The sequence below is a fragment of the Nicotiana sylvestris genome, chromosome 10, assembly GCF_000393655.2.
Source record: "Nicotiana sylvestris chromosome 10, ASM39365v2, whole genome shotgun sequence".
NCBI classification, from domain to species: Eukaryota; Viridiplantae; Streptophyta; class Magnoliopsida; order Solanales; family Solanaceae; genus Nicotiana; species Nicotiana sylvestris.
In genome coordinates, this window is record NC_091066.1 from 50107001 (window position 1) to 50179089 (window position 72089).

Consider the following 72089-nt stretch of genomic DNA (forward strand, 5'->3'; position numbering starts at 1 on the left):
CAGAGTGTGCATCATGAGGTGCAAGTAAAGGATTCTGGGTGTCATTGTCCGGCTTACCACAAGCCAACTACCTTAACTTTATTTGCGAAACAAACAGGTTAGAATGGACTCAGTCGGTCCTTATTATTGACAACATCTTTTTTCTTTTCTCTTTTTCGATTTTTTCATTTTTCCTTTTTTTTTTTGATTTTTCCATTTTCTTTTTGTTGTGGTCGAATCTTATGGAGATTGCCTACGTATCATGACCCCGCATGAATCAGACCTTGCGTAGTTCGGACCAATAAAAGATAAACAATACTAAACACACATTTATTTTTAAAATTTAAAACAAACTGGGTTTCAAGGATTTAAAGATTACCCACCAGCTTGAAAATTAAACAACCCGCATGTTCTAATCAAAAGATTGGTAGACTTAAAAACAAAATTCCAGCTCCCTTTCTCTGTTCGACAAATGCAACCAAATGGTTATTTTTTGCAAATGTGGCCCCTTCCAATTTTCACATGAATTTTGAGGCCGGGGAGGATTATTTTGACACTTTAAAACTTGTCCATTCTTTTACGAAAATAACCTTTCGACAACTGAAAGATACTCTAAGGCTATTTCGGCAAGAACGGTTTAAGACGCGGCCGAAGCTGGCTCGGCTTATTATGACAAAAGATGGTATTCACATGACCGCTGACTCTTTGATTTTTTTTTCTTTTCAAATTACAATAAAAGACTTGGCGTTGTAAACACGGCCTTCAGCGCCTCGGGGACGAAGATTTATAAGGCTGTGTGGGTCGACTAGACCAAAAATCCTAAACTTGACCCAAAGGTGGCTATTTATGCAAAGTCAGCCTTCCGGCGTCCCTTTCGGGAACATTCGGCTATTTATGACAAAACAACATCACCTGACTTATTTATGACTCTTTTTATCATTTTTTCAAATTAGAAAACTCAATATTGCAAGCACGGCCTTTCAACATCTCGGGGACGAAGATTTTTAAGGCTGTGTGGGTCAACTGGACCAAATCTTAAAAAATGACCCGAAGGTGGCTGTTTACGCAAAGTCAGCCTTCCGGCGTCCCTTTCGGGAACATTCGGCTATTTATGGCAAAACAACATCACCTGACTTATTTACGACTCTTTTTAAATTCGACATGTTTTTCATTATTTGTTTGTTTTTGGCTTTTTTAGCAAAATGGGGGTTGGACCCAATGAGGGTTGCCTACGTATCTCACATCCGGTGAGAATCAAACCCGCGTAGTTCGGTCGAATGAGAATAAGTAGGCAAATAAGAATAAGTAGATGAATTAACTTTTTTTGAATTTGCGAAAGATCGACTTTAAAAGAAACAAGTATTTTTTTTTTTTTTTAAAGAAGAAGAAAATATTTTTCGGAATTTTGCTTTTAATAAAAGGAATTCTTCTCAAAAATGTTTTTTTTTTGGATTTTGAAATTTCTTTTCAATTTTGAAAAAGAATCAAAATATTTTCGGATTTTTTTTTTAATTATATATACATGTTTTTTTTTTTTTTTAAAAAACAATTAGAAAGAATTTCTAAAGAAATCAATAATGGAAAGTATTTTTGGATTATTGTAATTTCAGCATTTTCATAAACAAGTAAATAAACATATTTATTTTAAAAAAAACAAGACCCTTTTTTTTTTTTACTTTTTTTTATGGCAAGACAAACTATTTTTTTTGAAAAACAAAACCAAACAATGATGATTTTTTCTACTTTTCCTTTGTTGTTAATAAAACTAACTAATAAGACATATATTTTCCTTATTTTCTCAAAAACTCGGCAGAGTTCCGACACTACTTGGACATTTATTTTTTTCCACATTTATAAACTGTTATTTTTTCCTCTTTTCCACTATTTCTAACTTGTGGATGATGATGAAAACACACACAATCTTTTTTTTTTTTTTTGAATTTTCAATGTTTTTATTTTATTTTATATATATACATATATATTTTATTTTTTATATTTATTATATTTTCAAAATGTGGCATGGGGGACATAGGGCATTCCAAGACATCTTGGATTTCACAAATGTTCCCCATTTGCTCTTCCCAAAATATGAAGCGTGGGGGACATAGGGAATTCCAAGACTTCTTGGATTCCACAAATGTTCCCCATGTGCTTTTCCCCGTAATGAAGCATGGGGGACATGTGGAATAACAAGGCTTCTTGAATTCCACAATGCTCCCCATGTGCTTATTTAACATGCTTATCAAAAATAGTGCAACTTTCTTATTTAAAGTGCTCAGCATGATAAGGAGTGTCATTTGTCCGCAACTATTATTGGTCCGCCAAACGACCCATTCACCCTTGAATAAATACAACATGTAGCACTTAGGATGCCAAAAGATGGTCTATTATTTTCAGGTTGCTTGTCCTAGACGGACCCAACCCCTGTGTTGAGTCCCCTAAGTCAAATGCACATGATGCAAATAAACGTTCCTACTAGGGATCCGGCATGAAGCTGAGTTATTCTAAGTTGATAACCTGGGTATTTGTTCTAGACCTGGCTTACCCGAGCGGACAACTCGAGCCAAGGATGGGAGCTGTGTACCGGTAACCAAAAGGCCATCCGATTTTGCAACTCCACCGAATCCTCGTTCTATTTTGGTATATGACACTAACAGAAAGAAGCCACGACCAGCGTGCACTCCTCAAGAGAGAGAAGAGAGGGGTTTCGGCACAGTTTATATATACAGTCCAAATAATATCAAAGCAGTAAAAGCAGCATTTAGCACATTAGGCTCAAACACGTAAAAACCAGATAATAAATAAAGCCAAATAATAACAATTATTTCAAGCTCGAATTCTTAACCCTGAACCAGTGGTTCTGGGTACATCCCCAGCAGAGTCGCCAGAGCTGTCACACCTCCTTTTTCCGCGCCACAGGGGGCGCAGGGGAGTTTTTCCAATTAAAGGACAATCGAAACGGGATTGGTTTAATTATTTCAGAGTCGCCACTTGGGAGATTTAGGGTGTCCCAAGTCACCAATTTTAATCCCGAATCGAGGAAAAGAATGACTCTATATTATGGTCTGCGTACCAAAAATCCGGATAAGGAATTCTGTTAACCCGGGAGAAGGTGTTAGGCATTCCCGAGTTCCGTGGTTCTAGCACGGTCGCTCAACTGTTATATTTGGCTTGATTATCTGATTTTATACATGTTAAACCTATGTGCAAGTTTTAAACTCTTGACCGCTATTATTATTATTATTTTTTACAAGAATGTGAACATCGCTTAAAACGCGTCTTTGGACTGCGTCACATGAAATGCACCCACAATCCGGAACGCATTTTATTTGATGTTTTGAGATTTGGATTTGGGTCACATGAAATGCACACCCAAGTTTAAGAAAGTAAATTATTAAACACGCGCCTAAAGAGACTATCGCGTTATTATTTTTGCGGAGGCCGTAAAATTTGCTAAACGACCCTCCTGAATTCTAAGTAATTTTAAACAAGTATTTACTGAGGGCCCCGCAATTTGTGTTTTTTATTCGGCGAGGCTCATCTCGTTCTTATTTTTTAAAAGGAATTTGCAACGTCATGGAAATGCATCTCATACCACGTCACAGTCAATGTACCCGTGATTAAAGACACATTTCGATTTCGTTGAGATTTAGATTTGGGTCACATAAATGTGCACCCGAATTTAGGAAAATTAAATTATTAAAGGCGCGCCTAGAGCAACTAGCGCATTATTATTTTGGGTAGGGCCGTGAAATTTGCTAACGGCCCGTCCCGGAATCTAAGTATTTAATATATACACTTAGAGGGCCCCGCAATTTGTCCCTTTTATTTGGCGAGGCTCGTCTCATTTTACTTATTATTTTTTTTATTATTTATTATTTATTTTTTATATATTTTTTTTATTTTTATTTTTATATTTTTTTTAAAAAAAAAGACAAGGCTAAAATGACTACATTTCTTTGCTATTTCGCGAGGTCATGGATCGTAGATTAAACTTATTTGATGAAACGAGTATTTTTCCGCGGGATTAAATTACTACTATGATTTTAACACTGCTACTACATGTTCAAACAACTATTAAGACAAACATTGAGATAACAACAATCTGAGCGTGAAGAAACAAAATGCCGAATAACTACTTAACATGACGGAACAAAAGAAATACATTCCCGAACAAATTTCAATATCATACGGAGTTAATTAACAAGGAATAGCAACTTACAAACATCATGTGAATATGTCTCGCTCATTTGCATACTATTCGCATGAACTAGGATTGTATTTCAACAAACACATATATATATTACTAACATAAAACATGAAGGACACGGGCAGGGATACCTACTTGCGATCGACGTCCGGTGCGTTGGACCTGCGACGAAACCTCGGACAACAACCTCGACGTACCGAACCTCGACGGAAAACAGAAAACTCGGCACGGCGGGATCGCAGCGACCCACAACTGCTCGTGAAACGCAGTTACGACTGCTTGGAGGTTGATGACCTTGGACTGAAAATGGAGGACTTGACGACGGGGGGAAACTGTTGGTCGTGGTGTTGGGTTGTGGTGAGGAGCTGGTGGGTTCGGACGTGTGGGCGTAGGGTTTTTGTTCTACTTTCTTCAGGAAGAAGAAGCAGCTATGGAGGAGTGGTCATGGTCGACGGAGGGAAGGTGACAAAGCAGCAGCAGCAGCAACAGCTGCTGCTCGACGGGGCCGGTGGTTCGCACGTCGGGGGAAGCTGGTTCGGGTGGTTTTGACGATGGTTTTAGGGTGTAGGACTGGTTGGCTTGGACAGTGAGGGTTTGGGGCAGTAACGACGGAGATGAGTTGGTGGGTCTTTCGCGTGGTTTGTTGACGATGGCGGAGGAGGGGGTTCGACGATGGAGGTGGTTGTTTCGTCGTTGGTTGGAACTGGTTGGTTTTATGGAGGTGGACAGTGGAGGTGTGTCGGTGGGGTAGCTGTTTGGACAGGAGGAAGATGGTCCGTTGATGGAGTTTTTGCTTCTGCTTCTTCTTCTTGTTTAAGAAGAAGACGATGAACAGTAGTCCCGTAGGTTTTTTTTTTTTTTTTTTGCTTTCTTCTTTTTAAGAAGAAAGAGCTACAGTGATCTCTTCTTCAAAATTCTCCAAAAGTCCCCTCCCCCGTTTTTCTTCTGTTCCTCCTTTTAAAAGAGAAAGAAACCCATGCACAGTGGTCCCTCTCCAATTTTTAAAAAAGTTTGTTTGTTGGTCCCCCCTTTCTTTTTGTTTGTCCGTGTTTCAATGCCCATAAAAATGAGCCCCACGCGTGGTGGGGTTCGAGGCATATGTCCCCCACGCGTGGTGGGGTTCCCCACGTGTCCTGGACACGGTTTATTATGGGCTAGGTCCGAAAATTAGGCCTAAAACCGGGTAGTTTAAACCCGAATATTATTCTTTTGCCCGGACCCGAGAAATAGGAACACGTTGCTTAACTAGTCCTATGTAAGCAAAATAACTACCAAAAATAAGACTAGTATTTAAACAAAACTATATCTTTTTAAATATTTTTCAAGGTTTAAAATAGCTACAAAATATTAATAAAACTATTTTTTTGTAATTTTCGTTTTTAAATATTAAGATAAAATATGAGGTAATATTTTTGTATTTTTCAAAGTTAAAAATGACTATAAAACCTTAATAGAACTATATTTTTTGTAATTTTCGAAATTATATAAAGTACAAAAATAAAGTGCAATTTTTGTATTTTTCAAGTTTATGAGAAATACATAAACTAAAATTTATATATATATTTTTTGAAATTTTCTTTTTGCAATGAAATAAAGTAAAATAGTTAAAATAGCTATACTAGACCCAATTTCACATATTCACGCTAAAAATGTGAAAATTCTCGGGGAGGGTCAAAAATCACGTGCTTACAGCTGCCCCTCTTTGACTGGAAACATCCGGCCTTGTCGCTTTCCCAACCTCGTTCTATTTGGTAAAATTTTTACAGAAAAAGCGGGCCACGCGAACGTGTGCACCATATTCAGAAGACTTAGAGAGGTGGCGTAATAAAATATTTATATACAATTCAAACAATAATAAAGCAGTAAACAAATAGCATTTAGCACAAAAGATTCATAGCAGAGTTGCCAAAGCTTCTGGGTTCGGTCCCCAACAGAGTCGCCAGAGCTGTCACACCTCCTTTTTACCTACACTCCTGGAAGGGTATAAATATAAGGGAGTTTTTCCAATTAAAGGACAATAGAAATGAGATTTTTTTAAAGATTCAGAGTCGCCACTTGGGATAATTTATGGTGTCCCAAAGCACCGGTTTAAAATCTCGAATCGAGAAAGTTGACTCTATTATCGGTCTGCGAACACAGAAATCCGGGTAAGGAATTCTGTTAACCCGGGAGAAGGTGTTAGGCATTCCCGGGTTCCGTGGTTCTAGCACGGTCACTTTGATCATACTTGGCTTAATCAAATTGTTTAATTACTCAATTTTAGATCCTACGTGCATTAGCCGCTTTTAATTAGGAAGTTATCTTGAAACAGGTCACGCGTATGTGTACCTATTTGTTTGGCGTGTCCAAAATCCTGTCACGCGAACGTGTCCACAATTAATAATGCTTTGTTATTAGTAAGAAAGTTTGGCCGAAGTTGCACGAACGCATACCTCAATTTATTTTGGGCATCTAAATCTAGGTGTAGCAAATCAAATCGAATTAACAAATAATGACACTAGAAATCTTATAGGCTATAACAAATAGTAAATTCACATAGCGTTAAGTACACTAAAACTATCCAAATTAGTAGAACAGTTGAAATCTAATATACAAAAAAACGAAAAAAAAACAAAGAAAAGACAATACCACATAGACGGGATTATAAAAAGGAAGAAAATGTTATGATATCAATTAGTTAGTAAATAAAACGCACAAACCTTTCCAGGGAATCAAATTGGTTTAATTTGAAATTTGCAATAGCTTCTTTCGCAAGGTGCACTACACGAACGGAGATTAGCTTTTTTACTCACTAACAGCTTGTAATTCAACAACTATCACGAGAAAACTGTGTGTGTAAGTGTTTTATGTATGTGCACAGGCGGAAGGAGAAAAGAAGGGATTTTTCGAAGAAGAGAAGAAGCCACGACTGCTGATCTTTTTTTAGTCTCCTCTAGGTCTACTCATTGAATTTTTTTTTTACACAAAATGGTCTTGCATTTGCATCAAGTAAAATTTCAACAAAATTTCAGCAATAACATATTTGCATTCATCAGTATAGAACACAAATGTGAAGGATATGGACCTCAAAGTGGATCTCCAACAGAAATGGAACGAGCCGTTGATGACCAAAACAGTGGTCAGAAGCCTCGACGGAACTACGACCTATATCCTGAAGCTAGCCGGGAACATGACCACATTCAAAGACGGACCTTACATCGGCAACCAAAATCAGCAGACTTCCGGACCTCAAACAAACACCATGATTTTTAATCCAAAACCGAAATCGCATATATTTTTCAGTTTCTTTTGCGCTTTTTTTGGTTTCATTATTCTTTATCCCCTGTATTTATGTATGTGTGTGCGTTGCTGAGCAGTGACAGTCCAAGAAGAAGAAGCAGTAATGAGTGGTCGAGGCTCTGGTTTGATTTCCGGATTGGTGAGGGTCGTTTGCTTGGTGAGGCAGTGACGTTGGGGTGGAGCTTCTTTCATGGTTGTTGCGGCTGAAACTCCATTAGAGCTCTATGTTATTATTTCATTCCTTATTTTGTTTGTCAAGTGAAAAGGAACTCACACACACAAGATTGAACTCGAAAGAAGATGAGGATGACAGGGAAGGGTCTGTTCGTTTTGGTCTTGAGAACGAGGAAGAAACCCGGCGTCGATGGGGAAGGTCGTTTGGTTCCCGGAGAAACAGAATGGTGGGGAGGGATCTGTTGATATTTGTGGTTGGTTATTTGAGAGGATGGGGTGTGTGGAAGAGATGGAAAGCCAGGGGTGGGGGTGCTTGAAGAATATGATGAAGGGGGGGGGAGGGGGGGTCATTTTTGTCTGCGCAGCCCTGCGTATTTTCTCCTCAGCCTTCTTCATTCTTATTCTTTATATATAGTTTAGGTTTTTTTTTGTAGGGTTTTTATGTTAAGGGGTATGGGCCTAGGAATTGTGGGCTTGGAAATTGTGGGCTAGGTCCAAAATTCGGCCTAAAAGCGGGTTGCTCGAGCCCAAGTTCTATCCTTTCCCCGCAAACAGGACTGAAAATACGATCTCAATTATTAATCAGTCCTATTGTTCAAATAATTATTAAAATAAAACTAATCATTAAAACAAATCTATTCTTTGTATTTTCAAATATCATATTAAAATAAAAATACGATACCTTTTTTTTGTATATTTTTTGGATTAAAAATGACTACAAAATCTTAATGAACCTATTTTTGTAAATTTTGTTTTCTTGTAATAAAATAGAGTAAAAGAGTCAAAATTACTTAAAATATCTATATTATGCCTAAATTAAATATTTTACGCTAATATATAAAAAATCTTGGGGAGGGTCAAAAATCACATGTCTACACTAGGCATGCCACTAGATCGTGATATCGATTTCAGTATTGATTTGGCGCCAGGTACCCAACCTATTTTTATTCCACTGTACCACATGGATCTGAAAGAGTTGAAAGAGTTGAAGGAACATCATGAGTAGTTGCTAGAGAATGTGTCACCTAGGGGTGCATTGGTATTATTTGTGAAAAAAGAAGTATGGGAGTATGCGGATGTGCATTTATTACCGCCATTGAATAAAGTTACTATTAAAAATAAGTATTCGTTGCCGCATATTGATGATTTGTTTTACTAGTTGCAGGGTGCCCGGGTATTCTCTAAGATCGACTTGAGATCTGAGTATCATCAACTGAAGATTCATGCTTTGGATTCTTCGAAAACGGCGTTTCGGACTAGATATGGCCACTATGAGTTATTAGTGATGTCTCCGAGTTCTGGTTAGATTCTATGGCATTCGTGGAATATGTTGTATCAGGTGAGGGTATTAATGTGGATCCCAGGAATCTCCGAGTTCTTGTGAGATTCTGTGGCATTCATGGAGTATGTTGTATCAGGTGAGGGTATTAAGGTGGATCCAAGGAAGATCGTGGCTTCCAGAGTTGGCCTCGTCCTACCATAGCGACCGAGATCAGAAGTTTCTTGGGGTTAGCTATTTATTATCGTCGATTCGGGGAAGGTTTCTCATCCATTGCAACACCTCTAACTGGATTGACCCAGAAGGGCGCTCCATTCCGATGATTGCAAGGTGAGCTTTCAGAAGCTCCAAACAACATTAAGCACATCATCGGTGTTAGTGTTGCCTTCTAGTTCAAGGATGTACTGGGTATTACACTCTTTCCAATCTTAGTAGAAGCTTTAGCCGATGAGGAGAGCTTAGTGGGAGCTAGAGCACCACTCTCAGCTTCTGTCTGATCGAAATCATCGTAAAGCCAGAAGTCGGAGTGCGCGTACTAAGACAATGCTTTATGCATTGGCCTAGGTTGTGTATTGATGCAGGATGGGCGAGTTATTGTATATGTTTCACGTCAGCTAAAGCCCACAATAATAATTACCACGTACATGATTTGGAGTTGGCCGCGATAGTTCATGCTCTAAAGATCTGGAGGCATTATCTTTATGGGATGTCTTGTGAGGTTTACACCGATCATCGTAGCTTGCAATATTTGTTTAAGTATAGGGATATTAATTTCAGGCAGTGCATGTGGCTTGAGTTACTGAAGGACTATGATATAGGCATCCTTTACCATCCGATCAAGGAGAATGTGGTTGCGGATGCCTTGAGTTGAAAGGCTGAGAGTATGGGTAGTTTGGTATTTATTTCAGCAGAGTAAAGGCTATTGGCTTTCGACATTCAATCCTTAGCTAACAAACTTGTGTGGTTGGATATTTCAGAGCCCAGTCGAGTTCTTGCATGTGTTGTGGCTCAATCTTCATTATTTGAGCAGATCAAGGCTAGTTAGTACGATGATTCGCATTTCCTGGTTCTTAGAGAGACGATACTACGGGATGGTTCCAAGAAGGTTACTATCGGCGAGGATAGTGTTCTACGAGTCCAGGGTCGCCTATATGTTCCTAATGTTAATGGCTTGAGAGAGAAGATTCTAGAGGAGGCGCATAATTCACAATATTCTATTCATACAGGTGCTACAAAGATGTATCGCGATCTGAGGCAGCACTATTGGTGGCGGCAGATGAAGAAGGATATAGTTGAGTATGTAGCGAGGTGCCTAAATTGCCAGCAGGTTAAGTATGAGCACCAGAGACCAGGTGGTCTACTCCAGCAAATGGTTATACCAGAGTGAAAATGGGAGTGGATCACTATGGACTTTGTAGTTGGGTTGTCGCAGACGTTGAGGAAGTTTGATACCGTTTGGGTCATTGTCAACATGCTGACCAATTCAACACAGTTTATTCCGGTTGTGACTACGTACACTTCAGAGAGATTGGCCCACATTTACATTCAGGATATTGTCCAGTTGCATGGTGTGCATCTTTCTATTATTTCCAATAGAGGCCCCTTCAGTTCAAATTGCATTTCTGGAGAGCAGTACAAAGTGAGTTGGGCACCCGGGTAGAGCTTAGCACAACCTTTCATCCACAGACCGATGGGAAGTCAAAATGGATATTTCATATTCTGGAGGATATGCTCATAGCATGTGTGATTGACTTCGGAGGGCAGTGGAATCGATTCTTTCTTTTGGCCGAGTTTGCTTATAACAATAGTTAGCAGTACAACATCGAGATGGCTCCATTTGAGTCTTTATATGGTCAACAATGTCGTTCACCCATCGGATGGTTTGATCCAGGCAAGGCTAGGTTATATGGCACTAAATTAGTGAAGGATGCCTAAGAGAAGGTAAAGTTGATTGAGGAGCGGCTTCACACAGCACAGTCCAAACAAAAGAGTTATGCAGATTAGAAGGTGAGTGATTTATCATTTATGGTGGGCGAGAAGATTCTCTTGAAAGTCTTACTGATGAATGGTTTCATGAGGCTCGGGAAGAAGGGTAAGCTGAACCCAAGGTTTATTGGCGAATTGGAGGTATTGAGACGAGTTGGGGAGGTTGCTTATGAGCTTGCTTTACCTCCCAGTCTATCGGGAGTTCATCTGGTCTTCCATATGTCTATGCTCCGAAAGTACCATGCCGACAGGTCGCATATGTTAGAATAGCACGGTTCATCTAGATGAGATCTTGGGTTATGAGGAGGAGCCAATTGCTATTGTTGACATGCAGGTTTGCCAGTTGAGGTCTAAGAATATTTCTGCGGTAAAGGTCCAGTGGCGGGGTCAACTATTCGAGGAGGCGAGTTGGGAGGCTGAGGAGGACATGAGGAGCAGATATCCATACTTATTCATCACTCCAGGTATAGTTCTAGACCCATTCGAGGATGAACGTCTATTTAAGAGGTGGAGAATATAACAACCCGACCAATCATTTTGCTTTCTAGGTCTCTATTCTCCTAATTAAGACTCCCCGTATGTGCTTTTACTATTTTATATCTTGCAAGGATGGTTGGTTTAGGTTTGGAAGGGTTCGAGTTGAAATCGGAACACTTAGTTCCTTAATAGTGGCCTAAGATGGCCAAATTTGTCTTGAGTCAAAATTTTGAGTAAACGACTTCGGAACTGGGATTTGATGGTTCCAATAGGTTTGTATGATGATTTGGGACTTGGGCGTGTGTTCGGATTGGGTTTCGGGTGATCCAGGAGCATTTCATCTATTAATGTTGAAAGCTAGTTCATAGAAGGTTTTCTAGTTCTTCAAATTTGGTTTGGAGTAGACTTTGGTGTTATTGAGGTCTATTTGGGATTCTAAGCCTAGTAATAGTTTCTTATGGTGATTTATGAGTTGTACACAAATTTTAGGGTGATTTCGAGTAGTCTAAGTATGATTCGGCACGTTCGGAGCTAGTTGAGAAGTTTGAAGTTCATAAGTTGATTCAAGTTGGGTTTGGGTGCGACTTTTAGTTTCGATGTTGTTTTATGTGTTCTGAGGGTTCGAGAAGGTCCATATTATAATTATGTAATTGTTGGTGCATTTGGACGGGGTCCCAGGGGGCTCGGGTGCATTTCGGATTGTCTAGAGCTAAGTCCAAAATTGCTGGTGTGCTGGTTCTGGTTTCGTTCTTCGCGAATGCGGAAGGGCCATCGCGTTCGCGATGAAGGATTTGGGGACTTGGTGCATTTTATCTTTTCTTTCGCGAATAAGAGGCTGGGTTTGTGAAACTTCAGAACCCGTGGCCTTCGCGTTCGCGATATCCTGGTCGCGTTCGCGTAGAAGGGTTATGGGGCCAGGGTCTGTGGTTCATTGCTCTTCGCATTCGCGAAGGGCTAGCCGCATTCGCGATTCTTGGGCTGGTCTAGCCTTCGCGATCGCGAGGACCCTATCACCTTCGCGGAGAAGAGTTTTATGGCCTAGTTAGGCTTTGCCTTCGCGATCGCGAGGCCCTTCATTGCGATCGCGAAAAAGGGGCAGTTGGGCAGTGACTTTAATAAAAAGTAGGTAATTTGGCCATTTTATTCATTTCTCTCATTTGTTGGATGAGTTTAGAGCTTCTTGAGAGGGGTTTTCACCTAGATACTTAAGGTAAGTGATTTCTATTCAATGTAAGTTTAATACATAGATATGGGTAGAATTTAACATGAAAACTGTGAAAATTTTAAAAGTTTGTTGAAAAAAACATAAATTTTGATAAAAACGAGATTAGACGACGAAAATGATTATGGAATTAGGTAAATACATAATCCGTAATTAGAAGAGTTTCCCTATTCCTGTGGATCAGGCCGAACGCCTCAGCAATATTTATATATAATAAAGGATGCATCCATCAATCGGGTCGTACAACCTCGGTAGTGTATGTATACGATTATTATGGATCAGGTCGTACTACCTCGGCATAACTCGTGCGTATTGTCACTCGGAGTCCGATTATACTTGATATATCTCCCATGACTTGAGAATTTATAAGTACATGTTGGCCCTTACTTGTTGAGATTATTATGTGATATTTGGGGACTTCTAATTGTTATTTTATTAAATGATTTAATTATTGCCTTTTCTTCCATTATTGATATTGTATTTCATGCCTATTTAATATTCTTGTACATTATGTGTACAACCCACTTGTAAGTGTCGATGTAAACCCCTCATCACTACTTCTTCGAGGTTAGACTAGATACTTATTGGGTACAAATTGTTTACGTACTCATGCTACACTTCTGCACATATTGTGCAGGTTCTGAGGTAGGTGCATCTGGAGTTCGTCCAGGCGCGCATCCGCATTACCTGAAGGCCTAGTGGTGAGCTACTTCTCATGCTCTGTTCTGCAGCACCCCTCTTAAATGACAATAATAGGGTCCATTGATGACCATATAACGGCAAGCTACGAATGCCAAAATTCTTTGTAATAGATTGTGTATTTAATACTAAGGAATATTCTTCATTGTATGTCAACTAGTGGCAAATATTCGTTTTTCTTCGTTAACAAGGTTCCTTTTGGGGTCTGCCTGGTGCCAACCGAAGTTTTTGTCCTCGGTCTTAGTTTTCACTTGTTTTATGTTTCGTTTGTCCCCAGTTCCACGTGTCATTCTATCATTTGAGTATTTAATGTGAAACAATTTTACCCTATACATATAGTCCCCCTACTTTCCGGTGGCACATCTTTGTGTCATCGGGAAGTTGGTGAAGATTCCTTTCTTGGCAGAGTTTTTTTTAAGCCATTCTGAAATGATTCTGACGCTTGAGTAGATGCACGTCTCTCGGTATTTAATGCCCCGAACACGTGTTACTCCACGATTTAGCAATATTTTCTCCGGTTCTCGAGGTACTAATAGCCACGATTTTAGCCGCCTATTCTTTTACTTATATGCCTCATTCTTCTTCTCTTACACTTCATATTTCTACAAACCCTCTCAACTTCTTTGCATTCAACTCTTTCTTGCTTTTAATCTTCTTTTTCAAAGAACAGTAATCACCTTCCTCTGATCATGGTTTCTTTTTCTAAGAACTCAAGTTTTTTCTTCGGTAGGGGTCCGAAGGAGAACAAAGACAAAGAAATCACTGTTGATGCTGACCCCCCTATGGTGAGCACCATCATTCCAAAAAGACTTAACACAGCCAAAGACTTCGAAGAAAAATTTCCTTCTTCAAGTTCTCATATTTGGGTTGTTGGCATATACCCTTTGGCAACCCTCCCTTTCCAGAATTCCTGTTGTGAAGGAAGATTGTAATTGCCACGATCTAAATATCGTTACTCCCGAACTAGTGGAGTGAGTAATCTTCTCTAAGAAGGGCTTCATGTATGTTTATACATACCCATTTACTTTGGATGCGTTTTCTTTGAGTGGGGGAATTGACCCCGTGATTTTGGAGCTATGCCATAAATATCAGGTTTGATTGGCACAAATGAGCCCTTCTATATGGCAAATAGTGGCCTATCTACGTCGGCTGCGCCAAGAGACGAAGGAGAACCTCACCTTGGCTCGCATGATGAATCTTTATTCCCCCCATGATTTTCCATGGGGGAGTAATAAATTTTAGCAAATGTGGACACCATACTTTGCTCACCAGCATGGACAATGACAACGATCGTGGAAGGATGGAGCGGTTGTCGTTGTTTCCACAAAGGATATCATCCCAGCCACAACTCCACATTTTCGTAAGTTCTGGACTCGTACACGTAAGTTCAAAGTATGTCTTTTTTTTCATGAAAAAATGTTGTTTCATGTTGTTGTTGATCCTTATCTTTTTATTATCTCATCCACTCGGTGGACACCACCAAGGGTTGAAGGCTTGGACCAGTGGGTTCAGAAGATTCTTGACACTACCATGCTTGAGACCCACCGGTGAAAAAAATTGGCCCCCAAATATAGGTGGAAGGCGAAAAATCATGATGAGTTAGTTTGTGAAATTAATTCTGTCATCATCTCATTTTTGTGCATAAGAAAATTGGTTAACCCATTTTTTCTTTTGTTGAATTTAGGTCTTCCGCAGGGCTCTGCTACTATTCATGAGGGGGATGTTTTGGCTGATCCCGCTGAGGCTGTGAGGTTGTTGAAGGAGGCTATTACCCGAACTGGTTCCTGTGCTTCTGGGCTTGCTCTCGATGCAGGTGCTTCCTCTCTGATTCTCCGGTTGGAGATCACGTAACCAAAAAGACGGCGCTCTTCTTCAGCCAAAGGCAAGAATAAAAGGGTAAAGAAAGCCATGCTTGAGCCAACCATAGTCACTGTGGTGATTGACGTTGATAGGGAATCCAGTGATGAAGGAGCTTCCCTATAAAGGAGACAACGACCTTCAGCAGCTCAGCAGAATGCTGAATCAGAAGAGATTATAACCCCAACCGGAGACAATGCCCAAGCACTTTGGGAAGAGTTTGACCTGGTGGAGAATGTCAATTCTCCCTTTCTAGTCCCAATTGCTGCTCCCGGTACTATGAGGCTGAGTACCGGTCCCGTCTTTTGTTGGTGAGCAACTAACAACCAACACTGCCTTTGCCGCAACTGCTTCTCAACCCATTATACCATCATCTTCATCTCCTTCTACACCTATTATACCTTCGTCATTAGCAAATGCTATATCACCCCCACCATTTGCAGACACTCGAGAGGACGACATCCCTCCTTCCCAGTCCCCAGACCATGGGAATTTGGGTAACAATTATTCTCCCCCTTCTGAAAACCCCCAAAGTAGGAGGAGTGTCTCTCTCTCAGTATCTACTGAGTGCCATCTGTTGTCCCGACTGTTGGAACTCGCCAATTAACTGAAGCTACTAGCTTTAGAGAAAGATAAGAAGAAAATACACTCTCCTTCGAGGGAGTGTATGCTAAATAATACCCCGCATAACGCAGCAGTGGTATTGTACTTGTTCCTTTTACTGTATGTTTCCTGTTGACTAGTTATGACAAAGTTCCTAACTTGGGCTTTGTTTCACAGGCCAACTTCTTTGCTTCCGAGGGCCTTTATAAGTTGATCATCGATAAGGAAAAGCTTAAGTCCGAGTAAGACAAATTATTGTCCGAGAGGGACCAAGTTGTTGCTCGCCTCCCGGTGCTGGAAGAACAAGTTGCTATAGCCGGTGAGTTGGAGGTTCAGTTGCATCAGTGTGAGCAGGAAGTGATGGCCCTCAGTCAAGAAGCCTCTCTATTAAATGTACAATTTCAAGAAGCCAAAGCTAAATAGTCTAAGGACCAAAGTGATGTGCTTGCTGCTACCTTGGACGGTGGCATGTCTGTGGTGGTTGTGCCAGGAGACGAAGGAGGAGCTCACCTTGGCTCGCATGATTAATCTCTATTCATGCAAGATTTTTCGTGGGGAAGTAATAAATTTTAGGAAATGTGGCCACCATGATTTGCTCACCTACATGGATGATGACAACAGTCGTGGATGAATGGAGTGGTTTATCATTGTTTCCACCAAGGATATCATCCCGGCCACAACTCCACCTTTCCCCAAGTCCTGGACTCGTACACGTAAGTTCAAAGTATGTCTTTTTTTCCTGAAAAAAAGTTGTTTCATGTTGTTGATGATCCTTCTATTTTCATTATCTCACCAACCCGGTGGACACCACCAAGGGTTGAAGGCTTGGACCAGTGGGTTCAGAAGATTCTGGATATTACCATGCCTAAGACCAATTGTGGAAAAGACTGGCCCCAAAATATGGGTGGAAGACCAAAAATCATGGTGAGTTGATTCTGTCCTCGTCTCATTTTTGTGTATAAGAAAATTGGTTAACATTTGTTTTTCTTTTTTGGAATTCAAGTCTCCCGCAAGGCTCTATTACCATCCTAAGGGGGATATTTTGGCTTATCTCGTCGAGGTTGCGAGGTTGTTCAATGAGGCTCTTACCCGAACTGGTGCCTCTAGGCCTGCTCTTGATGCAGGTGCTTCTTCTTGAAGTCCCCGACCGGAGATCATGCAGCCAAAAAAACGGCGCTCTTCCTCGGTCGAGGGCGAGAATAAAATGGTGAAGAAAGCCGCGCTTGAGCTAGCCACAATCACTGTGGTGATTGATGATGATAGGGAAGTCAGTGATGAAGGGGCTTCCCTATAAAGGAGACAACGACCTTCATTAGTTCAACACATTGATCAATCTGAAGAGCTTATAACCCAAATAGGGGACGATGTGCAAGCGCTCTATGGAGAGTTTGACTTGGTTGAGAGTGCCAATTCTCCTGTTCCAGTCCTAGTTGCTGCTCCCAGTACTATGAGGCTAAGTACAGAGCCTTTTCCGTCTTTTATTGGTAAGCAACCAACAACCAGTACTGCCTTTTCCGTAACTGCTTCTCAACCTACAACACCATCATCTTCATCTCCTTCTACACCTTCTATACCTTCGTCACCGGCAATTGCTACATCACCCCCACCCACTGCAGACACCTGAGAGGAGGACATCCCTCATCCCTAGTCCCCAGACCATGGGAATTGGGGCACAACTATTTGCCCCCTTTTGTAGACCCCCAAAGGAGGAAGAGTGTCTCCCTCTCAGTATCTACCGAGTACCATCTGCAGTCTCGGCCGGTGGAACTCACCAATTAGCTAAAGCTGTTGGCTTCAGAGAAAAATAAGAATAAAATACACTTTCTTTCGGGGGAGTGTATGATAAATAATGTGATGCATAACGCAACAATGGTATTGTTCTTGTTCCTTTTACTGTTTGTTTCCTTTTGACTTGCTATGACAAAGTTCCTAACTTGGGATTTGTTTTGCAGGCCAACTTCCTTGCTTCTGATGGCCTTTAGAAGTTGATCCTCGATAAGGAAAACTTAAGTCTGAGCAGGACCAACTGTTGGTCGAGATGGACCAAGTTGTCCCGGTGGTGAAAGCACAAGATGCTGAAGCCGGTGAGTTGGGGGCTCAGTTGCAGCAGAGCGAGCAGGAAGTGATGGCCCTCAGCCAAGAAGCCTCTATGTTAAATTTACAGCTTTAAGAAGCCAAGGCTAAATGGTCTGAGGTCCAAAATGATGTGCTTGCTGCTACGGAGCACGAGGCTGCCTCTACTGAGAGATTGAATAACTTGGAGGCGGCTTTGTTAAATGTTGCTTGCTGCTATAGAACACAATAATGTTCATATAGCCATTGTCCATGATCTCTATCATAGTCTTAGCACCACTAGATCCGAGCAGGACGACCTTTCGAGGGAGGTTAATCACCTTAAATCAGAACTCCGACACCGAGAGGATTCCCTCATTATTAAAAATACATATTCTATGTATAGTACGAGGATAAAAACCTTGGAAGAGGCCAAATCAGGAATCATTAATATTGATGCCAAAATCGCCAAGGCCCGAGAGCTGAAGTCAACCACTCGAAAGTGCCTCCCGGCTCAGCCCGATGGAACTGACTCTTCTAGTTCCAGTTTTGAGGTCTCGAGAACCGAGAAGGAACTTGAGGAGCATGATGATGAAGGCCAAGATCCTAAGCTGACGACGGATCCACCTACTTCTCCTAGGGGCGCAAATGTTCCTCTTCCCCCGAGTTCTGGGGGCGATGTAGCTTAGTTTTTTTCTTTCTTTTCCTTTGTTATCTGCTTTTTGTATTTTTATACTTGTGTTGCTTGGCACGTTTGATTAATAAAGTGCTTTTTGTTTATGCATTTCATAAAGTTTACTTTTTTACATTAAATTATGCAGGGCTTCGGGTGCATTTTACTCGGCAACATTTGGGTTTCGGGCATAAACGTTTTCAGAACCAACCCTTTATTGTGAGAGTTTTATAAGATAGGAACCTCTTATATATACAGTGCTCTTTAGGAGGACGTCTCCCGTTCATTCCAGCACTAGCATTTGAAGTACTTGACTAACGTTCAAATGATAAAAAAAATTATTTATATAATAAGCCAATCACCCAGTATTTCACCTCCTGTGGTGTTGGGGGGTTTGGCTAGACCTCTACCTTGTCTATTATATAAACAAAAAGTACAACCGAAGAGGATATAAAACCTTACCTCTTGGATGTCTTTACTACTGTAAAAGAGGAAGAGTCTATGGGTAAAAATACAGTTGTTAGACCTCTTCCTCTCAATATACACAAATTTAACTTACAAAAAAATTGATTTTTCATATCTAATTTTAAATACTGGAACTTGCCACATATCCATGAAGAATGGACCCTTTGACAGTTCTTGGAACTTACTGGAAATCAGTGTAAATGATGCCTTCAGTGGATGTAATGGCCTCTTTGGCTAATCAATCTGCTACCTGATTTGCTTCACAAAAGAAATGGTTGAAAGATGCATTAGCCTCTTCTAACATGTCAATGAGGTATTCAATCTCCTTTCTTAGAATGTCGTTCAATTTTTTGTTTCGCAACATGTCATGAATCACCATAGAGTTGATTTCAACTATGAAGTTGATGATTCTTTTGTTTATGCACCATACACATCCAAATTTAATGGAATTCAGTTCTGCCCTATTGTTGTTACTGCAATCAATAGGTATTGAGAAGGCCATGACAAAACCTCTTCCTCATTTCCTAGAATTCCTCCAATCCCTGCTTTCCCATTCTATCTGTTAAAGCTCCCATCGGTGTTCAATTTTAAGTTTCCTTGATAAGACATATCTCATAACACACTTCTCTATCTTGGTATAATCTTCAGTCGCTCAATCATCTCACAACTTTTATACCAAAGACTTTGAGTAATAAGAGAGGGATATTTCCTATTAATCACAACGTTGGTGTTCCAGATAATCTGCGACTTCATCTTGTATTGGATAAATTTCTTTCCATCCCCAAATTTGCAACAAGTATAACTTCTCCAATATTCCCAACAGATTGCAATTGGTATAATGTGTAAGGTCATCTTATGGACAATATTTTTTGGTTTTCTCTAATGCAATTGAGCTAGAACACTACTAATGGAACCAATACTATGCTGGATTCCTAGAGGATTTGCAAAAAATCTCCCTAACTTACTAGTTGCCTCACTATCAATGAAAACATGATGCATGCGCTTAAATTGAGATGTATTGCAGCATTTGCATTTTGAAACTTGTTGCCTACCAAACTTCCCAATGATATCATCAAAAGGGGGTTTCTCTCGAATAATTCTCAAAACAAGGAAAGACATTTTAAAAAGAATACAATCATGCAAACCTTGCCACCCAAAGGATTTTTCTGTTTTGTAGTTCTAATCATCTTCCATGTAGAAGAATTAGAGTAGTGCATGTTCTCCGTTAGTCTACAAATTGCAAGGTCATTTTGATTCTGTCTTCCTCTTGGAATGCTTATGATATGTTGAACAATTTGATTGGGTAGAAATTATTCCAATTTGTCAACATTCCACCTGTCGTTTCTGAAAAAACTTGAGACTTGCACTTTACTAGAGGTGTTATGATTAACCACCTTAGCTAATGGTCCTTTACTTATCCAATCATCCCACCAAAAACTATAATTTTCTATATTAATCTTCCAAAGAATATTTTATTTTCTACTTTGTCTGTCATATGAAGAAGACCTTTTCGGGAATGAGAATTACCAGGGGTTATTGCTTTAGTAACTGGGTGTACTCTAATATAATATTTTGCTCTAAGAAATTCAGCCCATAAGGATGAACGTGTTATGAACCTCCACCGCCTTTTAATGGCACATACGTCATTTATGTCCTCCATTATCCTAATTTCAATTCCCCTTTCTTCTTTTGGGAAACATAGATTTTTTTATGAACTCCAATAAAATTTATTTTTGTCACCAATTGAGCCCCAAAGGAATCCAGCAAAGTGCTTTTCAATGAGTTTAAGAGTAGCTTTTGGAGGGGTCATGGCAGAGAGGGTGTACAATGTAAGAGATTGTAATACGTTTTTAATAATGACCACTTTATCTCCATAGGATAAAAATCTTCCTTGACAACTATTGATCCTCTTTACTATCTTTGCAACCATCTCCTCAAAGTATCATATCTTCTTCCTTCCCATGTAGATAGGACACCCCAAATAATTAAAAGAAAATTGTTTGTCCATGAATCTGGTGGCATTTCTGATTCTATTGATTCTCCCGGCTTTAGTATTAGTAGTAGTGATGAAGAAGCTATTGTTAGCATTGAGTTTCTGGCCAGATTCCTTTTCATATTTATGAATCTTCATGATCAGCCTAATTGACTTCTTGTTGCCAGCTGAGAAAATAATTATATCATCCGCATATGCAAGGTGATTAATTTGAGGTCCTATGGCTGGCATGGTGAATGGTGTAAAATTATCATCTTTGTGAAACTTGTTGAGAAGTCTTGTGAGAACTTCTGATTCTAGTATGAACAATGATGGAGACAGTGGATCATCCTACTTCAACCCTTGGGATGAAGAAAATAATTTATTTCTTGTGCCATTAATAGTAATGGAATACCAAACATTGGATAATAGGTTCCCAGTCATGTGGATCCATTTCTCGAAGAATACAAATTTTCTCATCACAACATCAATGAAGTCTCGCGATATCCTATCATAAGCTTTTTTTCATGTCTAGTTTAATAACAATATTTCCACCCTTGTTGTAGCCGTTGATTCCCTGAATAATTTTCTAAGTAAGGAGGACATTTTCTGTGATCAATCTATCTTTAACAACACCACTTTGATTATTGGATATCAATTTTTCTAGGAGTGGGTTCAATGTTCTGGACATGATTTTGGAGATAATTTTATTAGAGACGTTGCTAAGACTAATTGGCCTTAGATCAGAAAATGTCACTGGAGCTTCTACTTTTGGGATCAACACAAGATATGTATAAGAATAATATTTAGTGAGCCAATTTTCATTGAACAAGGCCTGAACAAATTGAATAATATCATATTCAATAATATCCCAACAGCTATAATAGAAAGCCATGTTGTATCCATCCGGGCCAGCAGCACTATCACTACATATATTGAAGATTTCCTCTATTATTTCATCCTCCATAGGTATTGAGGTCAAATTATCATTCTCCTCTTCAATTATATAGTTTGGTATGCGGTCAATGATATCCATCTTGAACTCCTTTCCAGGGAGATTAAAGAGTTTCTCATAATGCTTGATTGTAGCTTTTGTAATCTTCTCCTTACTTCTGGTCCAATTTCCTATGTGATTTTTGATTCTATGAATTTGAATCTTCATTCTCCTTTCCCATATAACACTATGAAAGTACTTTTTATTATAAACACCTTCCTTAAACCATCGAATTTGTGATTTTTGCTTCAAAAGAGACTCTTGCATCATTAGGCACTTAATGTACTCTGCCTGATTGTTGAGGTTCTCCCTGCTACGTTCTGTATTAAGCACCTGGTCTAATTCTTCTAGTAGTTCAACTTCTACCTACCACTTGGCCATTTGGTCATAAACATTACCAATGTTTTCTCTGGACCATTGAGAACATTGTTTACTCAGCATTTTCAGCTTTTGTTGTAGCCTCCACATGGGATTGACCTGTACAAGAGTGTCCCATGCTTCTTTAACCAGTTCATAAAAACTTGGTTGATTAGTCCAGAAATTTAGAAATCTAAAATAACTGATCTTATAGACTGGTTATCCTCACACTTGAACAATAGAATCTATGATTAGAACAAGTTCTGATGAGATGTTTTACAATGTAGTTTTGAAATAGCTGAGACCATAGGTCGTTAACGAAAATTTTATCAAGTCTCTTCCAAATTTAGGACCAATAAATCCAGGGTCTGGCACCTCACAATTGTCCATACAAATGGAGAAGTCAAAACTCCTGGACATTCTATGAGGATTACCTCCCAACGTTTCATCAGGATCCATGATAATGTTGAAGTCACCACCAATACACCAAGGTCCGTTGATGATTGAATGCACATCTTCTAGGCTACTCCATAATTCTTTCCTCTCCCCTACTGTACATTTAGCATATGCAACTGTTATGTTGAGCTCCATATCCAGTAAAACATGATTGAGTTTAATCGTAATTTATTATTCCTCGTTGGCATGGATATCAACTTTACAATTCTGCTTCCAGACACACCAAATCTGCCCGTTAGTGTTAGCCTGACAGTGTTGAAAGCCATGTATCCCTTGTATCCTTTAATCTTAATTTTGTTGATAAATGGCTCCATGATGGTTGCAAAGACTGTGTTGTTGATATGACAAAGATTCTTCAGTCTAGGTGAGGCCTTTTAGACCTCACTCCCCTTATATTCTATATGAGTGTACTAATCATAGAATATATAAGGGAAAATTAACTGACTCCTTCCCCTCGAGGAAGGATGCATTTTGTCTTTGGTTTTTCTACTTTTCCTATTTCTGCTTTTGTCTCTTTTAATAGGTGAGATTCCCTGTTTGTTGGATATCTCCTTTAAGTGATATTCAACAGGGTCTTCAGGTTATTTGTCAAAAGGTTCTACACTGTTAAGTGAAAGAGAATCACTAACATTCTCCCTTCCTTGACAGTCTTGATATTGCCTTGTATTCTCTTCTCATTAAGGTTATAGCCACTGAGATCCACCACCACTTGAATTCTAGGATAATTTTTAACATCTGATAGTAAGGACTCTGATCATGTTTTAGAAACATCTTGATAGGCGTTCTTCTTTTGATTTCTCATGTTGACACTCATTGAGTCTTGATTAGAAACCATAATGTTGGTTCCCACCTTCTCTTCCTCAAGTTGTTTGTTTCCCTCTTTTTTGTTGTAATTACTATCCCCTACTTCTTTAGGATTATTTTCATCAACCTTCTCTATAGTATCAGAATTATCCTTAGAAGTTGTCTTCTGAAGGTTCTCAGTATCCTCCTTTTTGTTGTTCTCAATAGCCTTAACTCTTTAAGACTATCTTCAATTACAATCTCTAGAGCTTTTGGTTTGTTTCTTCTTACTGGCTTGGACATGTTCTTCTTGCTCTTTTTCAATGAGAGCTTGAACATCATAAAACTTTTCTTTTTGGCATCATTTTCTTTTTTTTTTCATTCTGCTTTCTTTCTTAGCATTGTCAAAGACTAGGTCCTCTTTTTACTCCCAATCATTAGTGTTTCATGTTATCATATGCACCATCTTTCCTCACCTCATCATTTTGTTCATTACCTTCTATATTCATAATTTGCTTTTTCTCTCTGGTTTTGTCCTGTTTCTTTCCATGTTTGGAACTTGCCATCTTTCCTTTTCATTGATTCCATCTCTTTTTGCTTCCACCTTGTTGCTAATCTCCTCATTTTGTTTCCCTCTACTTGATCCCATGTTTCATTTTTTTTTCCTGATCTCCTCTTGTTTTATTGTTTCTACCACCAAGTAATTAATAATAAAATACCCTAATTTTTTGCAGGGTTTACAGTATTTAGGGACATTTTCCCATTTAATCTTTTGAACATATCCATTTAGTGGGATGCTTTCATCTTCAGCTCCAACATAGACAGATGTATGCAATGGTTTAAGTAAATCAATTTCTACTCGAACATTGGCCATACTTGGTCTAGTTTTGGTTTTTGTAGCAATATCAAGTTCCAATAGTGTTCCTGATGGTCCAATGACTTGTTTAGCATAGTGCCAAATGTGCATGTGGATTGAAAGTTCAGGCAGCAATGCCAAACTGCTACAATCAGTAAATCTTCAAATGGTTTAAAATTCGGAGTCCATTTTTGTATTCCCATTTTAGAACCTTCGATTTCCACTACTCTCTTGAAACTTATCAATTCAAAGTCTTCATCATTGGTAAAATCCAAGAATACATCGAAGTTATCATAAACCCCTATCTTGATTCTTCCTTTAAGAGCAATTTTCTCTAAACATTATGCCATAATATATCAATTTGGGGCCGGATTTTTAGAAATCTTCCAAACAAATTTCATTTGCACTCTTTTGCAATCACATCATAGTAATCATTTGCTTTGAAAATTACAGCCGACATCCCATTGTAAGTGGTTTGTCTTGCAATTAAAGTTTTTTTTCTTTCTGAATTTGGGTCGGAGCTTAGTTTTGTATAGTAGCCACAGTAGCAGCATATAGCTTTTTTGCTTATACAACTCCTGGTGTGTTTTTTTGCTGCATAAGAAGGATCGTGTTGATGGACCAAATACACCAGATAGACACTATCATGCCCCAAACTCTGGGAGCACGACCGGCACTCAATTGAGTGTACCCGATCGAGCAAGCATGTTAGACACTTTCTACCCGACTCGCTTACGATGAAGAAAAGACATAATTTTATCAATTAGATAATAGGATATCATAAAAGTACATCACTAAGCCAGTTCATTAGGTACATCATTGTTGAGTTTTAAAGTACATACATCTTACGATTTAGTGGAACAGGAATCCAAAGCATAATATAATTCATTGACCTTTCCAACACCCATATACAACCCACATAAATGTCTATGGATCCTTTAAGTAGATACAAAAGAAAATGCTACAAAAGTGCCGGAAACAAGGCCCCGACTATACCTCAAAATATGATAAGAAGGTGAATATAAGATACAAAAGATATAGGACCCCGAAATAATGTGGGGCTCACCAAGTCAGCTAGAAAGATAACGCTCCACTAGCTGTAATCAACACTATCTACCATGGAACCACCTACATCTATTTAAAGATGTTGCGCCCCCAGCAAAAGGGACATTAGTACTGTCGAATAGTACTAGTATGTAGAGCTAAACATCAATCTTAATAGAATGAACAATGAAACAAGGAGAGAGCAGTCATGATGTACAATAAAAGCTTCAAACAAATACGAAAAACATCAAGTAAGGATCACATAGTTTCCGATTAAATTTCCATCTTATTAGGTTGATAATCTCAATGCCATGTGCCACAATCCACAATACCACCTTGTTCTTACATGGTGGTCGATCTCGACCCGATCGGCTAGGTCATCTCATTTGAGACATCAACCATATCCACAATTTCAATCAATCAATCCAGCACAATTACCACCACGTGTGCGGCATGGTGTCCGATCACGGCCCGATCGGCTAGGCCATCTCACTTGAAACATTGATCGGTTCCAAACCTACACTACTATAGAGTAGCAAGGATGGACGATGCAGGTTTACCCAACAAAGGTCGAGATTGAATCCACAGGGAGTTAATGAGTTTGTAGATAGGTTTATATTCGAGTAGAGATGCGAGTTTTGCTCTTAATTGTACTTCCACAAATGATTGATTTTGTTTTCTATGTCTACTTCTATTCTATAACATGCAATAGTTAAAACCAAGTACAATATTTTTGTTGGCTGTTTTCAAAGATTTAAAGGGACTTGGGTAGTCAGTTCCCCCTAGGTGGATATCTAACGGGTATCGAGAATTCAGGGCAAGCTTGTTATGATTGGGGTCGCAATATAACCATCACACATAAGTGCTCACTCTATACCTCTCAGTAGTTTGAGAGACTATTCCCAATTTGGCTTTCTCAAGTCCAAATGGTTGTTCATGCACAACAAATGATATTGGCTCAAGTCGGGTATTACTATCTCTAGGTTTAACCCTTCAATTGGGGCTATCAATCTCTTGAATTCACCTCAATTCCTTGTTAGCCTAATTTTCCAAGACTTAGTCCCTATTTCTCAAGAAGAGTCTAAGTCATAAAGGCACGAATTAGTGTTTGCAACCACTAATTCTACAATTAAAGCATGAATTAGGCTAAATATGACTAACCCACAAACAATTACGCCGTAAAATTCAAGACCTATTAAATATCCACACTCGGGTTGGTTCACAACACTAGATATGGGTTTACCTACTCCTGAAAATAGCAGAAATCAAACATAAAGAGAAGATAAAATCCATAATGTTATATTAGAAGATGAAAATCTAAAGTTATAAGGTAAATCGTGTATAAAATTGACCAAATAGGTAAAACTAGCCATCTCACATGTTCAACAAAAAATAATATAACCTAAAAATGTGAAAATGATCTATTTATACTACGCTGAAATTCCCCAACAAAAATGCCCCTGCAGAGGTTTCGCGGACGCGTAATTCTGACCGCGTCCGTGCTTGAGCTATCGCGGTTGCGTAATAATGAGCGCAGTCATGGGGCCTCCCCTCCTCTTCCAAGCTGGACAAGTGGTCCACCACTTGATTTTCACACCCTTTTCGATTAATAATTTTAAGGTCAAATTCTTGAAGCAAAAGAACCCATCTCATAAACCTAGCCATAAAGTCCTTCTTTGTCAACAAGTAACAGAGTGCCAGGTGATCGGTGTGGACAATCACTTTAGTACCCATGAGATATGGCCTGAACTTTTCCATGGCAAAGATAATGGCTAGTAACTTTTTCTCGGTCACCATATCATTGACTTGGGCATCATTCATCGTTTTGCTTGCATAATAGACCGGATGAAATATCTTACTGGTCCTTTGCCCCAAAACTGCTCCTACTGAAACGTCACTAGCATCGCATATGAGCCCAAATGTTAAGCTTCAATTGGGTGTGGAGATGATGGGAGTGGTAATCAATTTATATTTGAGAAGCTCAAAAGCTTTCATGCAATCATCATTGAACACAAACTTTGCATCTTTTTCCAACAACTTGCACAAGGATTCACCACCTTTGAGAAATCCTTGATGAACCGATGGTAGAACCCCGCATGCCCTAGAAAGCTCCTAACTCCCTTGACGGAAGTAGGAGGCCGCGTAATTTGGACGCGGACCGCATTCTTCACTTAAGCTAAAAATGTAGAGTCTTTGAACCTTGATATAAGCTCTCAGCAAAAATCCATCAGCGGATGTGCCGTGGATTTCGTGGGTACGCTTTTCCATCATGGACAGCGTTGGTTCTTGAGCTCAAAAATAGCCTTTCTGAATCTCACTTTCACGGACCACATAATAGTTGTCACCTCAATGGTAGTCCTTACGTAGCCGCTCTTTTTTGCCGCTATCAGTGCTCTAGTCCCAACCTTGGATTTGTGCAAGTTTGACTCCTTCATGAGTTGATTATGTCTTCTTTGCCCCATTTTGACCAAACCCTGCAAGCAAGCACATTAAGTCAGTTTTTTGGAATACCTTTACGCATTTTCGAACCAAAACCTAAGCAAAAGAGAGCAAATAATCGGCTAAAATCTCTAGTTATCAACTCCCCAAACTTAAGCTTTTGCTTGTCCTCAAGCAAACAAAGTAATTCCCACCTCCACAAGAAAAATAAAGGAAAATTTTAGTTGTCCTAAGATGACTTCATCAAGCATCAATTGGGACTAACAATTACCCTCAACACAAATGCATTATCAACAACACACAACCTTTTGAGTATCATAGTTCTAGTGCGACACAAGAGCATCAAGAATTGACTTAGCTCACTAAGGAAGCTCGCTCTACTACGTAGGCCATTGTGGAACCCAAACTCTTCCTCCTCTACTCTTCATAATCAAATCTCACTTTAGATTAAAGCACTCAAAACAAGTATTGTGGAGAAGTATGCTCATCTCTCTCAAGGGAAAGTCACAAGTCCGACTCTAAGTACCATAAGCTTTCCCCTTATATAAATCACCACTAATGTAAGCTCACTCAACTCGAAACCAAATAGGGCTTTTGCGGAAATGTAATGAAGGCTTTTGGTTCAAGGTATGACTTATTGGCATGTGATGGTTTCATCTTTCCTTAAGCACTCCATTTTCTCATTTCGGCTCACATTTTCTTGACTCTTTGAGTCATTTTTTCTTCCTTGAGGGAACTAGAGAGACATACCGCCACTCTTTCTTGCTCATGATGATCATTTTTCTCCTTTACTAATCTTTCCATGCCTTTCATCATTACTTTCTTTGAATCCCTTCACTTTTTCGATCTTATTCACTTTCTTTTTGACATACTTCTTTTTGGCTTTTCTTCTTTTCTTTTTGGCTTTTCTTCATTTTGTACCTTTTATTACATTCTCATTCCTCATCTCTCCCCCAAACTTATGCTTTTGCTAATTGTGAATGCTAAGGAAAGATCGGGTGCCAAGAGAGGGTCATTATAGAATGGATAAAAGCTTGTATCATGGTTATTAAAAGAAAAATGGCTTCGGCTCAATGGGGTTGACTAGGAATATCATATTTGGTAAGCTATGGATGCTTTTAAGTTTAAAATTGTATCAAAGAGAGCCTATAATCATTTCTCAAGTACACCACCCTTTTGTAGACAAATGTACACCACCCTTTTGCTTCAAAGCTCAGAGTGTTTCTAGCAATTTGGACCCCAGGTGTAAGCAAAGCCAGTGTTGTCCCGGGGATGGCTATCACCTCCGCAAGCCATGGACGGGGTGCCTCATCTAAATCCACCTTCTCCATGTATAGGGATTCCTCCACATCATCGAACCCGACATATGTGTTTAGTGTTTTGCTATCAAATCTGATCTTCTGGTTCCGTACCTTGGTCACATAGGTGCCCTTTTTGATATGGGCAACATTGACGTAGAATTCTTTGACTAAGTACTCATTGGCCTCTGGCAGCTTACTAGTGAAGAATTTCTACCCCACTTTTTCATCAAATTGCTTCTTCACATTGGGATTGTGGGGTAGAAGATCTCTTTCTATAAATTGCCTCTCGAGGGTGAGTGACCTTTGTGGCCACCATTCCTAGAATTTGTGGTAGGTTTTTTCACTGGCAAATCTATCTTCCTAAACTATGGGCTTTCTTGATCTCATCAAACCTCCCACCTAGGTATCACCTTTCGCCCATAATTCGGGACCTCATTATCATCATCCACCAAAATCGGCTCAGCTGGTGCAGCCAAAGTTGTAGCAGTTGGGGAAGTTGGTGTCGAACCCTCTCTACCTTCCTCTAATCCAGCATACGACTCAAAAGAGGAGGTAGTCTCATCTCTCAACTGATATTTCCCCGAAAACTGTGTGGGGACATGAGTGGGCACCGAGTCTCCTTCCGAAGCTTCCCGGGAAGGGACATACTCACTCGTATCTGAGTGGTCTGTTGCTCTATCCGCATCTTTGATGGCAGCTCTCATCTTCCCAATTGATTTTTGGATTGCTAGGGGCAGTTTGATCTTTCCTTTACCCCTACCTCGGGAGGATTCAACCCTCCCTTTAGTTGTATCGCTTCCACCTTTGGATCGGACCATTATCTGCATATATAATTAGTCAAAGATCATTAGAATATAGTGAAATGTATCAATTAAGAAATGCAGTTGAACTACAACAGTGGTTCCCAAATCAGTGCACCGCGGACCGCGGAAAAACAGGCGCGGCCGTGGAAAGGCCATCGCGGTCCGCGTAAAAAGTATCGCGGCCGCGAAAGAGTTGGGATGAAACTACCAACTCTCTAAAGATGTACTTCCGCGGACCGCAAAATAATAGGCGTGACCACAAAACATCAAATGTGGACCACGTAAAAGAGAACGCGGTCGCAGAAGCAATTTGCAAACTTTCAGAAGTTCATTAACGCGGGCCACAAAATTATGGATGCGGCCGTGTAAAGTTAACTGCGGACCGCGGAAAATTCACCGTGTCCATGAACTTACAAGGAATTTAGCCTCACAAAAGCACGAATATGGACAATGTAATTTGGATCGCTGTCTGCGGAATTTAAACAAGACAAGCACTGATGACTTATCTTAGACCTAGGTTTTCACTTAGTGCAAAAGTTTAAGAAATTAACTGGCATAGTGAACAACCCTATCCACCATTAAGCATGCAAAATAATTACCCAAATGAATTTTTCGCATCAATTTGAAAAAATGGCAAGTAATTAACCCTAATTAAGGAGAAAAAGTAAAATAAAGATGGAAGAAAAGAAAAAAATAAAATTAATACAAGAATTTGAGCATATCAGTTGTGAGATGTGTAGTAGAAAACTAACTCTTGATTAGTAACAATTGAGATTGAAAGCCAAAGAAATGATGATGAACAATGCTCTAGAGTCTTGGAATGCAAAGGGGTCGAAAAGTGTAAGGATTTGAAGGACCTCCAATTTATAATTACCAATGTGGCCCCCACTGACTTACCTGCGCGGTCCACGGAATTCTACCACGGTCCGTGATTATACCTCTTCGAATGGCTATTGCTAAAACTGGTCCGCTGAGAGCAAAAAAAGCGGTCGCGGCCGCGTAAGATCACCACAGACCGCGAAATTTCAAATGTAGACGCGAATACAACTTTAGAGAGTTGATATTCTGGACTTTTCAAGTCTGCGTCCGATGACATTTTTGTGCCCCCGCGAATTGCCGTCGCGGATCGCGAAATTGTGAACGCAGTCCGTGTAATTCTCCATACTTAGGCAAAAATTTTCCAGCCAAAGTCATGGACTGCACAAATAATTCCTAAACAAACTTCACAAAAAGTTAGTCCAAAACAAAGCCTAAACTAAGAAGAAATTAAAAAGAAAGAAAAACACATGGGTTGCCTCCCAAGAAGCACCTGATTTAAGGTCGCGGCACGACGCATGTTACCATCTTTCACTTAAAATGGATCAATGCTGCCACGTGGTTATCATCAAACATGCCATGAGAGTGCTTCACTCAGTGCCCATTAACTCTTTAGATTTCACCATTTTTATTTTTCAAATCAAGAGCACCAAACAGAATTACATGCACCACTTCAAAAGGGCCACTCTATTTTGACTTGACCTTTCCTGGAAACAGTCATAACCGAGAGTTGAATAGAAGAACCAAATCACCCTCCTTGAATTCATTGTTCCGGGCATATTTGTCATGTAAGTACTTTATCTTGTCCTTATATAAGGATGAGCTGGAATAAGCATGAAACCGGTAATCATCAAGTTCATTTAGTTGCTCTACCAGGAGATTTGCAGCTACATCCCATTCAAGGTTTAACTTCTTCAGCGCCCACATGGCCTTATGCTCTAATTCCACTGGGAGGTGACATGCTTTCCCAAATACCAATCGATACAGGGACATACCAATTGGAGTCTTGTAAGCTGTTTTATAGGCCCATAAAGCATCGTCAAGTTTCCTTGAACAATCAGTCCGGTTTGCATTGACAGTCTTGGAAAGAATACTCTTGATCTCCCTATTGGAGACCTCAGCCTGTCCACTTGCTTGGGGGTGATAGGGAGCTAACGCCTTGTGAGTGACACCATACTTGGAGAGTAAAGTGTAAAAGGATTTGTTACAAAAATGAGAACTCCCATCACTGATTATCGCCCTTGGAGTGCCAAACCTTGTGAACATGTTTTTCTTTAAAAGAGCCACCTCACTCTGTGCTTCATTGTTAGGCAAAGCCACAACTTCAACCCATTTGGAGATATAATCCACAACAACAAGAATATAGGTGTTCCCATATGAACTCACAAATGGACCCATAAAGTCGATGCCCCATACATCAAAAATATCAATCTTAAGAATAGTGGTGAGAGGCATTTCATCCTTCTTGGAAATTCCACCACCTCTCCCACACTCATCACATCTCTTAACAAGCTCACTAGCATCTTTATACAGGGTAGGCCAATAAAATCCACAGCAGAGAACCTTTGAAGCGAGGAATGCCAAGCATCAAGAATACTCATTTGCTCCTCTTCTGTACCATATCTTCGGATCACACCATAATTACAAATCTTGAAAAGATAAGTCTTATCCTAGTAATAATCGAAGCTGTCCCGATTAAGCTTCTTCTTTTGGTTAGAAGTGAGCTCACTCGGAACAATGCCGGTCACAAGAAATTTAGCCACATCAGCGAACCAAGGCATACTATTCAAAGACACGGAGAGGAGTTGTTCATCCGGAAATGAATCATTAATTTTGAGGCCATCATGGGGCCTCCCCTCCTCTTCCAAGAGGAACAAGTGTTCCGCCACTTGATTTTCACACCCTTTTCGATCAGTAATTTCAAGGTCAAATTCTTGAAGCAAAACAACCCATCTCATCAACCTAGCCTTAGAGTCCTTCTTAGTCATCAAGTACGGAGTGTCGCTTGATCAGTGTGCACAATCACTTTGGTACACATGAGATATGGCCTGAACTTTTCCATGGCAAAGACAATGGCTAGTAACTCTTTCTCGGTCACCGTATAATTAACTTAGGCGTAATTCATCATTATTCAAGCATAATAGACCGGATGAAATATCTTATTGGTCCTTTGCCCCAAAATCGCTCCTACCGCAACGTCACTAGCATCGCACATGAGCTCAAATGGTAAGCTCTAATTGGGTGCGGTGATAATGGGAGTGGTAGTCAATCTATACTTGAGAAGCTCAAAAACTTTCATGCAATCATCATTAAACACAAACTTTGCATCTTTTTCCAACAACTTGCACAAGGGATTCACCACCTTTGAGAAATCCTTGATGAACCAACGGTAGAACCCCACATGCCCTAGAAAGATCCTAACTCCCTTGATAGAAGTAGGAGGCTGCGTAATTTGGACACAAACTGCGTTCTTCACTTAAGCCAAAAATGTAGAGTCTTTGAACCTTGATATAAGCTCTCAGCAAAAATCCATCTGCGGTCGCGCCATAGATTTTGCGGCTGATCTTTTCCATTGCGGTCAGCGTTGATTCTTGAGCTCAAAAATAGCCTCTCCGAATCTCACTTTCGTGGACCATGTAATAGTGGTCGCCTCAGTGGTAGTCCTTACACGACCGCTCTTTTCTGCAGTTGTGAGTGCTCTAGTCCCAGCCTTGGATTTGTGCAAGTTTGACTCCTTCATAAGTTGATTGTGGCTTTTTTGCCCAATTTTGACCAAACCCTACAAGCAAGCACATTAAGTCAGTTTTCGGGAATACCTTTACGCATTTTCGACCCAAAACCTAAAAAAAAAAGCAAATAATAGGCTAAAATCCCTGCTTATCAACTCCTCCAAACATAAGCTTTTGCTTGTCCTCAAGCAAACGAAGTAATTCCCACCTCCACAAGAAAAAGAAAGGAAAATATCAGTTGTCCTAAGGTGACTTCATCAAGCATCAATTGGGACTAACAATTACCCTCAACACAAATGCATTATCAACAACACACAACCTTTTTAGTACCGTAGTTCTAGTGCGACACAAGAGTATCAAGAGTTGACTTAACTCACCAAGGAAGCTTGCTCTACTACGTATGTCATCGTGGAACCCAAACTCATCCTCCTCTACTCTCCATAAGCAAATCTCACTTTAGATTGTAGCACTCATAACAAGGATTGTGGAGAAGTACGCTCATATCTCTCAAGGGAAAGTCACAAGTCTGACTCTAAGTACCATAAGCTTGCCCCTTATATAAATCACCACTAATGTAAGCTCACTCAACTCAAAATCATATAGGACTTTTTCAGGAATGTAAATGAAGGCTTTTGGTTCAAGGTAGGACTTATTGGCATATGATGGTTACATCTTTCCTTAAGCACTCCATTTTCTCATTTGGACTCACATTTTCTTGACTCTTTGAGCCTTTTTCTTCTTTCTTAAGGGAACTAGAGAGACATACCATCACTATTTCTTGCTCATGATGATCATTTTTCTCCTTTACTAATCTTTCCATTCCTTTCATCATTGCTTTCTTTGAATCCCTTCACTTTTTCCATCTTATTCACTTTCTTTTTGACATACTTCTTTTTGGCTTTTCTTCTTTTCTTTTTGGCTTTTATTCATTTTGTACCTTTTATCACTTTCTCATTCCTTGTCTCTCCCCCAAACTTATGCTTTTTCAAATTGTGAATGCAAAGGAAAGATCGGGTGCCAAGAGAGGGTCATTATAGAGAGGATAAAACCTTTTATCATGGTTATTGAAAGAAAAAGGGCTTCGGCTCAATGGGGTTGACTATGGATATCATATTTGGTAAGCTATGGATGCTTTTAAGTTTCAAATTGGATCAAGGAGAGCCTATAATTATTTTCCGTGAAAATGGTAATTACAATTAAATTTGATTATGAGACTCTAAACATACATGATCTATTTTTATGCTAGTTGTTAAGCAGTTGATGCTATGTATGTGGGACTTATACAAAATGAGAGTTAGAAATAAAGTGATAATCAAACTGATAGGTTGACAGTCGGGGCCTCGAGCTTGTCAATTCGGGGGCATCAAGGTCGATTCTGGAGCTCGACTGGTAGCTATCGAGGGGATAAAAGTGTGGCTAACAGTTATAATAAAATTAACAGAGGCTCTTTATGGACAATGATAAGCAATAAATGATGAACAAATATGAAGATAATGAATGAAAGCAATAATATCAAGTGAATATGTTAGAGAGCAAAGAGAATGTTTTTGTATATTTCGTGTGGAGCAACTGGAGAATAGAGGTCTCTAAAATGATAAGGATCCCCTTTATATATGAGGGGAATCCTCATATAGTACAAAATGCATTAATTACAAAGATAGAGGGATAGGACAGCTACTTGACACCCTAATTCAGGGCTAGGGTAGGTCACTAGGCTTTGTCAGTCCTAGCCGTGTGCCTTGGGAACTCCCCATTTCTATCACAACCGTGGTCAACATTGTCTTTAGGATGAGAGTCGACGAACCTCGACGGAGGAAACTTGACCATGGCCTTGCAGCCTCGAGCCTTCAAGATGATCATCTTTTTTTTTGGCAATTCCTAGGCAAGCGCCTAGGGCTAGTTTTTATTAATAAAAGAAAAGAAAAATACAACAATTAGGAAATGTACAAATAAGGGGGACAATAGCATCAGTTTTGTTACCCATATGCCTTGGCTATATAATCACTCTTATGTGCCTCACATTGCCTTATGATGGCAGCCTCATGTAGAGGATTCATGGGGTAGCTGCCGGCAAAGTGTCATGAGGGCATATAATCTCATAGCCGTGTGGATAATTTCCAAAGGCATAGGACCAAGGTAACACAAATTGGGCTAAACCTTACCTTACTATTTCTATTGAGGCTTTAAATAGCCTCACCTACTAACATGCATGTTAAAAATAAGAACTGGAAAGTACCAAATATTCAATGATCATCACAGAGTTTATAACATACTCTGTGATGATATTACAAATGAGAATACTAATATAATGGTAGAATAAAATGATGATGGAATTAAAATGTTGTCCCTTCTTGTCCGAACTTGTAATTTCTTCAATTTGTAACTCTTTTACATCACAATCCCAATTCTTCAAAATGTATTCAAAATTCATGATTTCTTTTTTGAACGATTGGACTTTGTAGATGTAGTTGGGGCGGCCTTCTTTTGTTTGGCAACTCTCATTGGAGGTCGCCTAACATTTAAAAAATCACTAACTTTGTCGCCCCAACTATTTTTCCTTGTATGAGTCTTCTTACCTTTGCCGCTATGCATTGTTGATAGATCCCCTTTTCTTGATGCCTCTGCTCTACACTGTTGTAACATTGCTTCTTCCTCTCTGTCTTCATACAAGTCTCTCCCCAAGTGCACTGGTTGTGGAACATTTTGGTCGATAACAATTGTCTCCAATGCAGATTGACCTTGTGTATTAGTCACCATTGTCTTGCTTTGATGATGTTCTATTTTTTTGCAATGTGTTCCTGCTCTTACTCAACATTCCAGTGCTAGAAGCAGTAGGATTTACAGGATTTAAGGGATTAGAACTCACCATTGCATCCAAGAGTCTTCTTTCCTCCTCTGAAATATCTGGGATGGTTGTAACAATTTGGTTCTTTCCATAATTTGTTGTTGTGACTTCTCGATCACCTAGATGAGTAGCAGCTGTAATAACCTGCCTTGTAGGTGTTATTGCATGAAGACTTGTTGTCACAATTTGGATCTGCCCAGATTTTGATGTTGTTGTTTTTGTTCGCTCACCAGTAGGAGTAACATTTGAAGTGTTGGGATTAACTTGCTGTTGCTGCATAGTAGATGTAGGTGTTCCAACTATTGTATTTTGAATAGCTGGAGATGAAGGATTTCTTGGAATGAAAGCAGGAGCATTGGAGTTCAAATTGCTCATTGGACTTGCTGCTGGCACTTGTTCAGATTTTACCATCGCTAAGGAATCAATCTCCTCACCTGTACAATCATGATTAGCCTCACGATCAGCTTCTTCTGATGAATAACCAGCAAAACCATCTCCCTAATCCTCTTCATCATCATCATCCCGTTGATCTAGACAAAATTTGGATTTGATAGCCATCAACCTCAAATTTCCTTGTGTAACATCATTGTTATTCCCCATTGATAACATAAGTTGCCCAGTTTCACCTTCAATCTCTCCACAAGATTCCATTGACTGCGAATGAACCTCAAAAACAGATTTGTTTAAGGTGACCAAAGGTTGTTTGGCCATGGGATTGTTCATCGTCATTTCTTTTTGAACATCTTTAATGATTTGTTCAACATGTGGATTGGAGAAGTGCAATGTAGGTGCATTGGATCTGTGTGCCTCTGCATTTTGCGCATCAACTGGAACAATGTCCTTCGAAGTAATGAGTCGTTCACCTGTGTTCTTGGACTTTTGTTGTTGTGTGTTACTGCCTCGAGCTTGTGGCTGCCTATATTTTGGAGTTGTGTTGATCATCATAGCTGCATGGGCATTCTCTGCCATTTTATCTAGCTCTGTATTGGAAATGTGCATTGTTGTTGTAGGATCATTAGGTACTTGACTTTGCTCACCAAAGTGATTTTTATCTGTTGCAGTCCCAAGTCGAGCAGCTAATTCCTTTACATTTTTATGCTGAACTACATTGCATGTAACTCTTGTTTTTCCACCAACTGATTGTGTCTCATCATCCCTATGTTGCTCCTTATTTTTAGCCTCATTCACATCATGCTCACCCTCATTGACCAATGCATCAAAAGAGTTCAAGACTCCAATAATTGTTGATGGATGAATCTGATTTTGAATAACTGGAGTTTGCTTCTTTATAAGTGATTTACTCACCACTGTCCAATTACTGCTCTTTGTATTAGATTTGTGTGGTGAAGTAGCAACAACATTTTCCTTCAAATGCCCAGATGTTTCAATCTTTGGATCAACAGTGAATTGCAAAACGCCAGCTAATTTTGCCATAAACTCCAGTTGAGATGTCATAGCATTTTTCCATTCCAAAGCCTCAACACTTGCATGTTCATATCCTTCTCCATTTAAAGTAGCAGCTTTGTCACCTGCTACTTTACAAAATTGTTTAGTTGTAGCATTTATAGGTCGACAACCTCCAGATGTCCCCACTTCTTGTTGTATCAAATTGTTGACACCATTTGCATTCACCATAGCATTGTTGTGTAAAGTTGACTCCACGACCTGTGTACTTCTCGCTACATCAGAAGAAATATCATCTGTAATCTTGGTTGTAGCTCGATTGGTTGGGACTGTAGCATGCTTCTTGGAATTAGCTGCTCGATTTACTACTGTCCAGACTGCACCCAACGAATGTTGCACAGTTTGAGCACTAGGTTTTACAACATCACCATTAATCAATGTAACTGCTGGTTTTTCAACTGCAGTAACTCGATCACAATTTTTATTCAATGCAACTGTACCATCCAAATTCGAAACAAAAGAAGCTTGTTCTGTCAGTTTCTGTATAATAATTTGATCATGTCCTTTAGATAATTGATGCCCAGCCTCAGCATATTTTTGCCCAGTATGTGGACCCTCATGAATACCAATTGGACCGCGATCAAAATCAGGACCTGTAGTTGCAGTCTCTTCACACTCCAATGCATCAATAGCTCCTGCGACTTTCGCTATATCACTGACAATCCCTCAATTTTTCGACACCCTATTTCTTGCTTCATCAACCATAGCTTGAGACATCCTGGCTAAGGCATGATCAACAGGGACAGAAGCCAAATTTTTTGAGGTCCCTGGCTTGTTGGGATCATCGTAGATATTAGAATCAGCTAAAACTGCTTTTGATCCATCTGTTCTTGCTGCCTCAATTATACCATGCAGTTATCTCTTTTCATTGAGCATCTATCTCAAATATCCTTGAAATATTTCCACAATCGTGGGATCATCAACTTCCTCGATATCACCATTCAATCCACTATCCTGATTATTTGTCGAGATAAAACGACATGTATTTACATCATGACCTTGACGCTTGCAACAACTGCAATACAGGGGCAGATTATCATAAACAAATTTCTGAAGATGCTTGATCACCATACTAGATTTTTCATCCACAAATTTGATCCTCAAAATCTGTGGCAGCTTACCTAGAAGATCAAGCTCGACCTTGACACTAGCTGTGCTAGGTCGTGACTTCTCTTGTGTTGCTTTATCTATTGCCAATGATTTACCTGCTACTGAATCTATAGAAAGTAAGGATTGTTTTGCAAATAACATAGGAGGCAAGTTAGAAAACGATATCCACACAAAAGCTTTGGAGGTCTCCTCTTTATGATTGAAAGTAATAGTCCATGGAAAAGTTCGCATCTGTAATTCTTGTCCATTAGCTACTAAGTAATTAACATATTTTGCAGCAGCAAGAACATAATCGTTATGTCTATCAAACCTGATCAAAACATGTCTTCTTGCAAGCCATCCGACGAGGCAACGACCTTGAGTTCCAAAATGTTTAGGCAGCATCTTTCGAATATATTGTATATCATATTGATCTTGTGAGAATTTAATCACCAAAGCTTGATGCAATCCTTCCTCCTTAGCATATTTATGTACTTCCTCCATTGTAAATTTAATCGTAGCTTCACCATGGACGAACTCCACCTGCTTAAGCTCGATTTTTGCCGGAACTTGTCCAAATTTTTTGTTTTCCAGTAGCGATGCATATGTTGAGTTCCTCTCTCCCACAGCCAAAGGCTGGGGAGAGGACAATGCATCCATGAACTGATTCAACACACCATTGATGTAGAAGAAACAGAAAAATCCAAAGAAGGCCAGAAGCGCACAAATTTCTGAAAAAATTCTGCTCGCTACAGTAGATCGTGAAATAAAATTTAAGATCTGGAAAATTTTGCTTTGGATTTGAGGATGAAACCAATTGGGGATTGTTCTCTAAGAGAAGGAGGTTCTTTTGAGACCAATCTTGTGATCTTACCTTGCCGGAAGCCGGAGTTATGGCCGATGAATAGTGACGAAATTACTATTTAGGGACTTACGCTTTTTTGCAACAGCTCCATGTCATGCTGCTGCTTTTTCTTTTTCAAGATGATCATCTGAGCTGCCTTGATGATGAGGAATTGAACCCTCTGATTTCACCGTATACAGATAGTCCCCGCGTTTCTTACAGAGGAGCAATAAGAAACGATTTTTACATCCAACTCTTCAAACTTCCTGCAATGATGTCATGTTGACAATATCATACTTATGGCGTAAGCTTTCACAATAACCGGGACATCCCATAGACTTGTCTTTTTAGCGTCATTCAATGCGCTGCCGATTTCCTTTCTCCAAAGCAACCATATCGCCGTCAATCCAGTTTCTAATGGTGCATTGATTGCGCCTGTCGGTCCATCTTTCAAAGGCATTGATGGCGTTTTCACCCCCTATAAATGGGGGCCTTTTGGTACTATCTTTTTATCCAAGTGCCTTTCAACACCTTTTTGTTCCTTTCTTCCTACTATCCTCCTCCATTGCTACTCACCATGTTTGGGGTCTATGGCCTTAAGGCCTTATGGCGACGTTCTCATCAGCCATGCCATGGCCTTTTGCCTGGGCTATTCTTTGTCGAGCGAGATTATACTGTCTTATCGATGTTGTTGTTGTTGTTGTTATGGTTGTTATTGTTGTCATCATTGGTTCAAAGTGAGACGATAGTGGGGTCAACTTCTTCTGACTTAGGAGGATGTTTGGACTCTACACTGCTGCTCGGGAGAGCATTAGGACTATACACCGCTGCTCACTCCCCTACCCTGGCCTGGTGTGGCACCTCATCCCTTTGCTTTTCCAAGGGATAAAATGGCACCACCGTCCATTAGACTTGCACGGCTCAATATCCCGGAAGGCAGACCCAGAGCAGCTGTGCAAGTAGGGTTGATGCCCACCGAATCTTCAACCTCTGGCTTCGGCGGGCTATGTCTCTTTTTTCTGCTTCTTCTGCGTCACTTTCCTCTTCTTCATCTCTGCCTTTTCCTCTTCTTCATCTTCTCCCTCAGAGATATTATCTGGAGGATCGAGATGGAACCCTAGAGGAGGTGGCGATCAAAGATGTTATCGCCGGGGATGTATGCCTGAAGAGATGGCGCTCGAGGATACTGCTGCCAAGGGTGCACCTTTGGGAGTAGGCTAGGCTCTAGGCTTTTGCTACATGTGTACTTTTTCTCTTCTTTGTTTTTTTGTAAGGACCCATCATAGGCTTTTGTAATCATAAGTTATGACCCCTCGAGGGCTTTTGTAATCAAGTATTTTCTGAATATAAAGACGTTTTCCCAATTTTATCTTTGATACTTGTTGTATTCCCCTTTATTTATTTTTATGGAGATTCTGAATGTATGACTCTACCGGTTGGTGCTAATGTCGAGCCCAAAGGTGAGTGTTTTTTCCTGATTTTTGATTGATTAGTATGGCTTCTCGTGGAGTCCTTCGTCGTTCCTCGGATCGAGCCTGGATTGGACCGATAAACTCGAGTCATCGGGCCCCTCACTTTGAGTCGAATGAAAGTAACACTTCGAGCCTTGAAATCGTGATTTATCACTTAGTCTCCACGATAACCTTTGAGAGGAAATTAGCTCGGAGGGCCGTGGACAGGGAATGCCTTTGAACTTTCGAGGGCAGTCCCCGAGTGGAGGTTCGTTCAAATTCGGACCACCTGGAAACATGCTTTGAACTTAGTGTAGATAACCTTAAGGCGCTGGAGATAGATCCTAGAAGAGGGTTTGTCCGAGCTCAGACGATACCCCGGGGCCAAGCCCATATGGGTAGAGCTTAAGTGCTTATTTCCTTGGAGCCTAACTTCCTTTTGACGAAGGTCCCTGAGGTCGGATACCACCGCGAGGCTTGCAATGATGTCATTGGTCCTTGGAGCCTAACTTTTTCCTGATGGACGTCCTCGAGGTTGGGTACCACCTCGAGACTTGTGATGATGTCATTGGCCTTTCAGGGCCTAACTTTCCTTTGGTGGAGGTCCTCGAGGTCGGGTGCCACCTCGGGACTGGTGATGATGTTGTTGGCTTCTTAGAGCCTCACTTTTCTTTGATGGAGGTACTCGAGGTCGGGTACCACCTCGGGACCATTGGCTTCTTAGAGCCTAACTTTCTTTTGATGGAGGTCTTCGAGGTCGGGTACCACCTCGGGACTATTGATGATACCATTGGCTTCTTAGAGCCTAACTTTCCTTTGATGGAGGTCCTCGAGGTCGGGTAACACCTCGGGACTGGAGATGATGTCGTTCGTTTTTTAGAGCCTAACTTTCTTTTGATGGAGGTCTTCGAGGTCGGGTACTACCTCGGAACTAGTGATGATGTTGTTCGCTTCTTAGAGCCTAACTTTCGTTTGATGGAGGTCCTCTAGGTCGGGTACTACCTCGGAACTGGCAATGATGTCGTTGGCTTCTTAGAGCCTAACTTTCTTTTGATGGAGGTCTTCGAGGTCGGGTACCATCTCGGGACTGGCGATGATACAGGGATTTCTACTCTCGAAACATTTACATGGAGCCACCTAATGTACGATTTAGTTGACAAGTTGTTGAGGTGATTTGGCAACATCGGTCAGTGTTTCTAACCGGCTTTGAGGCAGGCGAATCATCGCCATTTTTTCCACATATAAATAGGGTTGTTTCTGCTCTTTTTTTTAGAGATCCCACCATTTTAAGTAGTTACCCTTCTTTTTTTGCGTTAAGTCTTTCACCACTTCAGTACTAACGCACTTGCACAGATTCCTGCTTTAGTTCTCTACTTTTGTTATAGCCTTGACCGCTACATCGGGGTCTATTCGGCAGAGAGGGGAGAGTTCCGCCTCCGGCATTCAGGACCAACGAGAGTATACCTTGAAAATTACTTCTTTGATAGGAAAAGATCACTTTAAGTTAGTGAGAAAAGACTGCGGATGGGGGGAGAAGGTAGTGTTATAGACATTCTCCCCGAATGAAGGCATCACGGATCGCGTCGATGGGTTTATGAATATGTACATGTATCCTTTTGCACTAGGCCCACTTGATAGGATTTTGCTCGACTTTTATTTGAAGTAACGGGTTACCTTGGCGCAGATCCATCCATCTGGCGAATAGTGTAGATGATGAGATTTTTCAATGAGAAAGCAGGGCTTGAACTTACGCTAAGTCATCTCATCAGGCTGTACTGACCATTTCACCATCGAGATTTGCTAACCTTTCGATGTCGATCGACCGCACTCTTCGTTGTTGATGATGATAAAGATGGAGACTGGGAGTGGATGAGTTGATTCACCCGAGTGCGAAACCACTGACATTATCCCCGCGGAGCTTATACTATTCCGTAAGGAATGGAACTACACACGTAAGTGGTGCATTCCATGCCTTCTAAGTTTTGTTTATGGTAAAAAATGGTCTCGTAACCATGCCTTCTTTTCTTTTTCTGCAGTGGTTTCATGGGCACCAGGTGCTGTTCCTAATCTGCCGGATTGGGTGCGGAAGTTGGCGACCCACTTGACCTGCGATGAGCGTAAGTGGCAAGCTTTGTCTCGGGGCATATGGGAAGCAAAACATCATGGTGTGTGTTGTGCTATTTTTTCCTTTCCCTTCCTTCATTTGGAGTGGAATTTTCCCTTTATGCGTATTAATCTTGCTAATGTAGGCATTGGAGAGCCTTTCGAGGCGAGGTCGCACTCCTCTGGAGAGGGGGAAGGGTTGCCGGCTTCCGGGCTAAAGAATGACAACAATAAGCAAGAGATGCTTTTACAGGGCGATGGTGCTCAAAGCAAGGCAAAATGGGACCGGAGATTCGGAGTGGAAGCATCATCCGAGCCTGCCGCATCCGTGGTTCCTAATTCTATAAATCTGGTTTCTCCGTTGTCATCGGCTTCTTTTTCCATCGATAGTACTTCGAGGTATACTAGAAATCCGGGGTCGCATATACCAAGCGACCATGCCTCAACCGGATTTAACCCTTCTAGAGTTGGGAGAATTAGGTTGGTAGATGTGCGTTTGGCCTTCAAGGAAGCCCAGCGGCTTCACTTTGCGGTGAGTTTCGGTACAGGCCTTTCAAGCTTCGCGTCTTCCCTTCTTTATGGGGTTTTCTTTTGCAGGCCTTCGACAAGCTTAAGTTCGGGCTGCTTCGTTGTGAAGCCAGGCTGCGAAAAGCTCTGGATGAGGAGAGATCCCTTAGGCTCCTCTGTGATTAAAAGGAAATCGAGTTGGTGTACTTACGGTATGAGGTGAGCCGGGGATTGAATTATGAGAACTACTTGGAGAAGTAGATAATTTTCTATCCCGGGTGAGCATGCATTCCGCCTTCTAGCTTCTCAGGCTAACGCTTCATTTATTTCAATTGCAGAAAAAGACGGAGGTCTAGGAGCGTCTTCGGGATGAAGCTGGCCAGGCCAAGCATGAGCATAATGAGCTAAAACTCGAGCGGAGGCTCAGGCTTTGGAGGGGAAGGGTGCTCTGGCTAAAGTTCCCGCTTTTGAGGCTCAACTTCACTTAGCTCGTGAAAACGCTTCGATTCAAACTGATATGATTAAGGAGCTTGAGTTCGAGCTTTTGAACGTCAGGGCTGAGATTGTTGATGCCCGGGCTGAAGCCGTAATGAGCCGAGCTAAGGCCTACATGGAGATGGCGATCTATTTAAAGGACGCTACCAATGCTCAAGCTGAGCTGAGAAGGGTCCTCGGACGCGAAGTGAGGATTGGAGAATATGCTCGTTACAAGTTTCAGATAAAGACTCTCAAGGAGATCCGTGCCAGGGGTTTTGTTCTCTCTGAAGAGTTCGCATGAGCGAGGGTGGACGAGCGTGATTCCCGGTTACTTCTGTCCCACCCCGAAGAAAGTGAAGATGAGGCCGGCAGGCCATAGTCCCTAGGGGGCCATAGATTCCGCCATTTGTACATAGCGTTTTCAAAGCATGTTTGTAGATGGAGATTGCATTTTTTCGTATATATGTATAAAAAAAACCTTCCGGTTTTATTTCTTCTGTATCTCTTTCTATCTCGAATTTGGCCAAGTGAACTGATCTTTGAATTGGTAGGAATCCTTAGATTCGTGATATGGCCCTGGGGCTCATTAGGCTGGCCCATAGGCTCTTACGCATTTGGTTGATGCGACCTTTTTAGTTAATTATGTTGGGTTCAGTCTCCAAGTCGGGTTCCGACTCGAGCTCATTCGACCCTCAAGTTTTGTGTTCGTGTGGGCTGGCGACAATGGCTTTTACGCCTTGGGTCGAAGCAACCTTTTATGTGTGTGGCCCTGAGGCTCATTAAGCTGGCGACAATGGATATTACACCTTGGGTTGAAACGACCTTTTATGTGTGTGGCCCTTAAGCTCAATAAGTTGGTGACAATGGCTCTTACGCTTTGTTCTTAGGCATATTTAGTTAAATATTTTGGGTTCAATCTCCGAATCGGGTTACGACTCGAGCTCATTCGACCCTCAAGTTTTGTTTTTGCGCGGGCTAGCGACAATGGCTTTTACACCTCAGGCCGATGCTGCCTTCTATGTATATGGGCTGGCGACAGTGGCTCTTACGCCTTGGGTGGATGCGACCTTTTATGTAGGCTATATTTTTCCCTCGTTAAGGACTTTTTGAAATAATATTTTGCTGACTCTTCGACGGTTTAATAAAAACCCTGGATTGTGAGTCATTATATGGCGATGATCGAGCACCTCGGGAGGTTTGGCTCAGAGGTTGAGTATCTTGAAGCCAATGTTTAGGAGCTGACGTGGTCGAAGCTCTTTTGCCTATGTCGAGGGTAGCTTGTTTAAACGGTTCTTTTCGAAGTATATTCGAAGTAATTGAAGGCCTGTGATTTTGTAGCGACGGTCGGGCATCCCCGAGTCGTGTTAGTTTGGCTGGTACAGCCTTGTGACCGGAGTCATTTGTGTTTGGCCGAAGCCTTTAAGTCCCGAGTAAAGTAGTTTTGGCATCTATTTCGAGGGTATGCCTTTTTAGGTGTCTTACAAGTTCGATATATAGCCGAAACTTTGAGATCAGGTTTATGCCTTTAGTAAGTGTTGATACCCAATTTTTTCCTATATATTTTCAAAATAACATATGTGTGCATATATGAGCACCCCAAAAGATTTTGGTATTTTTAATAATTTTTAAGACCAATTTATGGCCTATTGTGCACTATAAAATCCATTAATTATTCCCAAAACTTGCTATTTTGGTGAATAGTTTATTTCACTCTCACATTTACGTCAAAATATAATTTACATGATTTTTGCATAATTTTACAAGTCCATTTGGTATTTTTAAACTAAAATTGCATGAAATTGCAATTTTAGCCTACTTCTAGATTTATTAGCAATTTTTATTACAAAATCAATCCTAATATTTTTAAATTAATACCTACATATTGTTTATCAACCTAATATTTCTAATTTGATTTTTAACATCTTTTACTATTTTTATAAATTCAAAAGGGAAAAATGGCTATTTCAATTTTAGTCTCTTTTTGATTTCAATTACAGCCTAATTCTAACCCCCAATTCCCAACCCAATTTCATTTCTACCCGACCCAGACCCAATTAAATGAACCCGCCCGGATCCCATTTTAAAATCGTGGCCGTTGATTGTTTTAATCAACGGCCCCCGTTTGCCCTTTCCTTTTTAACCTAACGACCCCCCAATCCCCTCTCATTCACTCACTCGTCTCTATCTCTCTATCTCTCACTCTCTCTGGAACCTTCCACCTCCTCGCCTCTCCGATGAGCTCCCTTCACCTTCTCCGGCCATCTCCGGCTCATCTCCGGCGTGTCTTTGCCTTATGAGTCCATCTCGACTCGGACCATCCCCTTTTCCAGGCCTTTCTCATTTTCTAGGGTTTCTCTGAAACCCTATGCCATTTAGATGTTTTCTTGTTTCTCTCTAGATCTACTTTAGATCCGTGCTATTTCTGAGGTTTTTAAAGTATTACTTACATCATTTCAAGTTTTTGCTTTCAAAACTGTTCGTCTTCTCGAACCTAGGGTTTCCTTGATTTTTACTTGTTGTACTGTGATTTCTTACTGTATTTTGCTTTGTTGTAACTCCTAAGTATTTTCACTATGGTTTCTATGTATTTTTCTTTTACTGTATTTCCTCCTAGGGTTTGCTAGTGATTTCCTTTACTGTGTTTTCTTTCATTATGATTCCATGAAATGTTTATGTTCCTTGGATTTTCTGAGTTTACTTTGCCTGATTTTCTACGCTTTCGTCTTTACATTTAATCTATGGAGGAAACCCTAGATTTTGGGGGTTTTCAAAACACTTGTGTGCGATTGTTTTGCTTCCTGTGTCTAAACTAGTTTGATTTCAAAAACCCTAATTTCTAAGTTCGTCTCATGTTCTCTGATTCTTGCTAAGCTTTGCAAGACCTTCTGATTTCTCTTATGCTACCTAACACTCTCTTCTAGCTATATTCTTCTACTCTTGATTGCATGACCATTCTGTTTGTTTAATTCCAGCCTCGCATGTTTAAAGCTATGCACTCTTTATAGTCAGACCTTTCCCTCTCGAAATAACCCTAATTTTGGGGATTGATTTCAGACTACCATTATGTGAGCTTGTTTGATTCTTTCTTTGTCTAATTTGGACCTTTTTCTGACTTGGTTCATTATTGATTTCGAATCCTTGATTCCTTGATTTACTATGTACTAGTTGATTTACTTCTTACCTTATTTACCTAACCGTGTATTTTTAAACTTCCCTTATGTATTTACCCTTCATTGCCCAATGTGTTACTTGATTTTCTTTCCTTAAATAAAACTCTGCCCTTTTACCGTTCAAATTTGGACTCCTTAATTAAAGGAATCCCCTTCTCCTGATTGATTCTAATTGATACTGAATTATTCTTTGCCTTGCTTACTTGCCTAGTTTTTAAACTATAAATACCCTACTCTTTTTCTTTAAAGACACGAACAATAGAGTTCAAAAACACACACACACTAAAAGCTCTCTTCTCTTTACCACTATTAGTACTATTGCTGTGTCTAGTCGGCTGAAAGCCAAGGCTAGACTATAGAATCTTTCTTGCTTTTCTCAAGTGTTTGCTGAGGCTTGAGTGGACTCTCTGGCTGTTTTCTTGCTTTGTATGTTCTGCTGTTTGAATGTTGCAACTGGTATGTCTCCATAAGTTAAATAACATTCTCCAAAACCATGTGTTTACTTCTCCCTTTCACATGTCCTCACTATATATTTGTATTGTGCTTTCCTGCATTCTGTAGCTATACTTTAGTCTGTTATGTTCTTTCTTCATGTTTCTGCACCTTTAAGTTATGTTATGCTTCCTTGTCCTTCCTTGATGTTTTTCTATACATGCTTTCCATGTGAACCTTTTTCCCTTTGACCCCTTATGTGTGAGTACTGTTCTAGGTTAGGGTAGCATCCCATTGCTATCCATGACCTGGGACTAGGTTCTCTTGAACCTTACTCTAATCAATCCCATTCCATTCTTCCCCCTTTATGTGCTGAGCCTTGACTAGAGTCTGGTAGTGTCCTAATCACCATCCAGGATCAAGTCTGACTTTAAAAATTCTGCTCTTTATTTGTTTGGATCAAGTAAAGGGTCAGGGATGTATCAGCCTATACTCATGGTTGGGTATGACCACCCTTTGATCTGATTCCCTCAACTCCCCTCACTTTACACTTACTCCTAGTTTCTTAAGTTCTGCCCCCCCTCCCCCCTGGTAAGGCATGCTTTGGGACCCTTGAGCTCCCTATGAACTTGGATGCCTGAGGGCTGGCATTTCCACACTGCACTACTCTGTTGCTATTTACTCAGAGTGTTAAGCATTGCCTGGAATTCTTAAGACTCCTTGGAACTTTGAAAACATTCTGAGTAAGGAGAAGGCTTTAGAAATTAGGAATTGGTTAATCACATGTTGTTGGGCATTAAGGTTGAATTAGGCTGCTCGGATCTAGCTGTAGGCTGTGATGTATTTTTAAGTATTTTCCTTTCTTTCTTCTGGTTCTGTAATATTTTTGTAAAAAGAACTTGGGAGTATTAGTAAAGGGTGTGGGAGGAGTTTACTTTATTGCTAAAGGGTAGATACCATGCCTATAGGACCAATGCTGTTATTTAATCACTTAGATATCATGCCTATAGGTTCACGCTTTAAATCATCTAGAGATCATGTCTATAAGTTTCGCATTCTTTTTCATTCAATCATTTAGAAATCATGTTTATAGGATTTAATGTTCAACCATGTTGCAAATCATTAGAAATCATGCCTATATGACCTACTAATCAACTAATTGCATATAGAAATCATGCCTATAGGGAATGCATGAAACGTTAGGCAAACCGTAGGGTAATCAAATACTCATTTCCTTAACGTTTAAAAATAGTAACGAGTCTTAAAAATCAAGGTATAGATATCCTGCCTATAGGGTTTCATACTTGCCTAAATCTGCATAAGTGATAACCAGGCCATTGGCTTCAGCGTTTTCAAACAAAGCTCGTCCAAACTTGTCTGAAATTTTCCTAAACTTGCATTTTCTTTTTTTTGAAACATTTTCAACTCTCTGCTTGAATTTTTATTCGTCTCATGAAGCTCTCTTTCAAAACAGGTTTCAAACTCAATCTTCTTTTAAAAGCATTCTTACTTCTGAAAACTCTACTTTACAATTTCACCGTACTTCTACTTAAACAATTCTGCTGATTTTTCAAGTCATCTCTGAATTCCTACAATTTTCAAGCTTCTGTCTTAAACTCTTCTGCATTAGGTGCTTAATCGGTAACTTGTTTAAAATACCTCAACTGCTGACAATTGGATCTGGGCTGCCTAATGTAGACTTTTTATCCAAATCTACGTGTTGAACAAATCTGTCCGCTGTTTAATTTTTTAAAGACCAAATCAGTACACGCAAGACATGCTAAACTAGTTGTTATGTGATTTATGGGGATTATATGAGCCTTTTGTGTGTTTGTTTCATTCCCTAATCACTTGCTATTTGTTTTGATTGACGCCCTAGTATTTTATCCTTTTGCAACTCCATATATGCTTATACTTCCCTTCCTCCCCCCCTTAGGATTAGAAGTCCTAAAACCCCAGGACTGATAGGTTGGGACGGGTACTAGCATGCAATAAGTAAATGAGACTAATCGCGTTTAATACCTTAACGGGGTGGGAAGGGTAGAATATGGATATGATGACCGGTGCGCTAATATCTCGTGTGAGAATGATTGTTGGGTATTGCACCAAGGTGATCCATATTTTATTTAAACCTAGGACCTTTTTCTTTATTTATACGATGTGATGTATTCTTAAAAGTAATGTTTTCTTCAATCAATCTTTTCTTTCCAAAACCACTTATGTCTTTTTTTCTCTCTTTTCTTTCAAAACTTTCAACTTATTTGTATTCCTTATGTGCAAACATTGTCTGTTACTTCTACTCTTCTTATAGTCACGACTAAGTACGGCCGGGAACCACACTAGTGGATCTTGAGGGGTGCCTAACACCTTCCCCTCGAGATAATCTCAAGCCCTTACCCTAATCTCTGGTCTCTTCATCTCAAACCCTTCTTAAAGTGTCCTAATGCACTATAATCATTGGGTGATGACTCTTCAACTTCCAAACCCAATTCTCGATAGGGAATAAGAGTTGTTTTGTCCATAATGTCGTAAAACCCGATTTTGCCTTAGAAAAAGGGGGCGTCGACAGCATGGCGACTCTGCTGGGGAAACCTTTAAGGCTTTTACCATTACGTGCTTTTTTGACTTTATTGCTTCCTTAATTGCATTTACCTTCTGTCTTTAGTTATTTCATCAAAATACTAACTTGGCTCTTCATGTTTTTCTTTCCTTTTAATTTTTTCTTTTACTACCTTATTATTTCAATTCTGTTGTAATTTCAGAGAATTTATTGTAATCTTTACTTTATGAACGTGAAAATACATGCATTTTGTCTCATTATTATAACTGCATTCCTCAACATCATATTCCACTCGTGCCAAAACAAATCCTATAGCAACGCTTATAATGAGTGGTTGCGCCCTTCCGATATTATAAACCCCCTAAATGTGGCAAAGGCATATTTGCGGTAAAACCAGTCGATCAGCGGTGCAGTCAACGGTTCCGTGCCTTTCCCTATTGAGTTGTCCGCTCAAGGGTACCTGTCTAATACCCCAATAGAAACCTTACTCTGTTTAACTGTGCATGCATCATGGTCAAACCTAGCCGAGTCAGTTATGTTGTCAGCATAATGACTCATTAAGATAGCCTTGTCCAAAGTCCATCGGGTTTCCCTGAAACCCAAACGGACACCTACATGTTCTGTGCATTTATTTGCAGAACTAAATGCTTTTTATGCTGATTATTGGCATTAAACAGTCGAGTCCGGTGGGGGTGAGGTCTTAACCCTTTTGTTTTGCAGAAAATGAATGACAAGGTTCCTGACTTCGGTATGGTAAACATGCCTTCACTCTTGCAGACTTGGTGGAGAAACCTCCCATCGAGCAACCAAATCAACAAGTGGAGGGAGAGAGTCACCAAGTCTAGTAAGAAGATAGAATACTTGGAGTACAACTTGCTGGAATTGGAAGGGAAAGTGAGGAAAAGAGTCATCGACTATCAAAATGTTGAGGAAGGCAAAGGAGAACGTCTGGCGATAGCATTTTTACTGGAAAATCTGCGCGAGCTGGAGGACTTGATCAGCGAGAACATTCAACCTGAAGAAGGTCCTTCTGGGGCCAAGTAGTTAGGAGTCTTTCTTTTCGCTTTTAATGTAATAAGGCCAATAGCCATTAGTGACATTTTTACTTTCCGCTATTTTAGTGTCGTTTTGGGATTCGTCTTATTTTTATCAATAAAATGAGGCATTTAGCATTATAAGTTCTCCAAGTTAATTTGTCGCTAGGCCTACCTCAGGCACAACGAGGCACCCAAATTAGGACGCGATTTATATTCTTGCACAATGTGTTTAAATATTGCAACATTTTCTTCTCATAACCCGCACTAACTTCTTACCTTTTGTTTTTCTTTTATTTTTTATTCCCCTTCCCAAAGGTTAGTTCGTGCATTCTGGCACCATCAGTATACTCAACAAGATCCAAGGGTCCTCCACCTCCTTCTCCTCTGAGTCCTACTAGAAATAGGAACAAAGGCAAAATGGGAGATGCAAGCGCTAGAAAGGAACTTGAGGAAACTTCTCAGAATGCTGCAATCACCAAGGAGACTGCTGCTCATCTGGAGAAAACTTTGCTAAGATTCCGAGAGGAATTGGATCAAGTTAGAAACCTGGCAAGCCTGTCAATCACTCTTGCCGCTCCTGATGTTAACACCCAGAACCCCGAACCTCCACAAAACACCCCACAACCTCTGATGCAACCTACTCATAATACTCCGTTGTTCGTTCCTGAACCACAAAACACCATAAAAGACCATAACACTCCTATCTTTGTGGACACTATGCCGCACTACAGTCAACCAATCACAAGTGCAACCAAGTCAGATGACAAGAGTTCCCTCATTCAGAATTTGGTTGCTGAGATCAAGAAGTTGACTAGCTGGGTTCAAGGTTTCGAAGGTAACAAAGGTGTCGAAGGGTTGAATTACGAAGATCTATGTGTTCAGCCAGATGTTGAGCTCCCGGAGGGGTACAAATCCCCCAAGTTCGAGATGTTCGATGGTACAGGTGATCCCAGGGTCCACTTAAGAATGTATTGTGACAAGTTGGTAGGAGTCAGAAGGGACGAGAAAATCTGCATGAAGCTGTTCATGAGGAGTGTGAAGGGTGATGCTTTATCATTGTATATTAGCCAGGATGCAAAGAAATGGACTAGTTGGGTGAACATGGAGTCTGACTTTATGGACCGGTTTAGGTTCAACACTGAGAACGCACCAGATGTGTTCTATATCCAGAATCTCAAGAAGGAGCCCATAGAGACCTTTCGCGAATATGCTACTCGTTGGAGGTCAGAAGCTGCTAAGGTCAGACCGACCTTGGAGGAAGAACAAATGAACAGGTTTTTTGTCTGTGCTCAGGATCCACAATACTACGAGAGGCTGATGCTGATAGAGGGCCAAAAGTTCTCCGACATCATCAAGTTGGGAGAAAGGATTGAAGAAGGCATCAAAAACGGTATGGTCACTAACCTCGAGGCATTGCAAGCTACCAACAAGGCTTTACAGTCTGGTGGCTCATCAAAGAAAAAGGATGTAAATTCCGTAATGGTTGCGCAAAGGAACAATTCCCCTATGAAGTACCAAACCTATCCCTCAGCTTCACTCACATATCAACCTACCCTAAACTACCAAGAACCATCACCCACTTACCAAATTCCACCACCAGCTTACCAATCACCTCTACCACCTACGTATCAACCCACTTCACCCAGATATTCTCAACCTGCACCCATATACCAAGCATACAACTCCCAACCTTCTCACTACCCATCACCTCCTACCCGCCAAAACTTTCCCCGACCTAGACTAAACTTCGACCGTAAACCTCCCAGACAATATACCACCATAGTCGAGCCAATTGACCAATTATATGAAAAACTCAAAGTAGCCGGTTACGTTACCCCTATTCCAGTCGTAACTCTAGAAAATCCTTCCCAATTGTTCAACCCAAACAAGACTTGCGCATACCATTCCGGGATGAAGGGCCATACCATCGACGAGTGTCGCTCGTTGAAAGACAAGATTCAGAACCTGATTGACAACAAGATCATTATAGCAAAGGAGCTCGCTCCTAATGTCTGCAACAACCCTCTGCCTGACCACAAGGGTAGAGGCATCCATATGATCGAGATTGAAGATGAATGGGACCCCAAGGGGTCAATCGGTTTGATAGTTGAAAGAAACGAACCTAAGAAGCCAGCAGTTACTCTCAATCCCATTGTTGTTCAGATTCAGCCCTCTAAGGGCGATGTGGTAAATGTTTCCGTACCGCTCGAGTTTGAAGCACCTTCCGCAAAGGCACCAAAACCGATTGAGGTTGAGTTCGGAATTCCAAAGGCGCCTACACCTGTCGAAGTTACTGTGTTACCTCCCAAGGTGCCTATTCCGGTCTCCATGACAGACGTGACCCCATTCAAGACAAATGTTATACCTTGGGATTACACCGCTGAGGCTAGAAGGAAAGGAAAGACATATACCGGGGAAGCAATTGCCGCACAGGGCATGACTAGGACAGTCAGGGTATACACCCCGGAGCACTTGGCTGAGTCCAGCAAGCAAGCCTCCGGGCGGGTTGTTGAAACCGGACCCGATGACCTTTGGAGGAAGGTACAAGACAAAGAGTACTCAGTTGTCGAGCAACTGAACAAAACGCCAGCACAGATTTCTATTCTGGCTCTTCTGCAAAGCTCTGAGGCATATAAAAATGCCTTAATGAAAATACTGACTAAAGCTTATGTTCCCAGCAACATAACAAGAGGCGAAATGGCAAACATGGTGGGGCAGGTACTGGAAAGCCATAAGATCACCTTCCACGAGGACGAATTACCACCAGAAGGGCTTGGTCACAACAAAGCATTGCACATCACTACACAATGCGAGGATCACTTTATCACCAGGATTTTAGTCGACGGGGGATCCAGCCTCAACATTTGTCCATTGATAACTCTCAGGACATTGGGTAAGGGATTGCACGAGGTCAAAGACGGGGCTATCGGTGTCAAAGCTTTTGATGGATCTCAGAGGTATACCATTGGAGAAATTAACCTATGCCTACAGATGGGACCCACATGGTTTGATGTCGAGTTCCAAGTCATTGACGTACCAGCATCCTACAATTTGTTACTAGTATGACCCTGGATCCACGCCGCTGGGCTGTAGCATCAACTTTGCATCAAGCTATAAAATTTGAATGGAATCATCAGGAAGTAATCATTCATGGCGACGGTAGCAACCCTATATACAGTCGCCAAACCATTCCGATGATCGGAGGTAGAAGAAGGATAGGATGAGAAACGTACCACCACATCGAGCGGGTCAATGTTGTAGACAAAGACAAGTGGTGGGATAACAAGATCGAAAGCATCCTGAATTGGAGCGGGTATGAACTCGGAAAAGGACTTGGCAAGAACCTACAGGGTATCACCAAACCTATCAAGCTGAAGAAGCACGGTACCACTTTTGGCCTAGGGTATGAGTACACTTGGGAGGAGTTCAACCACTGGTCACCTCCATGGTGCGGACCATACTATCCGCTGGAGCACCCTATACCTCAGTTGGAGCAGACTTTTCAGCCAGCCGACACTTTGTACGGATCAGAGGAAGACGAGGCCCTAGCAGAATAAAGAACCTATTTCTAGAAGATGATATGGATTGTTGTGTTATCTTCGAGGAGGAAGGGGAGGAAGGCCCTTCCATTCAAGTCGTGAACTGAGGGGAACGCCTCACCAATTGGTCAGTTAGGACCACCAGTTCCTGGACATCTTCGAGGTAGCAAGGTTGAACGAGCATCATGCATCACATCTTTATTTTCTTAATTGTTTTTCCTTTCTGCATTGTCTTTACTTTCCAAAAGAGCTCTGATGTCTCGAACGATTATGAATTTCAATCAAAGCATTTCAAATTCATTATATATTGCACTCTTATTACTTTTCTCTATCATTTACTTTATTTTACACAGCGTTACTCTTACATATCTTGATGATGAACCAACAACTGTGACTTGCAACGAGGCAATGCAACAAACGGATATAGATTCAGAAGAGGATGATATACTAGAAGAGGTTGTCAGATGAACATTCAAGAGTTACTAGTAATCAGAGACTCGGACCTACTCATACATCAGGTTCGATAAGAATGGGCAACCAAGAATCCCAAGATACTCCCTTATCTGCATCACATACAGGAATTGATAAAGAGGTTCAGAAAGATGGAATTCCAACATGTTCCCAGGGTGCAGAATGTGTTCGCCGATGCACTTGCCACTTTGTCATCTATGATTCAGCATCCAGATACAAATTTCATTGACCCCATCCAGATCAATATTCATGACCAACCAGCTTATTGTGCTCATGTTGAGGAAGAAGCCGACGGGAAACCATGGTTCCACAACATCAAAGAGTATTTGACCACAGGAGAATATCCAGAGCTTGCCAATGCTACCCAGAAACGCACGCTTCAGAGACTATCCAATAATTTCTTTCACAGCGGAGGAATCCTGTACAGGAGGACTCCTGATTTGGGTTTGTTAAGGTGTGTCGATGCAAGGAAAGCAACCAAGTTATTGGAGGAAGTACATTCAGGGACCTGCGGACCGCACATGAATGGTTTTGTTTTAGCAAAGAAGATACTCCGAGCAGGATATTTTTGGATAACTATAGAAATAGACTGCATCCAGTATGTCCGAAAGTGTCATCGCAGATACATGCAGATATGATAAAAGTGCCTCCAAACGAGCTTAATGCAACAAGCTCACCATGGTCGTTCGCCTCTTGGAGAATGGATGTTATCGGTCCAATCGAGCCTGCCGCATCAAACTGGCACAGGTTCATCTTGGTAGCAATTGATTATTTTACTAAATGGGTTGAAGCAGCATCATACAAAGCAGTTACCAAGAAGGTGGTAGCAGATTTCGTCCGCGACCGTATTGTTTGTCGGTTCGAAATTCCCGAGTCAATCATCACCGACAATGGTTCCAATATTAACAGCGACCTGATGAAAACAATGTGTGAGACTTTCAAGATCAGACACAAGAACTCTACGGCTTATAGACCGCAGATGTATGGAGCCGTAGAAGCGGCCAACAAAAACATCAAGAAAATACTAAGGAAGATGATCGAGAGGCGCAAACAATGGCATGAGAAGTTGTCATTCGCCTTATTAGGTTATCATACCACAGTCCGCACATCAACCGGGGAAACTCCCTCCATGCTGGTTTATGGTACAGAAGTGGTCATTCCCACTGAGGTAGAAATTCCATCATTAAGGATCATACAAGAAGCCGAGTTAGATGACGCATAATGGGTAAAAGGTCGCTACGAGCAGTTAACCCTCATAGATAGAAAGAGGATGAATGCAGTCTGTCACGGTCAGTTATACCAGAATAGAGTGTCCAGAGCCTTCAACAAGAGAGTTAAACCAAGGAAGTTTACACCAGGACAGCTGGTGTTGAAGAAGATATTTCCACGTCAAGACGAAGCCAAAGGGAAATTCTCTCCCAATTGGCAGGGTCCATACATGGTTCACCGACTTCTAACTGGAGGAGCCCTTATTCTTGTAGAAATGGATGGAGAAGTCTGGCCGAAGCCGATCAACTCAGACGTAGTAAAGAGATACTACATTTGATCGTATGTTTTTCTTTATGATGTAATTTGAACTACGCCTAACCTAATTCCCGTTTAAGAGGGGACACGTAGGCAGCCCTATGGGTTCGGTCACATTTTAATAAAAATTCCACTTTCCCCGCTATTGGAACTGGGACAGAATTTTGAGGAGGATCCTCAAAATTCTGAAGTCAGTTTGTCGGCTTTCGCATCAACATCAACCCAGTAAACTGGGGCAGAATTTTGAGGAGGACCCTCAAAATTCTGGAATCGATCCGCTTTCAGTTATTCAGCACAGCCGTCAGCAGCGCCAGCCCAGTGAACTGGGGCAGAATTTTGAGGAGGACCCTCAAAATTCTGGAATCGATCCGCTTTCAGTTATTCAGTACAGCCGTCAGCAGCGCCAGCCCAGTGAACTGAGGCAGAATTTTGAGGAGGACCCTCAAAATTTCGGAGCAAGCAAGGTTGCCGTGTCTTGAACCACGTTGCAGTTGTTGGTTCATCCAAAATAAAATCATTTTTTTCTTTCTCAAAATATATATACTTACATTACATTTACTGAATCATGCATAAACATCATTTGCATCACCATCATTTAGCAATGCTACCCCAATGATACATAACGTCAGGAGCCAAGGGATATGAACTAACCTTCCCCCTCTACAGAACTCACGATTTTTCTTTAGATGCAGGAACTCAGATCTCAATGCAAAACGCATTCACTTTTCAAAGTCGAAACCCTCGAAACAATAACTTAACTCACAAAGGTCTCCTATCTACACCCAACATTCCCTAGCAGTCATGATATCGCAACCGCCTATCAGCTAAGAAAATTACTACTATTTTCTCCTTTACATTCCTACACTGCAAAAGGCTACTTTCCACCTTTCGATACTAAGCTCTGTCTCCATCTGCATTCTTGCATAAGGCTACTTATCTGCCTTTCGAGGTTAAGCTCTACCTTCATCGTGCATAAGGCTACTTATCTACCTTTCGAGACTAAGCTCTGTCTCCATCTGCATTCTTGCATAAGGCTACTTATCTGCCTTTCGAGGTTAAGCTCTACCTCTATCCTGCATAAGGCTACTTATCTGCCTTTCGAGACTAAGCTCTTTCTCCATCTGCATTCTTGCATAAGGCTACTCATCTGCCTTTCGAGGTTAAGCTCTACCTCCTTCTACATTCTTGCATAAGGCTACTTATCTGCCTTTCGAGACTAAGCTCTGTCTCCATCTGCATTCTTGCATAAGGCTACTTATCTGCCTTTCGAGGTTAAGCTCTACCTCCATCCTGCATAAGGCTACTTATCTGCCTTTCGAGACTAAGCTCTGTCTCCATCTGCATTCTTGCATAAGGCTACTTTTCTGCCTTCCGAGGTTAAGCTCTACCCCCATCATCACCTGCATAAGGCTACCTTATCTGCCTTTCGAGACTAAGCATTGTCTCCATCCGCATTTCCCTGCATTGCATAAGGCTACCTTTCTGCCTTTTGAGGTTAAGCTCTACCTCCATCTGAATTTTGCATAAGGCTACTTTTCTACCTTCCGAGATTAAGCTCTACCTCTATCCTGCATAAGGCTATATTTTGCCTTTCGAGACTAAGCTCTGTCTCCATCTGCATTTTGCATAAGGCTACCTTATCTGCCCTCTGAGGTTAAGCTCTACCTCCATCTGCATATCTTTGCAATGCATAAGGCTACTATTCTGCTTTTCGAGACTAAGCTCTGTCTCCATCTGCATTTTGCATAAGGCTACTTTTCTGCCTTCCAAGGTTAAGCTCTACCTCCATCATCACCTGCATAAGGCTACTTATCTGCCTTTCGAGACTAAGCTCTATCTCCATTTGCATTTCCTGCATTGCATAAGGCTATTTTCTGCCTTCCGAGGTTAAGCTCTACCTCCATCCTGCATAAGGCTACCTATCTGCCTTCTAAGACTAAGCATTGTCTCCATCGCGCTTTGGCTGAAATATCGCCACTTTATTTTTTCGAACGACTGAAATATCGCCACCTGCATTCAATCCCTCACTTCGGCTGAAATATCGCCACTTGCATTTAAATTCTCGCTTTGGCTGAAAGATCGCCACTCTTTGCATTCATTCGGCTGAAAGATTGCCACTTTCTCATGGGCTGAAAAATCGCCAACTTATTCAAAGGCGTCATAGTTTGGAGGCACCATCTGCATAGCCCGAGAACACCATTTCATGGCCTGCGAATCTTCACTTTTATGCTCTTCATGGTCCAGGACATCATAGTCCAAGGACGTCATCCTAACCATCCGAAGACAACATTCATGGCCCAACGGGAACTTGCATCATGTTTTAATTATGCACAATATACGCCGCTTTGCTCATTTGCAAGTACACAGGCTAGCAAACGGCCGTCTCAGTAGGAGTGATCCCGCTCCAGTCCTCCGCAGCCTATTCGACTCCAAACACCTTTTCAAATCTAATCATTTCATCCGTCTTTTCGAATCTCCATCGACATACTCCGTCAATGGTTCCTGAACTACATATGGCCTGATTCCTGTAAAACCAGGGATATGTAGGTAGCTCAAAAGCCAGGGCTCGATCAAAACTCTTTTCAATCACCGATCCGGTCAAAATTGGCCATCTTGTCTTTACCCGACAACTCTTTCATCCTCCTCGGGTAAATAAGGGCAGCTGTTGATACCCAATTTTTCCCTATATATTTTCAAAATAGCATATGTGTGCATATATGAGCACCCCAAAAGATTTTGGCATTTTTAATAATTTTTAAGACCAATTTACAACCTATTGTGCACTATAAAATCCATTAATTATTCCCAAAACTTGCCATTTTGGTGAATAATTCATTTCACTCTCACATTTACGTCAAAATATAATTTACATGATTTTTTCATAATTTTACAAGTCTATTTGGTATTTTTAAACTAAAATTGCATGAAATTGCAATTTTAGCCTACTTCTAGATTTAATAGCAATTTTTATTACAAAATCAATCCTAATATTTTTAAATGAATACCTACATATTATTTATCAACCCAATATTTTTAATTTGATTTTTAACATCTTTTACTATTTTTATAAATTCAAAAGGGAAAATGGCTATTTCAATTTTAGCCTCTTTTTGATTTCAATTACAGCCTAATTCTAACCCCCCAATTTCCAACCCAATTTCATTTCTACCCGACCCAGATCCAATTAAACGAACCAGCCCGGATCCCATTTTAAAATCGTGGCCGTTGATTATTTTAATCAACAGCCCCCCGTTTGCCCTTTCCTTTTTTAACCTAACGACCCCCCAATCCCCTCTCATTCACTCACTCGTCTCTATCTCTCTATCTCTCACTCTCTCTGGAACCTTCCACCTCCTCGCCTCTCCGATGAGCTCCCTTCACCTTCTCCGGCCATCTCCGGCTCATCTCCGGCGTGTCTTAGCCTTATGAGTCCATCTCGACTCGGACCATCCCCTTTTCCAGGCCTTTCTCATTTTCTAGGGTTTCTCTGAAACCCTATGCCATTTCGAGATTTTCTTGTTTCTCTCTAAATCTACTTTAGATCCGTGCTATTTCTGAGGTTTTTAAAGTATTTCTTACATCCTTTCATGTTTTTGCTTTCAATACTGTTCGTCTTCTCGAACCTAGGGTTTCCTTGATTTGTACTTGTTCTATTGTGATTTCTTACCGTATTTTGCTTTGCTGTAACTCCTAAGTGTTTTTACTTTGGTTTCTATGTATTTTTCTTTTACTGTATTTCCTCCTAGGGTTTGCTAGTGATTTCCTTTACTGTGTTTCATTATGGTTCCATGAAATGTTTATGTTCCTTGGATTTGCCGAGTTTACTTTGCCTAATTTTCTATGCTTTCATCTTTACATTTAATCTATGGAGGAAATCCTAGATTTTGGGGGTTTTCAAAACACTTGTGTGCGATTATTTTGCTTCCTGTGTCTAAACTAGTTTGATTTCAAAAACCCTAATTTCTAAGTTCGTCTCATGTTCTCTAATTCTTGCTAAGCTTTGCAAGACCTTCTGATTTCTCTCATGCTATCTGACACTCTCTTCTAGCTATGTTCTTCTACTCTTGATTGCATGACCACTCTGTTTGTTTAATTCCAGCCTCGCATGTTTAAAGCTATGCACTCTTTATAGTCAGACCTTTCCCTCTCGAAATAACCCTAATTTTGGGGATTGATTTCAGACTACCATTATGTGAGCTTGTTTGATTCTTTCTTTGTCTAATTTGGACCTTTTTCTGACTTGGTTCATTATTGATTTCGAATCCTTGATTCCTTGATTTACTATGTACTAGTTGATTTACTTCTTACCTTATTTACCTAACCGTGTATTTTTAAACTTCCCTTATGTATTTACCCTTCATTGCCCAATGTGTTACTTGATTTTCTTTCCTTAAATAAAACTCTGCCCTTTTACCGTTCAAATTTGGATCCCTTATTTAATTGATACTGAATTATTCTTTGCCTTGCTTACTTGCCTGGTTTTTAAACTATAAATACCCTGCTCTTTTTCTTTAAAGACACGAACAATAGAGTTCAAAAACACACAGACACTAAAAGCTCTCTTCTCTTTACCACTATTAGTACTACTGCTATGTCTAGTCGGCTGAAAGCCAAGGCTAGACTATAGAATCTTGCTTGCTTTTCTCAAGTGTTTGCTGAGGCTTGAGTGGACTCTCTGGCTGTTTTCTTGCTTTGTTTGTTCTGTTGTTTGAAAGTTGCAACTGGTATGTCTCCATAAGTTAAATAACATTCTCCAAAACTATGTGTTTACTTCTCCCTTTCACATGTCCCTCACTATATATTTGTATTGTGCATTCCTGCATTCTGTAGCTATACTTTAGTCTGTTATATTCTTTCTTCATGTTTCTGCACCTTTAAGTTCTATTATGCTTCCTTGTCCTTCCTTGATGTTTTTCTATACATGCTTTCCATGTGAACCCTTTCCCTTTGACCCCTTATGTGTGAGTACTGTTCAAGGTTAGGGTAGCATCCCATTGTTATCCATGACCTGGGACCAGGTTCTCTTGAACCTTACTCAAATCAGTCACATTCCCTTCTTCCCCCTTTATGTGCTGAGCCTTGACTAGAGTCTGGTAGTGTCTTAATCACCATCCAAGCTCAAGTCTGACTTTAAAAAGTCTGCTCTTTATTTGTTTGGATCAAGTAAAGGGTCAGAGATGTATCAGCCTATACTCATGGCTGGGTATGACCACCCTTTGCTCTGATTCCCTCAACTCCCCTCACTTTACAGTTACTCCTAGTTCCTTAAGTTCTGCCCCCTTCCCCCCCTTTGGTAAGGCATGCTTTGGGATCCTTGAGCTCCCTCTGAACTTGGATGCCTGAGGGCTGGCATTTCCATACTGCACTACTCTGTTGCTATTTACTCAGAGTGTTAAGCATTGCCTGGAGTTCTTAAGACTCCTTGGAACTTTGAAAACATTCTGAGTAAGGAGAAGGCTTTGGAAATTCGGAATTGGTTAATCTCATGTTGTTGGGCATTAAGGATGAATTAGGCTGCTCGGATCTGGCTGTAGGCTGTGATGTATTTTTAATTATTTTCCTTTCTTTCTTCTGGTTCTGTAATATTTTTGTAAAAAGAACTTGGGAGTATTAGTAAAGGGTGTGGGAGGAGTTTACTTTATTGCTAAAGGGTAGATACCATGCCCTATAGGACCAATGCTGTTATTTAATCACTTAGATATCATGCCTATAGGTTCACGCTTTAAATCATCTAGAGATCATGTCTATAAGTTTCGCATTCTTTTTCATTCAATCATTTAGAAATCATGTTTATAGGATTTAATGTTCAACCATGTTGCAAATCATTAGAAATCATGCCTATAGGACCTACTAATCAACTAATTGCATATAGAAATCATGCCTATAGGGAATGCATGAAACGTTAGGCAAACCGTAGGGTAATCAAATACTCATTTCCTTAACGTTTAAAAATAGTAACGAGTCTTAAAAATCAAGGTATAGATATCCTGCCTATAGGGTTTCAGACTCGCCTAAATCTGCATAAGTGATAACCAGGCCATTGGCTTCAGCGTTTTCAAACAAAGCTCGTCCAAACTTGTCTGAAATTTTCCTAAACTTGCATTTTCTTTTTTTTGAAACATTTTCAACTCTCTGCTTGAATTTTTATTCGTCTCATGAAGCTCTCTTTCAAAACAGGTTTCAAACTCACTCTTCTTTTAAAAGCATTCTTACTTCTGAAAACTCTACTTTACAATTTCACCGTACTTCTACTTAAACAATTCCACTAATTTTTCAAGTCATCTCTGAATTCCTACAATTTTCAAGCTTCTGTCTTAAACTCTTCTGCATTAGGTGCTTAATCAGTAACTTGTTTAAAATACCTCAATTGCTGACAATTGGATCCGGGCTGCCTAATGTAGACTTTATATCCAAATCTACATGTTGAACCAATCAGTCCGCTGTTTAATTTTTTAAAGACCAAATCAGTACACGCAAGACATGCTAAACTAGTTGTTATGTGATTTATGGGGATTATATGAGCCTTTTGTGTGTTTGTTTCATTCCCTATTCACTTGCTATTTGTTTTGATTGACGCCCTAGTATTTTATCCTTTTGCAACTCCATATATGCCTATACTTCCCTTCCTCCTCCCCTTAGGATTAGAAGTCCTAAAACCCCAGACTGATAGGTTGGGGCGGGTATTAGCATGCAATAAGTAAACGAGACTAATCACGTTTAATACCTTAACGGGGTGGGAAGGGTAGAATATGGATATGATGACCGGTGCGCTAATATCTCGTGTGAGAATGATTGTTGGGTATTGCACCAAGGTGATCCATATTGTATTTAAACCTAGGACCTTTTTCTTTATTTATACGATGTGATGTATTCTTAAAAGTAATGTTTTCTTCAATCAATCTTTTCTTTCCAAAACCACTTATGTCTTTTTTTCTCTCTCTTTTCTTTCAAAACTTTCAACTTATTCGTATTTCTTATGTGCAAACATTGTCTGTTACTTCTACTCTTCTTATAGTCACGACTAAGTACGGCCGGGAACCACACTAGTGGATCTTGAGGGGTGCCTAACACCTTCCCCTCGAGATAATCTCAAGCCCTTACCCTAATCTCTGGTCTCTTCATCTCAAACCCTTCTTAAAGTGTCCTAATGCACTATAATCATTAGGTGGCGACTCTTCAACTTCCAAACCCAATTCTCGAAAGGGAATAAGAGTTGTTTTGTCCATAATGTCGTAAAGCCCGATTTCGCCTTAGAAAAAGGGGGCGTTGACAGTAAGGTCTTACAAGTTTTACATGCCTTTGAGGTCTTACAATTTTGGATACTTGGTACAAGTATTTTTCATGCCTTGCTTGAGGTCTTACAGATATTGCTGCTGCCTTATGAAGGTTTTACAAGACCAAGTCTACCCGCTTGGGGTCTTATGGTCTCAGGTTTTTAATGAATGGCAATTGGCGACAGTCCCCGACTCATCGAGGGTTTCTTGGCTTGGAAGCCATTACTTATAAACTTTGTATTGCCTCATTGAGGGCTTACGATTTCGGAAATCCCAACCCTGCGGTCGTGCATTTTTTGAGATTTTGATGCCAGTCCTCGAGTATTCGGGGCACTTTCGGCCTTGGAGACATTTCGTGACTTTCATGTTGCATCGTTAAGGGCTTATGAGCTTGGAGTCCCGACTCGAAGGTCGTTCAGTTGTTGAATTGTTGATTCCAGTCCCCGAGTGTTCAAGACATTTTCGGCAAAGGAGTCATTTTTTGCGGAGGTGCCGAGCTTCTTTAAAAGTGTGAGATTCTTTGATAAAAGATATTCTTCAATTATTTGGTACAAGTGTACATATTTTCGTCATCGCAAGCCCTGCTATACGAACACGGTTCGTTCGACCGTTTGGCCCAGTACATCATTTTCCTATTGGGAACCCATTTGGCGTTTCTTGGCTTTTCTGAGCGGATGGCTTTCCAGGGGGATGACCCCCAGTGTTCGAGGTTGATTGCAAAAGGAGCCTAGAATATTTGTTGAGTCTTCCTTAGGTAGCATGTGGATGTTGCCTTGTTAAAAACGTTGCCGGTAAAGCCCTTTTCGGGACAAAAACTCGTCCGAATGAAAAGAGTGCAACAGATGCTTTAAAATCTTAAGGTCTTTGAGTTGGGTTAGCGCTTTGACTGCTTCGATCGGGCGCCTGCATAAGGGTTAGTATGAAATATAAAACTAAAAGGGAGATGGTTATACCTTAGTGTGTGATGTTAGGCCTTGGCCAACCAGTTTGTTAGATTGGATGTTTCTGAGCCGGGTCGAGTTTTGGCTTGTGTGGTTTCTTGATCTTCTTTTCATGATCGTATAGATAGCGTCAATATGACGACCCCCATTTGTTTGTCCTTAAGGATACGGTTCAACACGGTTATGCCAAAGAGGTCATTATTGGAGATGATGGTGTATTACGAATGCAGGGCAGGCTATGTGTGCCCAATGTTGATGGTTTAAGTGAGTTGATTCTCTAAGAGGCTTACAGTTCGTGGTACTCCATTCATCTAGGTACCGTGAAGATGTATCAGGACTTGATGCAGCATTATTGGTGGAGGAGGATGATCAAGGACATAGTGGACTATGTAGCTTGGTGCCTAAACTGTGAGCAAGTGAAGTATGAGCACCTATGACCAGGTGGATTGCTTTAGAATCTAGAGATTACAGTTGGGATCCCACGGACTCAAGGAAGTTCGATACAGTTTGGGTGATTGTGGATAGGTTGACCAAGTCGGATCATTTCATTCAAGTGGTGACTACTTATTCTTCTAAGCAGCTAGCTCGAGTCTATATCTGCAAGATTGTTAGGCTTCATGGCATGCTGGTATCTATCATCTCTGACCAGGGTACGTAGTTTACATTGCAGTTCTGGAGAGCCGTACAACATGAGTTAGTTACTCGGGTTGAGTTAAGAACAACATTTCACCCACAAATGTACGGACAGTCCGAGTGCACTATTTAGATATTGGAGGATACTCCCCATACATGTATGATGGAGTTTTGGTGTTCTTGGGACTAGTTCTTTCCACTTGCAGAGTTTGTCTACAATAACAACTACTAGTTGAGTATTCAGATGGCCCCGTATGAGGCTGTATAGTATATGGTATCGATCTCTAGTGGGTTGGTTTGAGCCGAGCGAGGTTAGGCTATTGGGTACAGACTTGGTTCAGGATGCTTTGGAAACGGTAAAATTGATTCAAGATCAACTTCATACGGTCCAATCTAGATAGAAGAGTTATATGTATCGGATGTTCGCGACGTTCAATTCATGGTTGGGGAGAGGGTCTTGCTCCAGGTTTCGCCCATGATGGGTGTTATGAGGTTGGAAAATAAGGGCAAGTTGAGCCCTATGTATATCGGGACTTTAACGATTGTTGAGAGGATTGGAGAGGTGGCATACAGACTTGCACTACAACCTAGTCTAGCTGCATTTCATCCAGTATTTCATGTTTTTATGCTCTGAAAGTATCTCAGTAATCCGTCTCATATGTTACACTTCAACTCAGTCCAGTTGGGCAAGGATTTATCTTATGTTGAGGAGCCAATGTCCATTTTGGATAGGAAGGTTCGAAAGTTGCGATCGAAGAACTTTGCTTCAGTGAAGGTTCAGTAGAGGGGTCATCCAGTCTAGGAGGAGACGTGAGAGACCAAGCATGATATGCGTAGCCGTTATCCTCTTCTTTTCACCATTTCAAGTATGTCTCTACACTCGTTCGAGGACGAACATTTGTTTTAAGAAGGGGAAGATGTAACGACCTGATCGGTCATTTTGAGTATATTAGCCTCGATCCCTTATTTATTGGCTTCTCTATGTTATATTATGGTTACATGACTTACCGGGATGTTGGATTTTGGTTTGGGTGAGTTTCGGAGTGGAATGGGACACATAGTACCTAAAATGGATGTTTTTATTGTAGGAATTGACCGTAGTTTGACTTGTATGAAGACGATTCCGGAATGGAGTTTTAATGGTTCCAATAGCTCCGTATAGTGATTTTGGTCTTAGGAGCGTATCTGAATGTTGATTTTGAGGTTCGTAGATAATTTCGGTGTGAGTTGGTGAAAGTTGGAAAGTTGGAAAGTTGGAGGATTTTGGAATGTTTGAATGGAGTTGACTTTATTTATATCGGGGTCGGATCCCAATTTTGGAACTTAGAATAAGTCCATAATGTCATTTAGGACTTGTGTGCAAAAGTTGAGGTCAATCGGAGTTGGTTTGGTATGAATCATCATTAGTTTTGGGAATTAGGAAGTTCATAAGTTTTTAGGTTTGAATCGATGCGCGATTCGTGATTTTAGTGTTGTTTGATGTGATTTGGCTCCTTGAGCATGTTTGTATGATGTTTTAGGAATTATTGGTATGTTTGGTCGAGGTCCCGGGAGCCTCGGGTGTAATTCGGACCTTGTTCGACGTATTTCAGATCATTGTGGAATTTTAGAGTATCTGGTTATCTTTAGTTTTGGTTTCCTCTTACGCAATCGCGAAGCGTTATAACTGGCAGTCGTGGTTTTGTTCTATGCAATCGCGTGAAGGAATACGTGATCACGAAGCTTGTGAGGCCAGTAAATCGCGAACGTGTGGCAGTTACCGCATTCACAGTGAAGGGAAAAAGGACCTAGTAAGGTGGATGCTTTAGTTTATGCGGTCGCAAAGGTGTGCACGTGATCGCGTGGCCTTGGAAAAGTTCTCTACGCGTTCGCGACCAGTGTTACACATTCGCGTATAAGGTTGTTGAGTTGTTGGTGATTTTGTTCTTTGTGATTGCGAAGGAATTTCTGCGATCGCGGAATGTATATAACTGGGCAGCAGACTTAAGTTTCTAAATCGAGGGTTTATTTCATATTACACAATTTGTACTTAGAGAGAACGGTTTGAGGCGAATTTTCGAGGAATTTTCAGAGGGATTATTGGGGTAAGAGTTCTTAACTCGTTTTTGATTAAATTCCGCTAAAATCCATCTTTGATTTCATCATTTAATTAGGGATTTGGGTTGAAAGTTTGGGGGGGGGGTGAATGGAGGAAACTTCTTAGGACGAATATTGGGGATTTGAGCGAGATTTTTGTATAAGATTTGTGTAATTCTTGTATGTTTGGACTCAATATCGAATGGGTGTTCGGATTTTATAATTTTGGTCTGGTTCTGAGACGCGGGCCCGGTTTGACTTTTTGGGATGATTTTTCGATTCTTTGCTATGATCGTGATTTCATTATTTAAATTAGTTTCCTATAGTTATATTCATAGCATGAAATCATTTTGGCTAGATTCGAGCCGTTCGGAGATGAAAAATCGTGGTAAAGGTTTTCTTGTTGATTAATTTGGTATGATTTGAGGTAAGTGACTTGTCTAACCTTATGTAGGAAAAATTCCCCTTAGGATTTCGCATTTTTGTGATAAATTGTGATATGTGAAGGCCGTATATGCAAGGTGACGAGTGCGTATACGGGCTAAATGTTGGGAATTTCGGTTTTAGCTACGTAGTTTCCTTTTCATGCCTTTATTGAGTTACTTTACTATGTTATAGTCACATTGTTTTTTCTAATTTCACATGTCTACTTGTCTTATCTCTATTTGCAACTTGTACTACATGTTTAGTTGAATTACTTGCTTTCTTAGTTATGTATTCATTAATTAAATATGGTATTACTTACTTGAAATTGCTAACCATGAAATGTCTTGCTGTTGAGTTTGGTGTTGAGTTGCAAAGGTTGTGGGTTCTATTGAGGCAAGATGTAAGTTGTGACATATCATATTATTTAGTTGTTATGTTTTTGGCTTTCGTGTTATTGTTGAGGTGATTGTTTGCACGAGGTTTCTGTCGTGCTGTGGTTATTATTTGCACGAGGTTTCTGTCACGTTGTTGTGTTAATTGATACGCATGTGGTGGTATAAGGTATGGGTGTTGAAACACATGCAGTGAGATAAGGTGGGCTTGATATGCGTGGCCAGTAGGGGAACTACTAGAAGCCATGCGGTGTGATAAGGTGGGCTAAAACGCGAGGTGCCATTTCGGGAAAAAGAATTTTCAAAACTAAATGTAAAGGCTGACGCGGTGATATACGAAAAGACTATGAGTTACTTTAATGATTTGGGACTACGAGGCGGTACCTCGGGTGTGCCCTTATTGATCTTCCATGTTTGCAGTATTGTTTGGTGGTTGTTCCCCTAACATCTTGTGATGATCCGATAGGTCATCTAGAGTTTTAAATCTTAATTCTGTGTTTCGAAGCCTCCAATAGCTTCTTTAAGCCTTCCTCGATTTGTATGCGCAGTTCAGGTATTTTTTCGAAAGGCTTTTATGTTAAAAATTGATAATATAAAATTATGTCTTAAAAATTCATTTGAGTTGACTTCGGTTAATGTTTTGATAAAACGGATATGGATTCGTATTTTGACTGTCATGATGGGTCCATATTGTGATTTAGGACTTAGGCGTATGCTCGGAATCGAATTTAGAGGTCCCTAGCTCGAGTTGTCGCTTTTTATCGAAATTTGAAGTCTAAAGGTTTAAAGAGATTAAAAATTTGACCAATGTTTGACTTTGTTGGTACTGGGTCCATATTTTGGTTCTGAAACTCGGTATAGGTCCATTACTATTTATGACTTGTCTGCCAAATTTGGTGAAAAACAGAGTTAGTTTGACGTAATTCGGAAGCCCGGTTGTTAAAATAGAAATTTAAAAGTTTCATTAAAAACTCCATTTGATTTGGTGTCCGATTCATAGTTCTAGTTGTTATTTAGGTGATTTGGTCACGTGAGCAAGTTCGTATGATATTTTTAGACTTGTGTGTATGTTTGGTTTGGAGCCCCAAGGGCTTGGGTGAGTTTCAGTTAGGCTATAGAGTGACTTTGGACTTAGAAAATAGCTGGTGTTCTTCTGTTCCTGGTGCAGGCCTCATACCTCGCAATTGCGAGGTCTGACTTCACATTTGCGATAAAGCAGTCAACATGTCAGGTTCGCAACTGCGAGCTACTCCCTCGCAATTGCGAAGAGTATCTGGGCACCATGGGTTCGCAATTGCGAACATGTGGTTCGCATTTGCAAAGTAGTACTGGGCAGGGAATGGTTCGCAATTTCAATCAAGGGGTTGTAATTGTGGAAGTCTCAAGTTTACAATTGTGAACAAAACCATCACATTTGCGACGGTAGCAGAGATGGGGGACCTTCGCAATTGCGAAGAATTTCTCGCATTTGCGGGATTCGCAATTGCGACATCTGCGCCTGGACTTAAGCTGAGTTAGACGGGATTCTCTCATTCTTTAAAATTTTCAAACCTAGAAAACCCTAGAGGCGATTTTCCCAAGAGCTCTTCTTCCCAATTCATTGGTAAGTGATTCTATCCTATTTTCTTTCAATCTTCCATTACATTTCATAAGATTTCAACCTAAAATCTAGGATTTTTATGGTAGAAATTGGGGATTTGGGTAGAATTAGGGATTTTTGAAGAATTGGAATTTAGACCTAAAATTGAGGTCGGATTTCGAAACAAATTACATAACCGGGCTCGGGGGTAAATGGGTAATCGGGTTTTGCTCCGAATTTTGGGTTTGAACCAAGAGAGCCCGAGAGTTGACTTTTGTTGACTTTTTCAATATTGACCTAAATTTAACCTTTTTCATTCGTGGGTAGTTCCTAAGGCTTATTTGAATCTTTTGGTTGATAATTTCCTAGATTTTGTTGGTTCGGAGGCTTGTTCGAAAGGCAAAGCCGTAGTTGAGCTATGAGTTGATTTTTGGAGCGAGGTAAGTGTCGTGCTTAATCTTGACTTGAGAGATTAGGACTTGTATGCCTATTTGCTACATGTTTAAACGTTGGATACAATGTCTATGTGAGGTGATGAGTGCGTATTCGTTATTTTTGGGTTAAAGTATGCGGGTGGGACTTGCTACTTGTAATTTACTTCTTTCTTTGATCATGATATCCATGCTTAGACTAGTTAATTACTAAATTGATCGTTCTTTTCACATTTATGGGCTATCATGATAATTGAATATTGTTTCCGAAGTTGAGGTTAGTATTGTAGAACCATTGTTGGTGTAAGGTTTGTTCTTGCTTATTTTATCTCCCTATTGTTATATGTTCATTGTTATAAGGTAAGGGAGAGTTAATGCATAAAGGGTGATGTCGTGTCGTATTTAAGAGTTAATGCATAAAGGGTGATGTCGTGTCATACTTGAGAGTTAATGCACGAAGGGTGATATCGTGTCGTATCTATTATTTCATGATGAAATTAAGAATAAAAGCACGAAGGGTGATGACATGCCGTATTTATCACTTTATAGAGAGATTGAGAGTACAAGCACGAAGAGTGATGTCGTGCCATTATTACTGTTTCATGGTGAGACTGAGTAAAAGTATGAAGGGTGATGTCGTGTTTTATTCATTATGTTTATCCGTTTTACTGGTTGAATGTTTAATTATTGTTTCTTGCTATCATTCCCAGCTGTAGTTACTGTATCTTGTACCCTTTTTCGCTTGTCCCCTCCCAATAGTACACGTTTAGCTTTTATTTGTTGTTATGCTATACGTATATTTTTGTCTGCACAGGTTTAATTATGTGGGTGTCCTGTCACAGCCTCATCACTACCTCCTCGAGGTTAGGCTTGACACTTATGGAATACATTGGGTCGGTTGTGCTCATACTACACTTTGCATTTTTTGTGCAGATTTTGGTACTGGTCCCAGTTGTAGGTGAGGTGCATCAGCTCAGATTAGCTTTTGGAGATTCGAGGTAGATCTGTTGTTTACATATAAGTCAACATTCAGTCAACTCTTCCAACTTAAACTTTTAAATAAAAGACTAAGTGTCTCAATTCACTCCAAAACCTCTCTGGACCTGAACCAGCTAACCCGGTAAATATTAATACAGTTGTAGAACACAAGAGAAGCAGGAAATGGGGGAATGGGGCTATAACTCTCGAAACGACTGGATGGGTCGTTACAATTGTGGAACCATTGTTAACATAAGGTATGTTCTTGCTTATTCTATCTCCCTATTGATATATGTTCATTATTACATGGTAAGGGAGAGAGTTAATGCACGAAGGGTGAT

At 40.5% G+C, this 72089-nt stretch overlaps 1 protein-coding gene across 1 annotated transcript; it reads left to right on the forward strand.

Moving 5' to 3' along the window:
• Positions 1-45269: 45269 nt before the first annotated feature.
• On the forward strand, positions 45270-55491 carry LOC138879312 (uncharacterized). Its single transcript, XM_070158918.1, has 3 exons — positions 45270-45341; positions 51800-54441; positions 55377-55491. Exons 1-3 carry the CDS (start codon positions 45270-45272, stop codon positions 55489-55491), a joined length of 2829 nt encoding a protein of 942 aa, XP_070015019.1.
• Positions 55492-72089: the final 16598 nt, after the last annotated feature.

What these genes read in the sequence shown, in the direction of transcription:
- LOC138879312 (XM_070158918.1), top strand. Translation starts at nt 45,270, where the DNA reads ATGGCTTTTACACCTCAGGCCGATGCTGCCTTCTATGTATATGGGCTG. An exon ending in CAGTGGCTCTTACGCCTTGG is followed by an intron (nt 45,342 to 51,799) that starts GTGGATGCGACC and finishes CCCTTCCCAAAG; the next exon opens with GTTAGTTCGTGCATTCTGGC. An exon ending in GCTTTTGATGGATCTCAGAG is followed by an intron (nt 54,442 to 55,376) that starts GTATACCATTGG and finishes TATTTTACACAG; the next exon opens with CGTTACTCTTACATATCTTG.